Consider the following 72,089-nt stretch of genomic DNA (forward strand, 5'->3'; position numbering starts at 1 on the left):
GGTTTTTATTTCGTTATTTTTTTTTCTACTTATTAAGCGAAAGATATTTTTACAACCTGCTCCAGCGTAGTATAAACGGCCTATGGAATTAACACCTTCAACCTCGAAAATAGAAATCAACAAATTTATGGAACTTTCTTTGAAATTTCGCAACGCAGTTTCTTATTAAATTAAAACTAAATATAACATTTGCTGACTTATTTACCTGTCGAATACACACACACACACATATATATATATATATATATATATATAACTTTCTGTAAAATATTTATTTGAAATGGAAACGGCATTTTGCAGTTGGGACAACAAAACAAAAATGAAGTAACGGTTCGTATTCCTAAAACACTCTTTACCCCTAACAATAACACTAAGTTCGATTGGCAAGCCCCCCCCCAACAAAATACCTCTGTAAGCCACATACAAGCATCTAAAACAAACAAACAAAAAATAGATCCTTCCTTAAAGAAAAATACACATAAAAATAAATTGGTTAACTGTCCTAAAATGCTAGAATGGCCAGGAAATGGTGAATTATTTTACATTAAATTTTTGTGAAACTAACCGCTCCCCCCTCTAATATTGTTTTTGTTAGCTTTGTCTCTGTCAAGTTTTCAGTATGTTCACACATAATTTTCCTTAGCCCTACAATTAATTCAAAGTCCGAATGGCAACCCTCCCCATATTTTCATTGCATAGAAACCCTCTTAAAACTACACATAATCATCTAAAAAAAAAAAAAAAAAGCATGCATATTTTCCCATAGAAAAAAAAAAACAGTTAACTGCCCTAAAATGCTAGAATGACCTATATTAGGAAATTATTTTACATTCAATTCTAAAATAATTTGTTTATCTTTCATTAAAGTTTTTCATGGCATTTTATACATAATTTCCTAAAAAGATAGAATCACATTTTGGAGGAGTGGTCAGAGGAGTTGAGTGGGGTTAAACAGAAGGTGTTAATCTACAATAATACCAAAAGAAATATTGCAATATATTCATTTTTAAATGGTCTTATGTTTAGATTTAAGTTTTTTGTACATAAAGCACATTACAATTCAATTTTGAGTTCTCCAACTTCTTTTCTGTTTATGGATACATGGCATTTTTAAGGAATTGCTGCGTATTTATGCACATTTACTGGAGATTATTTGGAAACCATAAACTTTGAGAGATTTTCAGTTGCATATTCTGATTCCTTGTACAAAAATACACTTATATGGTAAATTTCATTTCTTAGTCTTGTGTTTTAACAAAGATATGACATTTTTACTGAAAAAGTAGTGTAAAAAATGTGACGAAACGCATATGGTCTTAAAGAGAGAAAAATATCCAAACGTGTGAGGCACAAAAATAGCCATAACTTCCTTAATTTTAATCAGATTTTAAAAATTTAAAAAGATTCTTTCTTAGCTCATCAAGCTCTTTCTATGCATACCAATATTGAAATATTTCAAGCTATTTCAATTTTTTCATGTGTATTGCTAGTTCATATAATGTGGAAAATATCATTTATCCAAAGGACAAACAAAATTCATTGCCACTGCTTATTGACCTTTGCAGGCGTGATTACAGCAGATAATATATGAAGAACTTTTTTTGTTTCATATGTAGAATTGGTTGTTCCAAACTAATCCAAATGATTCCAAAAGTTGTATATTCGTTGCTATTCTTATTTCAACTTCCAAGCACAAATATTCTTCAATCTCAATATTTACAATCTACTTCTATCAATTCATGTTTTACATAGTTAATCTTTAAATAAAGTACTCTGATTTTGGAATATCTTGTCCTCAATGCAATAGATAAAGCTAAGCGATTTCGGAGCTGGGGGAGTGTTGATTAATGTATAAGCAGTATATCTTGGATGCACTTAATCTGGTCTATTGTTCTAATGTCATTGGCAAATGTGACAATATTGTAATATGGCATTCTGAATGAGTTAAAAAAGATGAACATGCAGATGTCTTGCACTTGACTATTTAAAGATTAAACTGGTCATCTTGTTGTCAGCAATGTGAATTTGATGAAGGACTGAAAAATTGGAATTTCAGAGAGCTATAACCAAGATTGATGCTGATTTTGAAATCAATGCACTGGAAAAATGAGAAATGTCTCTGAAAAAAAAAACTTAATCTAGCCGCAGGATTGCCTCTCTCTCTATGATGGACCTGTAGATCTTGTCATGTTATTTATCCAAAAGGAAAACCGACACAAAACCTGTAATGCTGACCTCATATGCTGTAACACCAAACCACTATAGGAGGGAGACCACTTTAGTCCTGATTGACAATCTTCCCAGAACTGAGACTCAAACAAATTATCTGGTTTATAAATGTAAAATTGCATAAAATGTAGGCGTTTTACACTCTTTTGTTATCCATTAGAAGCAAAGGTACCATCGCTGGGACTCGCCAAAGACATCCAGTGCTTGGTGTTGTTTTCTAATTGGGACAATGAAGACCATCCTCTCCTATCTCAAAAAAAGCATGCTGGGGACATCATGATGGTACCTGATACTAGTTGGGGGAACTGGGGAAGGGGAGTCAGAGAAAATATCTAGTGTAAAACCATGTTAGTACTATGTAGGGTTAGATGGAGGGGGCGGGGAGTATTACCAAAAGTTGAACTGCAAAAATTCCTATTATTACCCATACATATGTAGCATCTTAGCGATGACTCAAACACTAGGTTAATAACTAAAACTGAATTTGTTAAACAAATCAGTTGAATGCATTTCAAAAAGCAACAATAAAAAAAATCAGTAATATTGCAGTATAGTTAACATCCAGGAAATCTAAAAGAAAACATATATATGTACAACAAATAACTTTTACCAAATTCATTAAAATTTCATTTTCTACTGACTTTTAATGTTTTGAAACTTTTCAGTTTTATTTATTCATTTCAAAATTAGATTTTGTTCTTGCTGGTACATTTTTTGTTCAGCATTTTTGCATATGCAATTTATTTTGAAATAACAAAAAAGACTTTTTAAAATTTCAGAACTTAAGAAGTATACAGGTCGGTAGAAAATTAAATTGGAATGCTTTTGGTAAAAGTTAAAAGTTTTTTGTAATTTTCAATTTATTGACCATTAACAATAAGATCTTGAAGTATAACAAAATATTTATGCAGTCATGTTTGTTTCTCCAGTGTCACACAAGAGAGAAAGAGTTGAACAAATTCTAATTTTTTAATAAAAAATAAAAAACAGTTTTAAAACATCAAAAGTATACAGATTGGTAGAAAATTTAACTTTAATGCGTTTGGTAAAAGTTATCTTTATATTTGATAAGAAAACCAAATCCTCTATTTTCAAAGCCACAACATTCTTTCCAAAGTTAATATTTGAAAAGAAATAAACTCAAAACATGTAATAAATGTAAAAAAAAATTAACAAATATCTTTTTTTAAATATATAAAGCAATTTATATAGTAATAAAGAATTTTTTAAATAATAACTGTTCGTACTTCCACTTTTTTAAATATACACTTTTCTTTCATTGATACCACATTACCCTCTAATTTACATATTTTCTCAAAACTTCTGGCCTTGATGGAGAGAAGACAAAAACTTGCTGCTGTGGTTTCAAATGATCTGAAATAATAGCAAGGGGAGACTTGATTCCAAATATTTCTTATATGTTATATATCCCCTCTGTTGGAAAGAGGATACGATTATGAATATCTCCAATATTAAATAAGCCTTATACACTGTGAAATTTACTTAATGTATGAAAACCAAAGAGAGGAGATATAACATACGAGAAATATTTGGAATCAAGTCTCCCATTACTGTTATTTCAGATCATTTGAAACTATAGCAGCAAGTTTTTTGTCTCCCCTCCATCAACGCCAGAGGTTTTGGGGATATAGCAGATATTTTTTAATTCATATGCAAAACTAGAAAAATAAATGACTATGATTGAAGTATTGGTAAAGGTGCAGTATCCTTCCACCCACGATAAATCCTTTAAAATTATCACTATTAAAGGTTTTTGAGGGTGCTGAAAATAAAAATAACTGTAAAAATCCCAGGAAACAAGTAGTTTCCAAGATATGAAGAAATTATAAAGTGGAGGATCACTTTTCTATATTAATTTAACATGAACTAAGCATCCACTTTGTGGTCATAAAGTGAATGCTCATTTTAAGTTCAATTAATATAGAAAAGTGATCCCCAGTAATGTGTGACCTTAAGGGCAAATGTCACAAAACCCATTACACAATTCAGCTTTTCAATGAACCTTCATTTGTTAAATTCTAATCAGTAGTTACCAAGATTTTGAACTTATAAAATTGTGCAAAAAAGTGGTATATCTATATATGGATATATCTGTATTCGTCGTCAAATTGAATATTGAAATGCTCATATCTTTAGTTCTATAGCCCAAAACTACATGAAAATTTGCAGGCTTTTAGAAGATTATAATACTATTCTATGGTTAAAATTTTAAGAACTTATATTTTCAAACCAATAAAATATGCCTAAATTAGCATACTCCAGCAAGCCAGCTTTAGTTTTGCTACTTTGGGATGAATTTTGCTTTGGATTTTTTTTGCTTGGCTGTCTCCTCTGTGGCCTTGCCAGGCCACTAAAACATATATATATATATATATATATATATATATATATATATATATATATATATATACTCATAGCCAAATTAAATATTGAAATGTTCATATCTTTGGTTCTATGAGAAAACTACATGAAAATTCGAAAGCTTTTTGACAATTATAATACTAATCTATGGTTAAACTTTTATGACAACTTGTAAAAAAGAACCTACATTTTCAAACCAATAAATATGCCCAAATTTGCCTACATTTGTATATATAGTGTCCTGGCAGGTTAGCTTCAGCGCTACTTTGGAATAAATTTTGTTTACGTTTTTTTGTGCTTGGTTGTCTCTCCTGTGGCCTTGTGATGCCACTAAAAAAAATATATATTTATTCCTACATTTATATAAAAAAATACATATTTTTTTTAGGTATATATCTCTTCTAATATAATTCAAAATACTTTAAAATAACATGCCCAATGAAAGAATGTTTTTGTTATGAATTTCAAAACAGATAAAAAGCCGTAAAGAAAATATAGGCATTCATACAAAATAAATAAACAAAAATTACGATTGTGAACAGATTCTTTCCTTTTATCATTGGAATGCAACCAACCCACCAATATATATATGTATATATATATATTTCTCTTTAGATTTTTCAGCTGTTAACTGTGTTACACTGCAAGATTACTGAAAAATCTTTAAATTAACTCAAAAAGAGAAAAAGATTGTGGCAGTTTAATCAAATCAATAACACAACAAAAAAATTGAACCATTTGGATTTTAGAAAGCAAAATAAAAATTTTTTTTTAAAAAAAAGCATCATATGCAAATTTTATTACTGAGATCGAGTGCTGTAGAAAATGGATCTCCAGTACGATAAAAATTTACAACAGATGTGAGATGAATTCTTTTTTTTTTCCATAAAAATGCATCATTCTTTTGTCTTATTTTTTACTTCATATAATTTTCTTTTTCAATTTTGTGTGTGATGGAAAGAGGACTCTTTTGGTTTTTTTTTTTTTTTGTTTTAACATTTATATATAAAAGTGCACAGGTACTTGCATCATTATATAAGTAAATATAAACATAAAATGTTATGCACATGTTATGACACATTTGAAATTTTTCTTCCAAAACATGATGAAAAAAATAGATAAGAAAAATGTCTCCTTAATTTATATATTCTTATGATTTGTGTTTTTTGTCGAGCTTGATATTTTTTCTTTATTTTCTTACTTTTTATTTCTTTTGTATTGTTTCAATGGATGCTAGAAAAGTTGATTTGAAATGACAAAAAAGAAAACGAACACATATTGGTTACCTCCCTTTTACCAAATTGTTTTTGTTTCATCTTCTTAAAACATGGAAACATAAAAAGGAAAAATGATAGTTATTTTCTTTAGTTTGTCTTTTGTTTTTTGCAATTCAAGTGATTTACAAATTTTCACTTTTCAAATTTAAAAAAAAAAAAAAAAAATGTACAATTGTTTTTTGACTGGATCATTTTTCCACAAAATATATTTTCATTCCTGATTTATTTTCAATCACCCCCCCCCTACGGTGTTTTCTTTAAATGATAAGTCCTCATATAAAAATGAATAACCTCCCTTTCTTCAACTATCCCCAGAAATCATTGTTTGTAATTTTCTCCCTCAACTCAATTAAATCTGATTTGACAAGCATTTCCAATAACAAAACAATAAAAACTTCAATCAATCAAACAACAAAATCTGGATCATCATCGCTGTCAAAGTCGTCTTCACTATCACTAAAACGTCGTTTCCGCTTACGAGCTTTCTTTTTAGGTGGTTTTGGCGGGGGAGTCGCTTTCGGGGTGAGACGTACTTTCTTTTTCTTTTCAAACAAGGCAGCATAACTGTGACGACCGCGCACACTATGGTGCGGTGTATGCGGTTGACTACGTGGCTTTATCCCATCGCTCCCATCAGATATCTTTTCCGGAATGTTCACAGAGTCTTGATTCTCAGTAGAATCTTTTCCTTCTGTTTCTCCAGCATGCCCCTCATCAGTCCCTGACCGTTGTTTCTGGCCCTTGGCATTAGGAGATATAACCTTTGCATTATCATCAGACTCATCATCATCATCAGGTGGATCAATACTTAGCATGAGTTGTTTAAAATCAAGATAGTCTTCGATCACTTTTCGCTTGACATTATCATCGATTTCTTCCGGTGCACCTCTCTTTAGGAGTTCAAGACTCGACAAGGGATTGAAATCAATGGCATACTTTCGGCTCATAGGTTTATCGTACATCTTGGCCCCTTCAGCAGGTGAGTATCGATGGATTTTGCTGTCTGTGAAGCCATAGAGCTCTTTGAGGTGTTGCTTTAGGACAAGCAGCAGCACACAACCATGTGAGATGCGGCAAATATCTAGTAGTGGTGTAATATTCGGGGGTAGCCTCTCTAAGAGATTATCAATTTCTTCTTCGTCATCCTCATCGTACACTTCACCCTTTTTCTTCACATCTTTACCTGGCAACAGGTTTTCCTTGAAAGACTGCAGTAAATTAGACCCTGAGACTGAGACGATGATATCGATCTGATGAATTATGAAGAGTGCCTCATCTTGAGATTGATAAGGAAAGAAGGCAAGGTTATCAGCTATATACAAAAGTTCCTTGGGGGACGCACGAGCAGAATCATCAAATGAATTTAACAATGAGGTGATGAAAGCTCTTCGATGAGACCGATTACCCCGGAGCACACTGTAAAGGAATGAATTTAAACTCTGGGTGATCCCGTCCTGGGTTCTAAGGCCACGTACCGGCTCTGAAGCATTTTGAATGATACTCTGTAACTTGTACGACATTTTCATGCCTTGCAAAGCCTTCATCTGTATGAAACCCGGATACTTTTTATCTATATCTTGTAACTGTTGGTCGGATTTTACTCTTATGTTCGGATCAAGCTCAGTTCCGCTCGTTATCAAATACGGAACGCACTGGACAGGGTGTATCAGTCCTTGACGGAGGACAATTTGAATGATTTCAAGAGCAGCTTGTCGCACCTGACTATTTGCACTGATGAAAGATTCCAAAACTTGTTTAAGGTATACCTGAATAATTGTACTGGACATCCCAGACTGAACATCACCCATATCTCTCAGATCTTCAGACTTACACTTTTTACGCCACTCAGCGTCTGCCTTGATCATCTTAATTTCTTCCTCAACAAGATAGCACTGCAGATTTTTTAATGCTTGAATTTTAAGCTTAACTGATGCCCTACAATCAGTCAGCAAATAGTAATAGAGTTCTTTCATGCTTCTGCCAAGCATGTACTCATAGTGCCGCACACACATGAATCCAACCCCTGTCAAGGCCTTAATTCTCACTTCTTCATTTTCGTGTTCAATAAAGTAAGACAAGACGTCAAAGACACGGTCTTTAATGGGTGAAGACGCTTTTGTCTCACCCATTTCTTTAGAGTCAAAATCAAAATGCCGGCACAAAAGTCCGACAGTGAAGAGAGAACGGAGCAGGGTAGGACGTCGTTTCACAAGGGTCGGGTTATTGGGATTCTCTTTGTGGTCTGCCATCAGTTTTGAGATGACACCAAAGAATTTCTGAAAGCAATCTTTAACAAGCCGATAATTATGACTGACCTTGTTGACAACGGCTCCAAGACAACTGACACAACTCTGCAGCACCATCATCCCATGTTTCAAGATCAACTTCATCATATCCTCTTCTAGCTGCATCAAAAATGATTCACTTGGGTGATCCATCAGAGGGACGACCAGTTCCAAGATACGAGCAACGTTATGGAGGACCATCACGTCACTTTGCGAGTTGCACTTGATATCGAGGTACGGTTGAAGCGTCATAGCATGGGGCAGCATGAGATCTGGTTTTATCCGGCTAAACAGGAATAATGTAGTAAGGCAGGCGATCAACCGCTGAGGGCTCGTCATACTGTCCCCATCTACAGATTTCTCCTCCAATGAGAGGACATTCTCAACAAGACAATCTACGACCTGCTTAGTAGCCTGTAACGCAGTTTTGTTGAAGTTCCCTTCTTCGTCCTTCTTCAGCAGATTCTCCAAGAGTTGCTCAAAGAATTCCATTCCGCTATCTTTACAAGCAGATACCACCTCGGTTATGTTAAGAACTTTACGTACAAGCTTCGACAAATCTTTGCCCCGCAGCGGTGAGAACCACATCAACTGAAAAACTTCATTCACCAATTTTTTTATGCCCTCTTCATCATTGACCCTACGAATCATTTTCACGCACATTTCAGGAATTTTAGAAAAGTCTGGCTGCTCCAGACAAATATCCTTGAAAATTTTGATGACCCGTTTTCGTACACTAATACCAGTATCCAGGATCCGATCACATAACATATCATAATATTTTGGAATTAGCTCTGGTCGGATGAGGATAAATTTCCCAACCAGCTCCACAGCTGCTTCTCGGACAGAAGTTGACTGGTCAAGGAAACGTCCATGTACTCCTCGTTGCATATCGTCCCTAGCCAAAATCCCTGGATCCGCCTCCACCACAGCGGATAAACATTTCATTGCTTTTGTTCGTACGGCCACAGCGGTTTCACTGAGCACTCGCAGGATTTGCGTCAAGTAGACATCGAAACTTTGAGCAAAGGGACGTTTTGAACTAAGATAACGAGCCACAAGGCAAGCATCTTCATAATCAAGTGGACTGTGCTTCATTCTCATTGTACCAAGCAGTTTTCCTCGAACCTCTGCCACAGATAGTAGAAACTGTTTTCCATTCTCTGCTCTCTGAAGAGATTTATTTATCAAGGTCATTTTTTCCTCATCATCATCTTTTTCAGCCTTTTCAGCCTTCTTTTGTGCTTTTTCAGCCTCGACTGTGATGTCACGATACCATTGGGCAATATAGAAAAGACGGGCAAACGACAACGCGGGATCACTTTGCGTGTTATCAGCCAAATAGTTCAACATACCCAATTGCAGACATTTTGTTTTCTTGTCGTCTTCGCTCTCCTCTTCTTCACTTTTCTCTTTTTTCTTATTGTCATCCTGGTTGTTGCATGCATCTGCCTTCTCAACTATTTCATCGATCATCTCCTGGTTCATCTGACTAGAGACTGCATCACTACGGAGACGAGCAGCAACGATGCCAAGGTATTCAAGTGACGCCACTCTCAAAGACATCTCAGTTGACTTGTTACTAAACTGTTGTACGAGAATCCTGCCAAGGAGACCCAACAAAAGCTCCGAGGCTGGCCATGCGGGTTTATTTACTGTCGCCAATAAATCTTGCACAAAATTTTCAAACAGCGGACGGTAGTCATCCTCACTTTTAGCTGTACACTTTTTCAGAAACACAGACAAAAAATTGTAACCCGTTCGCATTGCTGTTTCATACGAGGTGACAATTATAACATCCCCATCGTTTGATCTTTTTTCCTTGTCTTTTTTCTTTTTCTCCTTCTCAAGGGCTGCCTTGTCTGAAGTTGGCTTTTCCTCACCTGGTAATTCCAAACTCTCCTGCTTAATAGTGGGCATTTTGACAACACACTGTATCAACTGCAAAGCGAGAGCTGTCACCATCTGAATGGAATCTGTGGCATTCAACCTGTAATTACGGAGGTTTCGTTTCGTCGATGGTAAGCGAGCCAGAGAAGCAAAAATATCTTCCAAAATAAGTTGCCGGTGTTTGTCATACTTGGAGAAAATATTTCCAACAAGTCTCATACAATTTAACTGCATCTCACTGATGTTTTCAACAAAAAATGGTGACACCCCTAATGTGGATACCTGTAAAATAACAGTATCAGGGAGTTCCTGGATATCAAGAAGTTCACCAAGAGCGCCAATAAGCTCACACAGTTTATTATAGAGTGTAATAGTTGATTTATGCTTAACAGTATGGGCTCGTGCGCGCTTGGACTTCAAGTTCCCCTGGTAGCCCCCTTTCGCCTTTGGATCTATTTTGTAGACAGGATCAAATTCAGGAAAAACTGTATTATGGAGCTGCCATTTGCCAAAATGTATAATTCTTTCAATGACATCGTCTAAGTAGACCTGTTTAGGCATGTCAGGAGAAGTCATTATGTAAACTGCAGCCAGAGAAGCATCCATACTTCTCATCACCCTCTCCATAGCCAACTCTCGCCACATTGTTGTTTCTTCGTCATCACCATCATCATCATCATCGTCATCATCATCTGTTTTCATATATGGTGATAGATTTACACCATCACGCACATTCCACTGGAGGATGGTAAGCAGCTTCACTAGTTTGTCAGCCGGAATTTGGTTAGTAACTTTCTGTGCTTTTAACTTTGCAGCTTCACCACAAATCTCAGATAAAACTTGTTTTGAGATCAAGGATTCTGGCGGACATTCAGTTTCCTCATCGTTCGGATCCAACGAGCCAAAGTCGACTTCTTCAGCCGTGTCAAACACTACCTCAATCGCCTGGGCAAACTTCCGAAACGTTGCACTCTCCAACAGATCCTCAGCAGTCATGGATCTTTGGTTCATGCGCTTGTTACGTTTCCTTCGCTTCTTTTTCGACAATGACCCATCATCGTCTTCTTCGTTAGATTCCTCATCACTGGACAATGGTCTCTTCATTGCCCGCTTTATTGGATCGACGACTGCTTTAATTCTCCCACCTGATGCAACAGACTTAAGAGTTCGAGGATCTAGAAGTTCTAATACAACAATTGGTTTGGAATTCTTAACCACTAATAAGTCAAGTTCCTTGCTAAAAGATAATTCATCATCTTCTTCAGGAGTCTGTTGTTGTTGCTGTTGTTGCAATGATGACAGTGAGGAGGATGATGATGATGATGCTGCCTGTGGTTTACTGACCTTTTCTGGTTTCTCAGACGATTGGTTTCTGCTACGACGTGCCCGGGGTTCTGCCTCATATTCCATGGAGGGAAAACCAGCAGTGGTGACTGAAGATGGTTGCCCACCTTCTTTATTGTAATCTCTTCGACCTGAGTGAGAATCTTTCCACTGACTGGACTGTTGGGAATTTCTATCTGATGAACTGTTTCTACGTATAGAAACTTCCTGAGAGCCCTTTCCCCGGTCAGTGGATGAGGATTTAACCTCAGAGGAGGAGACAGCAGCAGGCACATCACCACCACCACCATGATTTGGAGTTTGAGATAAGGGTTTGGCACTACTGGATCGTCTTCTGCTTGGATACATCGCCTCCGGAGGAAATGAAAGGTTCAGATTTAATATGGGCTCAGCAAGAGAGGTTAAGGCTAAGGATGCTGTGTTTGCATGGGTTGGAAAATGTTGTTGGGTTGCTTGATGAACATCTGAATGAGTAGAATACTGATTGTTAGCAGGGTGTTCTAAGGTTTCCTGCAGCTTTTGGACTGTTAAAGGACTCATCTGTTTGGTATAATGTGATGATAAATGAGAGGAATGAAGTTTAGAGATAGGATCTTGTTGAAGTAATTCCTGTGGAGGTTGGGTCTGCAGATTTGTGGGATCAAAATTTGTAGCTTGCTGCTGAGAAAGACTCTGCCGCGTTTGCCGGCTATTAAAGCCCCTGCTACTCGTATTACTACTACTACTATCGCTACTACTACTACTATTAGTGGTACCAGTATTGGTAGTAGTAGTAGTAATAGTTGTATTACCAGTAGCAGTGCTATTGCCTGTCATCTGAGACTGGAAAACCATGGGATCCTGTTGAAGAACTAATTTCAACAGGTCCGGTATATCACCTTCTATCACATTACTTGCCAAGCTATCTTTCAGCTCAATATGATCAGTTGACGTCTGCTTGAGGGCACACGTAAGTTGTTGGGCCAACGATTCATCAGAGCTGCCAAGGATTCTTTGTGCTTCATCTGCAATTTTTGGATTAAACAAAAGGCTTTTATTGTGCACAGGTGGAGAGAGGGGTGTTGGCAGGGGCAACTCGGGCAATAGGTCCGTAAGGCTAGTCACTCCTGCCAGAGTAATGATCGGGACACTTGGAATTTCGCCGTTCATCATGCGATTTAATACATCGCTTCTGCTATATGACACTACATCTTGTACAACCATCTTTCAGAATTCCTGGAAGTCGGGCAATGCCATCAAAATGCTGTACTTTCACGTCTTCATTGAGCAAGATGGTCACTGACCCTGTATCAAACTCAAGACGACAATTAAATATCATTAATTGCATTAAGAATTTAGCAAAATCTTAGTTTTATATTTATATACATGTGTGCATATATATAATTATATATATACATACAAAAAAAATCAATCTTTTTGGTTTAACTTTCGTTTCGATTTAAATTTTCCGTTGTTTGAATTTAAGTTATTTTTGCGGAGGTCTTACTTGTTTTCGTCTGCAGTATCCATGTTTTTAGTTCATGTCGGTTGACACTTTCATTAATATTGCCTTCCATCGAATCAGCATGAGATAATCAATTGGATTTGCAGCTGTTGAAAAATGAAACAAAAAAAACTTTTTTATTACACTTCAGTCAAAAGAAGATAAAAACAATTTGAAGAAAAAAATAAGACAATATCACTTTGTAACGAATACGAGGTATCACAAAGACCTGGAGTGAAAAATTAGAGCAATCGACACTAGCTGATCAAATAATGGCTCCAGTTCGACATGGTCAGAATGTTACTAGCTACACTAAAAGGTATTTGAAAGCCGGAAAGGACAAGAAATGTTGCAAGCATCACAATAAATATGAGGACAACAGTCTAAAACATTTAAGATCTGTGGAGTCATTTAACTGAAAACCAAAGAATTTGTGGACAATTTTAAAGCAAATCCTAAACCGATTTTCATTTTTTTTTTTTTAAGAAAAAAGTGAACAAAAATCTACTTGGAAAATTTTACATTTATGATCGACATTTGTCTACGTGGTAAGTTTCAAATAAAAATCCTTTTCATGACCTTATAGAACAATGGTATTTAACCTTTTTGGAGAACAGGGATTCATAAACGCATTCAATAGTATTTATTGAAGTGTTTATTTTCTTCTAGTATAACTAATAAGCAACCATGAAACAGCCCAGAATTTGAATTGCTTTCTTTCACTTTTTCCTGTCATTTTATATTCTGACGATGATTTTTATCTAATGTACTCAGTTTTTTGATTATTTGATATTAAAAGACTTGTGAGAAGATTTGCTTGTTTTGTTTCATGACATATTAAACTTTTTCACATTTATTAATGCCAAAAAATCCAATAATTTGGCGAAAAGTTTTTATACTTCAAGTTCTTTATATCTTCAAATATTTCTCCATAGTGTTTAATTTGGTTATTTTGTACAGGAAAATTGTTGTTTTTAACTTTGCAGAATATGATTGGATTTTGCAAAGAAAAAAAAACAATTACATCAATGTTTGGTATATTTTAAGTAAGGAAGCCAATATCTTCAGACAGCCTGATTTGGTAGCACCAGGACATGCAAGAAGAACAGACAAATTAAATAAAAGAAATAAAATAAGCAAAAGTTGCTGATTTGAATGAGAAGATGCTGTATATGATGATGGATTTAGCTTATAGCAAAAACCCTAATATTATAGTGGCCATTTTCAGTGCCATAGTGCACTTAAAAAACAAGTAATATCGAAGGCAATGTTTGCTGTTATGGTTACACAGCATAGAGAGAGAAAAAAAAAACTTTTTCATCAAAAAGTTTCTTTAAATTCAAAATTATGAGCCTACACATAACCTCAAAAACCTGTTTGCTCCATATATGCTGTTTTTTTTTTTTTATTATTTATTCTTTCAAAAATCCAAAACTTTAATTTTGTCTGAATCACTACCAACATACACACAATCATGTTGAAATGCAATTGGAACTAATAAAATTATAACATTTGATTTCAAAGTTTTGTTTTCTTTTATAAGCTTTAATGTTAATATTAGTTTGTACAAAAAAAAAAGAAGAAATTATAAATTATATTAAAAAAAATTGTCTTTTGCCAATCTAGTAGGCCAAATCATTACTATATATATATATATATTGTACCCAATATATATATATATATTGGGTATAATATAATTCATTTCCCTTATTTGAGTCGAAATCAAAACGTGTTTTGGTGTTGCAATGAGAATCACCCGAGTCGGATTGAAACAACATCTTCGATGCCCTACATTAAATCTCGAATCATGGCAACTTACGCACAGTGGTCCTGAACACTATCACAAAAGATGACTAGTCCATCGCAAATCCACCATCAAAGACTGACCACATGTGGACTCAAGGATTCAACCAAGTATTTCTTAATGATTGTTTGTTGTCTAAATCCTCAGCTCTTCACTGACATGTATATGTGTTCTCTCTTTTTTTTTTTTTTTTTCAATTTTCTTATCAGGTTTTTTCAAGCTAGGGATGGAGCCAGATGCCAGAAATTCACTCGCTATCTTGTATATTCGAGAGATCTTTTTAAGATTCTAACCATCCCTTTAAGTACAAATCTCTCTTGCACTTGGTTATTACTATATAATCATTATCAATGAAAAATATCAGAGAAAGATATAAGAACTTTGAAGAACGTTGTGTAGATCATGCTGTCTTGAAGTGTGTTTTAAGAAAGCAGGATGAAAGTATAATACCAGAGAATTTATAACAGGATCTGAAGTGCATTGCATGTGATAGTTTTATTCTGTCAAAAGCTAGATTTGTAAATCTTAAATCATGCCAAAGACAGGATCAACAAGTTTATGAAGAAAAGGCACAACTTCTAGTGCTAAGTTTTCATATTTGAGGTCTAATTTGTAAATCTAAAAGTGGCCTGACAAAACATTTGTGGAGCTACCTTGAAAATGCTGCTGTCAAACCTGACATAGTTATATGGAATAAGTTAGAGAGAGTAGCAACCTTGGTTGAAGTGAGTGTCGCTAATGAACGAGGTCTGAACATAGCTGAAAGGAAGAAACAGACCAAATATTAAGGTCTCATATACGATATGAAAAGAAATTGGAACCTTGGAGCTTTCAATCATACCAGTTATTATAGGTACCACAGGGCTTATGAAGAAGAACCTGAAGGTGAACCAAGTGCAAGAAATCCAGACAATTGCATCTAAGGGAACACTGAGGATACCAAAAAGATCTCTCGGCTGGTATCAAAAAAAAGCAGAGGAATGTTCGCAGCTGGTTTATCTTAAAAGGAAGAAAATGAAAACAAAAAAAAATTGCACTTAAAGGGATGATTAGAATCTTAAAAAGATCTCAGTTGTAATATATGAGATAGCAGGTTAGAGTTTGGAATCCACTAGAATTCCCCATCCCCAGCTTGAACAAAATAAGAAAATTGGAAAAAAAAAAAAATGTTAATATGAAAACACCTTTATCAGATAGAAAGATTTTTTGTCAAATATAAAAAACACTAAAGTTGGATTTAACACACACAACAGTTAAATGAAGAGATGGAACACTTCTGTCAAGAAGAAACAATCATCATATACATATATAAATATAAACAAATATATGTAAATAAACAAATTAAGCACTGTTAAACTGTTTATTGAAACAGACATCTGATCATATTGTTTGCGGGCACTGATCCAGAGGGTAGAACTGTTGACTATCAACTAGATGGGTGTAAGTTCGATCACTGCTTCGGTATAGATGCTGGTCTAGCTGCAACAAAGAGCTGTGATACAGTAAAACAGTCTGTGTGTGGATGACTATGTCTATATACCCATAAAGTCGAGTTTATTTTTTTTGTTCTGACATTGATATTAAAAGCCTACTTTTCTATTTAAAAATCATTAAAGCAAACTTCTTATACACTCAGTCTGATTATGGGAGCGACTTCATGAATGTTAATTAAGTTGCATATTCCTTTGAAAAATGAGAGTTCATTAATTAATTATTCATTTTTTATAGTTTCTTATTAGATCAGTTTCATTTAAGTATTACATTTAATTCTTTTTATGCAGGTTTTCTATATTGTGGATAATTGCATAGAATTTAGGATGAAAACATCCTAGCACACGGACATGTTTTTATACATGTGTGTGAATGTATATTGTATATATATATATATGTATATATATATATATTGTACGACATAATCGGTTTGACACACCTGTTCTCATCAGATAACCAAAGTTAAGCAACATAGAGCCTGGCTAGTACTAAATGGGTGACCATTTGGGAATTCTAGGTGCTATATGTGCTTTCTGCTTCTCTCGGCATTGTTTCCAGTTGTCCTGAATCTCCACTTGCACAGTACAACCTGTCGACTCAGGAGAGGTGTGGTTGGAGATTGCGCAACTCTTGCCACAAAAATTTCATGCGCAAGCACCCTTACAGTGGGTATCCATAGTCTGTCAAGACTGAAGGAAGCCATTGTGTGTGTGTGTGTGTGTATATATATAAAAATAAATGACCTTGTCTGTGTTTGCAAAATGTCTTACCAAACTTCTCTCTGAATATTTGGTCTAGACTTGAAACTGGACATATAGGGTATTTTGACATCAGAAACAGTTTTGACTTGATTTTTAAGCCTGTAGAAATAGCTGCTAAGGGGTTATAATTGAAAAAAAAACAGTTAAACATGTCAGAAATTGAAAAGAATAACATATACACATATATATATATTAGGGGTATATTGTTTAATGGACAGGTAATCAGTAATCGGCCTCTTGCCGATTAATCAGTAATCGGCTGATTTGCTGACTAATTGCCTAACTTTTCTCTTTCCTATTAAATTTAAACTATTTCAAGTGACTCATCAGATGGCTTTGATTCTAAGCCACATTCCCTGACACTAGCAACCATATTTGTTTCCGCAAGACTAAAAACTTTGTAGATTTTATTCTTATCCAGAACATTGTGGAATTCTTCACTTATTCTTGCACCTGTGTGTGCACCAGGAAATGGAACAATTTTAAGCATAGCTCTGTACTGTTCAAAGTCATTTGAAAGCCAGTGACCTGTCAAACTCAGAAAGAGAGTATTATCTGTTGTCACTGTCCAAATGTCTGTAATCAAATAAATGCTGTTAATTTCATCAAGATGATTGAATTTTTGTTTTTACTTTTATAAATATATCTGAAATTATTTTTTCAGTGAAGTACTTTTTTGGTGAAATTTGGAAAGTTTTGCAATAAGCCTATTAAATCCAATGTCGGATGTTACAGAATACAGTTGAATATAAGCAGCAATCATTTCTCTTATCAGATACTGTACTGGATCTCTTGTGACATGTGGCATTAAAATCCTAAACGTTTTTGGTTTATATTGATTATATAGTAGTATTTGGTGTTTTGCTGGAGGCTCATAGTTGTTGCCACTTGTTGCTGGAATGTTTGTCCCTGAATATTCCTTGTGCTGCTTTGTCTTATCTGCAACTTTTGCTTCTTTTGGATGAACTTTTCTAAGATGGTTTAACATATTAATCATAAAAGTGTTTGCTGATTTGCCACCGTTTGATGTGATGGTTTGACATAATTTGCAAGCAGCTGTATTCTTATTCTTGGGATTGACATCAAAATACTTTCAGCAGAAACTGGTTGTCATAATAGTTTATAGTTGTTGTCAATATTTAGTTAATCCTTCATGTATTTCAATTACTTGTGTCTCATATCTATTTAGTAATTCATCTCAATAAAATATACATTATCTAAACCAAAAAAATAAAAATATATATTACGTAATGGTAGCACGAGTCTAAAAATGAGGAACAAGAGTATGACTGATGAAGAATACTTTATTTTCCGTTCGCACATCATCGTAATTTACTGTACAATTCCTCAACATGAAAACTGAAAGATTAAGTAATAATTTTCTTTGACAGTGATTTAAAGTATAAAATAATAATTATGTTAATTCAATAGGAAGAGAAAGGAGGGAAATTTTCCATATGCTTACATGTATTTGCCTCAAATTCAGTACAGTTGTAACAGACTATATGCTAACAGCGTTTCATGCATGTTATTTGATAATATGGCGTAGACGATTCATGTCTCTGTTAAATTTTCACTAGCTAGCAAAAAAGGAGTAAACTTGTCTTTGTTTGCAATTAAATTGAATTCATATAAGTATCATTTATGACAAAAAAATTTGAATATCATTTATGACAAAAAATTTGAATTAATATCATTTATGAAAAGAAATTTGAATTAATATCATTTATGACAAAAAATTTTGATGATAAATCAGTATTACAAAACCTGGTAATCAGCCAATTTGTGCTAATTGGTCCATCCCTAATATATATATATATATATATATATATATATATATATATATAACTGAAGTCCTGAATTAATACATGCAGTTCAGACCATCTTCAGCTGTATCTTGTTGAACACTGGAATCTGCACAGAAATCTTTCTGTAAAACTCAGGAACCCTTTATTTAATCCACCGGAGTAGCATCCTGCCATTCCACATGCCATGACTAGGTAGAAGTCCTAAGTAATTTGCAATAACAATTAAATAAAGGTTTCCCAAGTTTGACAAAAAGATTCCCAAATTTGATAGGATACACCTGAAGATGGTCAGAGGTTACACTGAAACGTTGTGCAAATAACACTGATAGCAAGAACAGTAGTCTAAAGAATACAATATGAAATGTTTATTATTTAAAAATTTTGTTAAAGTATTTTAAGTAGATAACTTTGCAAAGCGATACAGTCAGGATATTAAATGGCAGGAAAACATAAAAAACAATTCAAATTCCACACTGTTTCATAGTTGTTTATTTATATAAACACAGAGATTCTCTAGATTTTTTAACCTGTGGACACAAAGTGAACATAGATTACTAGCAAGCCATCCATTGTTCCATGATTATAAAATATGCTTAAATATTATATTTTAATTCACGCAGATTTTGTATTTATTATTATAGTGCAAATTCTCTATTGATGATTATATTGTACCTAATATATAGTAATGATTTCAAAAATTAGCAAAAAAAAAAAAGAACAAGAAAAATGACTGATGGAATTAAAACCAAGAAAATTCAGCGCTCCATCCATAGTTGTTATTTAGTATTTCAGCGTTTGTTCTTACTGTCTGGGCTATCGTCATATGGATAAAAAGGGCTAAAAAATTAAGTGGCTTCAAGCTAAAAATGTATATGTATGCATGCTCAGAAGATAGTCAATTTACTCCTGTCAAAGTCAACTGCGTTTTTTTCTCAATTTTAATCCCTTAGCAGGTATTTTTTTACAGGCTAAAAACCCAACTGAAAGTGATCCCGAGCTCCAAATACCTTATATATCAAGTCTGTAGACCAAATATTCAGAGAGGAGTTTGATAAAGACATTTTGCATACATAGACGAGGTCACTTTTATATATACTATCAGGCCACTCAGCATTACCCAATCATAAAATACATCTAAATATTATATTTTAATTTATGCAAAATTTGTATTTATTATAAAGCCAATTATCTATCGATTATTATATTGCACCTAATATATAGTAATCATTTCAAAAGTAAAAAAGAAAATGACTTGTGTGCAATCAGCTAGAATCAAAACCAAAACATATAGCTCTCCAGCCTTATTAGCATAGAACCTAAATCCATATGCATATAAACACTGCTAAAAGATAATGTTGTTTAATCTATAACTTTTAATTAGTGCATGCACAGAAAGAAAACATGTATCGTCGACTTACACCAGGCAAATATCAATGTTGTTTTTTTTTCAATTTTGACCTCTTAGCAGCTACTTTACTGGCGAAAAACCAAATCTGAAGTGTGCTACAGGTTCAAAAAATTTTAACTCTTTAGACCCAATTTTAAGAGAGGAGTTTGGTAGAGACTTTTTGCACACACCGACATGGTCAAATATATTTCTGTGTGCTAGAATGTTTTCATTGTAAATTCTACATATCTATGCAGAATGTAGAAACTATGTATAAATAGAATCTCGCATAATAGTGAAATGACAGCCATTATCTGATAAGACCCATAAAAATAAATAATTAATGAAAGCTTATTTTTCAAAGGAATATACAGCCGAGTTAACCTTCATGGAGTCGCTTACATATCCATGATTAAGAAGTTTGTTTTAATAATGTTTAAATAGAAAAAGTAAGCTTTTGATATCAATGTCTGAGAGAAAACAAAAAAAAAAACTACATATATATATACATACATACATAAATACATACATACATACATACATACATATTATAAAGTTGACAAGAAGGTTCTTGCGAAATTTTTATTTTGATTTCAAATGATGTATTTTCTAACAAGTTTTTATAAACATTACTTTATATATCATTTTAAAAAACATTTTTCGCTCTATCTAATCGTTTAAGTTAAAATCATTTTAAAACAATTATGTCCTCATTTCAAAACGCTGAATACAAGGTGAAAAAAAAGCAAATTAGCACAATTTTCTTATTTCAATTCAAGCCCCGCTGAAAAGCTGCTGAAACAGCTTGCGATATCAACAAAGCCTTAAACCCAGAAACCACTACTGAATGCACAGCACAATAGTGGTTTAAGAAATTTTGTGACAGCGACAAGAGTCTTGAAAATGATGAGCATAGTGGTTGGCCATCAGATGTTGACAATTAAGTAAAAGCCTTAGTCAAAGCCAATCCACGCACTACTGTTCAAGAACTTCCTTCTGGATAAAACATAACATATACAATGATTTCCAACCACTTGAGAGAGACTGGAAAGAAAAAAAACTTGATAAATAGGTGATCGAGAAATTGATCAACAACCAAAAGAAACGCCATTATGGAGTGTTACCTTCCCTTCTTTTACGCAACAAGAATGACCAGTTTCTCAACTGGGTTGTGATTTGCGGTGAAAAGTGAGTTCTTTTCAACAACTAGCGACGCTCAGCTCAGTTGTTAGACATCAGTGAAGAAGCTCTACGACACTTCCTGAAGCCAGAGTTGCAGTAAACGAAGGTCATGTTGACTGTTTGGTGGTTTGCAATTGCTCTCATCCATTACAGTTCTTGGAATGCAGGCGAAACCATGACAGTGGATAAGTACTATCAACAAATGAATGAAATGCATCAGAAATTTCGACAACATCCAGCATTAGTGAACAGAAAAGGCCCAATTCTCCTCCATGACAATGCTTGACCATAAGTTGCTAAACCGACCCTGCAGAAGTTGAACAAATTGGGCTGCGAAACTCTACCTCATCCGCCATACTTTCCAGACCTCTCACCTACCAATTACGACTTTTTCAAGCATCTTGACAACTTGCTGCAAAATAAATGCGTCACAACTCAAGTGATATCAAAACCGCTTTTGATGACTTCATTGGCACCAGAACACAAGATTTTTATGTTTCTGACATAAATATATGTTTTATGTTGGCAAAAGTGTATTGATTCTGATGGTATTTATTCGATCAATAAATTTTTGTTTGATATGTTCATTTGAATTTAAAAGTTAAAAACCACAAGAACTTTCGTATTAACCTTATATACATATACACACACACACACACAAAAAAAACTTAGACTCATTGAGTTACACATTGAACTTGCGTTAGATTATTTGAAACTGGAAAAATTTTTGAAAAAGTGTACTTGCAAAGCCAGTTCAAATTGAAAATAAAAAGACATGCAAAATTAGTTGCTTACTGCCCACTTATGCAGTTATGGGTTAAATAATATTATTACCCCTGGTGATCTGCCCTTTTCATTATAATAGACTACTCCAATCTTTATTTTTTATTTCCTTTAATACAGAAACAAAGAGAGAAAATCAAGAGTAATAGTGGAGAGGAGTCCAACAAAATACAGTGAGAGAGGATGAAAGAGCTAGATCGTAAGTGATGGGTCATATGAATTACTTGCAATTTCCAGCTAATTAGAGCAATTAAAATGGAAATTTTTTTCAAACATAATTCAATTTAAAAACTGAGAAATATTTTATGAGTTTTACATGATTTAAATATATGGAACAAGCCTTAGAGAAACAAAAGCTGATTAGCTCAGATAATAATAGATTCTATATTTCTTATATATTTAAAATATTTAAAAATGCATCATGGGAATGGATCCACTCTTGTTGTTTTTTAACTGATCTCCATAACATAAAAATCAGTAAAAAACAATCCAGTTTAGTGGTTCCAAAGTTTGTCAAACTTGATCATGCCACATTGACAGTGCTGCCCCTCCGCACACACTTGTATACCAAAATAAACTACAGCATGGGAATATTACAAATAGATACAAAATGCATTTTTTCTCTATTTGACTGCTTCACTCCTGGATCTTTCTAATGACCCACCCCTGTGTAGATCATGGCTTTGGGACTAGAGTTATCTCCCTTGTATAGACTTGGTTCCCTCCCTACCACATGCCAAATTTAGCTGTGAACGCAATATTTTGGTACTCTTTCTGTGGTCATGAATAGAATGAAACTGCGGTCTCTTCTTAAATTTTGACTTTGTATATACACGACGTATCTTTTTTATGTCCAATCTACCAAAAAGGACTAACTCTAGGAAAATATACAGTGTTTACACAATGCAATGCACATGCTTTCTTTAAAAAAAAAGAAAAAAAAAAAGACATGCATCTTGCATTACTAACAATAATACACAATAATGGTGGCTCATGTGCTGAGAATAATTCTATTAGGTTGACGCGAAAGTTATTGTGAAATTTTTAATTTTGATTTCAAATGATGTATTTTGACATAAGTTTTTGTTATTATACCTTTCCTTGATATATTATTTTAAAGCATGTTTTTCGCTCTATCTAATCATTTAAATTACAATTTTTTAATGTAATTATGTGTTCTTTTGAGAACGTTGAATACAAGATGGAAAAAAGGCAAGTTTGCACAATTTTCTTATTTCAATTCAAGCTAAGCTGAAAATCTGCTCAAATAGCTTGCAATATCAAAGAGTTTGGCCCAGGAACTACTACTGAATGCACAACACAATGTTGGTTTAAAGAATTTGTGGCGGCAACAAGATTCTTGAAGATGATGAGCATAGTAGTTAACCATCGGATGTTGACAACGATAAATTAAGAGCCTTAGTCAAAGCCAATCCATACACAATTGTTTCAGAACTTGCTTCTGAATTAGATGTCACGTACATGACGATTTCCAACCACTTGAGAGATTAGAAAGAAAAAACTTGATAAATGGGTGCCTCATGAATTGAACGACAACTAAAAGAAATGCCATTATGAAGTGTCATCTTCCCTTCTTTTACGCAACAAGAACAACTTGTTTCTCAACCAGGTTGTGACTTGCAATGAAAAGTGGGTTCTTTATGACAACCGGCGACACTCTGCTCAGAGGTTAAATGCCAATTAAGTTCCACAACACTTCCCGAAGCCAGAATTACACCAAAAGAACGTCATGTTGATTGTTTGGTAGTCTGTGACCGGTCTCATCTATTACAGTTTTTTAATGCAGGCAAAACTATTACAGCGGTGAAGTACTGTCAAGAAATGAATGAAATGCATCAGAAACTTTAACAACAACATCCAGCATTAATCAACAGAAAAAGCCCAATTCTCCTCCACAACAATGCCTGACTGCATGTTGCTAAACTGACACTGCAGAAGTTGAATGAATTGAGCTACAAAAATTTGCCTCATCCACCATACTCTCCAGACCTCTCATCTACTGATTACCACTTTTTCAAGTATCTCAACAACTTTCTGTGTGAGCAATTCAAAAAACCTAAACGATATTAAAAATGCCTTCAGTGACTTCATCACCACCAGAACGCAAGATTTTTCTGTTACTGGCATAAATACACGTTGGGAAAAGTGTATTGATTCTGATGATGCTTATTTCGGTCAAAAAATTTTTGTTTCAGCCAAGATATTTTCATCTGAATTTAAAGGTTAAAAATTGCAAAAACGTTCTTGTCAACCTGATATATTCTTCACAAGTGTGTAGCTAAATTTGATAAAATAGAATCAAATAGTTTAATTTTTTAGTGGTATTTCAAGAAAGTTTAAGAATAGTAAAGTCTCTGTTTTGACAACTTGTATTGATTTTCTGCTATCTGAAGAGACAATGGATACTTTCTGAAAGGATGCCTGGACATGCACAATGAAGATTAATAATAAAACTAAGACTGTACAATAAGGTAGTAACAAACTGAGCACGACTATAAGTAACATTGGGAATAGCAGGGAAAGTCTTGTGTTATTTTGATGGTTGCCTACCAAGATATTTGAAAATGTTTTCTGTAATTATTTTTTTGTTTGTTAGAAACATACAATTTCAGATAATAAACAAAAACATTTTCTTGGTTTTGCAAGGATGATGTTGGCTCAAATTCTAAATGAAAATCATTCTGCTCATAGCCCAAATTGTAAAATAAAAAAAAACAAGTTTCTTAAATTGAAGCGTTTTAAAGTCAACGGGAAGGGGGGGGGAGGGGTACTATTGCTTAGAAGTGTTTATATACCCCCTAGATAATAATATCTACGATTTGGGAACACGCGTCGCATCTAGATTTATTTACATCGACTATTATGAGATTCGCGCTATTTCACCGTGTTGCCTGTTTGTCCTGCTTTTTAGTATAAATAAAGTGAGAGTAAATTCGAACGTTGCGCGTTCTCGGCATCACGCCGGGATCAAAGTAATTTTATTAAGATTGTTATCTTTTTTGTATTTTTTGATATAAATAAAAAATGTTTTAAAATTGGGCTTAAGTAGGCACCCCCCCACTCTCCCACCACACACACATAAATACAAATTTAAAGGGGTAACCATGATAAAAGATGCTGGCCGAGAGAAAAATAATTTAAAATTTACAACAGAGACGAGATAGATCAACCAACTTCACCATCTTTTTGAGTTGGCCTTGTGCCTAAGTTTTTTGTTCATTTTCCCAATTGTATTTTTTTTTCCTGTGAATAAAAAATTTAATATCTCAAAGTATAGTATCTATTCCGGCAGATACTGCAAGCAAAGACCATATGTGGGGGCAACCCCACATAAAAGACCTTGGTCAATATAAGGGACACCCTTCATACCAATTGTCACTATCCTACTCCCCGGGGAATTGGTCCTCATTTCCCCCTTCACACCTCACATTAAAAATCGGCCTTGTGCTTAATTTCCTCGGTGAGGAGGCAAATAAATACTTCTCGGCATCGTGCCGGAACGTCCAGAAAGCAATCAGCTTTTGATCAATGCGGTGGAAACCTTATATCAGACAATTGCTTTCATATTTTTTTATGGGGAACTGGTTTTCGACTCAACATCTTGGGGAAACTAATCCAAAACAAAGTTCACTGCAGGATTGATGTTTGACCTAATTCATTTTTAACTTAATTCATCACCTTTTTTTTTTTTTTTTTTCGCTTTCGCCTCAAGGATTCGAGTTCGAACGCCCCCCCCCCCTCAAACTTTTTTGGGTTTTTCAAACACCCGGGCACCGCCAGACAGGTTTTTTTTTTTTTTAGAACTTTTAACATTGTTTGTTTTTATAATATTTAAACAGGGTTATTTTACTCCACACACACACCTCTAAAAACCTGGGCAACGCCGGGTACCCCCGCTAGTAAAAGTAAATAAAGCATTACTTACTTTTAAGATTGTTTATTACGTTTTCTCCACTAGCTGTAGATTACACACTAACATGGCCGAGATTGTGTTCATGTTTATTCATATTTTCCTTCGTCTACTTTTAAGACTTCCTTGTATTATGTGTCTTCACACATATTTTGGAGAGCCTACACTGAAACACTTCACGTGGCCAAATAATCTGAAGACTTTACATTTGATGACAGAGGATATTAATGGAATGCCAGTGAGTTTTTGCAACTATGCGATACTGATGTGATCAGATATTTTATGATCCATAATGAAGTGTATGAGGCTTTGGAAAGTTTCTATGTATTGTATTTATATAAGACTAGCGAGGGGTACCCGGCATTACCCGGGTGTTTGTAGGTGTGTGTGAAAAAAAAACAGGTGCCCGTGAAAAAAAAAAGCCTTGACGACGCGCAGTTGGAAAATAGTAAAGTGTGAAAAAAAAACAGGTGCGCGTTTTTGATTGACGTGACGGCGAAGCTATTCAGCAGTTAGCATTTTGTGCGGGACAGTTTTTAATGTGGTCAATAAATCGGTTTGTTCGTTTTTAAAAACCCGCTCCCTCGTCTCGAAATGAAAGCTACCGTCTGATATGACGAAGTCGACATTGACCAAACGTTACTTAGCTCTCTAGAGACCACTGGCTCTGGGCCTGTGATTAGAGTCGAGTTTCGCTTTTTGTTTATACCGAAAACCGAATGTAACGCGTGCCGAAGTGGGAAATGTGGAATAATTAACGTTTGAAAGTCAATAAAATTAAATAGACAGGCGAGCTCCGTGGTTAACTGTGAGATATTACAATTTATAGATGATATAAAAAGTTTTAAGAAGTTGTGAAGCGAGCGAGCACTTCTCTGAAAGAAGCCTTTTGTGGACATTGAGGAAAAGCGTACATACATACATACAGACATACATTTTCGCTTTTATATTTATAGACTACAGGAAGGACATATGCATTAAAGATTTTCACTTTGATTTTTTCTGGCATATGTTTAGAAGTTAGAATGATTTTGTTTCTTGTAAAGGCCGCCCAACCTGTGCCAATTTTGTGACTTATAAATGTTTGCCTAAGGTAAACAAACTCTGTAACTTGTTCAATTTGTTAGCTGTTAATGCAGTTAAGGGTAGTTTCAAATCAGAGCTGGAGTTACTGGTTGCAGCTTTATCATCCACATAGCATCTTTATCATCCACGGCATAATCACATTGATACACCAGTTCCCGCTGGATCACTGAAGTGAAGCAACATTGAACCTGGTCAGTATTAAATGGGTGACCATTTAATACTTCTAGGTGCTGTATGTGCTCTTTGCAAATCTCAGCATTGTTTCCAGTCGTCCTGGACTTCTCCTTGCTATTGGAAGATTGCACAACCCTTACCTCACAATTACACGTTCAGCTGCTCCTACAGGGAGTAGCCTTTGTCTTTCGAGACTAAACAGAGGCATCGAGCTTAGATTGGACAAAAGATGGCCACTAATTAACAATCAGAGCAATAGTGTTGTTCTATTTTCCAAATAAATGATGCTATAACACAGAATAGAGATGCTGGAAGCAAATCACCTTTCTCCTTGGAAATTCAGATTGCGCGCAATGTGCCTATATTAGTTTTAATTGCAGCTGTTGAAATTGTATAGATGATTTTTAGGAGGTATATATACTGTTAATTCAGATTTCTTTCTTCTAAAAGTTTCCAAAGAGATGGAAGTTTGATTGTACTAAATCAAATGATTTAGTACAATCTACAATGACCATGAACACAGGATTATAGACTTTTCTATTATATGATAATAGATAACTGAGATTGTACATTTTAGAAACAGAAAATTAAATAATCCAAACATGGTTGAAAACATTCTCAAAAATGATCATAATAATTTTTGGAAGTTTGGCATGAATTAGACTTAGCTGTAAAAATCTCTTATAGTTTTGAAAATTCGAAGGACAGGATCAGAAAAGAAATGGATTCAATTCCACCAGAGATGGTATGGAGGAAACTTCAGGAAATGATCCTGATGTGTCACCAATTCCTCAAATTTGAAAATGTATAAAATATTGTTTCGTTCAATTTTTTAGATTACATATTTTTACTATGTACCATTTTCTTTTTTGAGGTTGTAACCAGACAATTTTCACAGATTTTGACTGCTGAAATACTGAATTTGCTCCAACTCTACGACCTTTAAGTTTTTAGCTATGCAAAATTCTGAAACGCATAGCAGTACACAATTTTTTACACTTCTGCAACTCTTGATAAAATAAAAGGAGGTAAGCGGAGGAGGAAGAGGAGAATACAACAGCAACATATACTTAACAGCTAATGGCAGGCACTTTACGTCCCTTATACATAACTCTGGTACAATGCATTCAGCCAAGCAACAAATCCTTATCAATAAAAAGATATTGTACACCTGAAGTATGTTCAACCAGGATGGTGACAGGATTCTCCATGCTTACCTACAAAGAGCAGTTCTAAAGATTAAATCTGTTCTCACTTGAGCATTGGAGGATGCAAGGAGACTTGATTCTGCCATACAACATTAACTGAAAATTAAATCTACCTTTCCACGAGTTTTTCACTCCAGCAACAAATTAGTCACTGCGGCCACCCACAAAAGATGTACCACTGTCAATAAAAAAAAAGCATCATTCTCCATGTTTCTGCTCCATGGAATAACTTGCCATACCCTGTGACTTGGGACAAACATTCAAACTGTGCGTGGATGTAAATATCTCCAACCTGTCCCTTTTTATGGCCTATTGTACTTTGCTTTTTTTTTTGCTAAATAAATTTGAATTGATTTACTTTCAACAATTTCACCAAACGTCTGAATGATTAGATCCTTTGGTCCTCAATTGAGTTTCATGATGCATTGGGTCTTGAGCAATTGTGGCTGATAGAGCTCATGTCTATCTAGGTAAGCTTTTCAGCACCTGACATTAACTGATTACCCATCTGAATATTGGTCAAGATTGACATTTCTTAATTAAAGCAATCAAACAGAAACCAATATTTGCTGTTTTAGGTTGGCAGTATTTTGCGTGAACAGTCAACAGAGATGGCGGAAATTTTTTGTTTCTATGTCTATCTTTGTAGCCATGTCACTAGTAAGGGTGCTGGAGGTAAACGTTTTATCTGGGCTGACGTTATCCGCCTGATAATCAGGGACCCGAACCTTCTATTAATCACTAAGGAGGCTGTCCCATCAGCAAGTGCAAAGTACTGGGGCTGCTGTATTGCCATTTGGTGAATGGATTCTGGACCATGCAATAGCTCCTGGTGGGGCCTCTCGATGCCATATTAGTGGGTAATTGTTACGGCTTTACCTTATGTTCTACAAAAAAAAAAAAAAAAAAATTTCTTTGTTACTTTTCTCTCTTAGTTTCCCCTCTCTGTCCTGCTCTAAGCAAGTCTGACGACCTAGTCTACAAATTCCAAAATTCCATCATGACAAGTTTCAAGAAAAAATACACGATTAAACCCGGATCTGAAACTTCAAGTTGACCCCCACTACCATGTCTCCTTCTCTAACATCAGGGGTCTACGTTCTAACCTTCCAGAGGTTGAAACCCAATTACAGGAGACTAAACCAGACCTTCTATTTTCAAGCGAAACCCGAATTGGACAGACTATTTCCCTAAATGAGTTCGTAATTAAAGGATACTCTAACTTAACTTCTAAATCTGACCCCCAAGATCGCCATGGGCATGGAATATGTGCCTATATTAAACATGGCTTTCCATGTGGTAGGGACATCTCCAGAGAAGATCCTAACTTACCCTATATGTGCTTCCGGGTTGCACTAGCTCACACTACCACATTTATATTTACTCTCTATCGCCCCCATAACAGCGAAGTTACTATCTTTAAAAGCATATCTGAGAAAATTGACTAAGTTCTATCAGCATATCCTTTAGCTAACATTCACGTATGTGGAGACTTCAATGTTCATAATGTGGAATGGTTGACCCACTCAAACAAGACCGATGATGAGGGGAGGTTCTGTCATGATTTCTCCATTGGTTATGACCTCAATCAGATTGTTCACGAACCCACTCGTGTGCCCGACAATGACGGCCAGTATGCGAGTCTCCTAGACCTTTTTCTCACAACTTGCCCTGAACTATGTTCAGTTTCCATTCTGTCTCCTCTTGGATCTTCCGACCACTCAGTTGTATCAATTAAGATAAAAATAAAATGTATACCGACGTACCTCTCCATCGTACAGTATATCGATACACTATGGCTGACTGGGATAGTTTCCGTACATTTATATCGGATCTTCCTCTGCATTCCATGTTTAAAAAGGATGTGTCGTCTATAGTATTAGACCTAATGGAATGCTTAATTGTAGGTATAGACCATTTCATAGACTTAAAAAAGTTCCAGCAAAAACCAAACAGCCAGCCATGGTTTTCTCCAGAATGTGCTGCTGCTATTGCGCATAGAAATCACTTTTTCCACTGCTTCCAACGTAATAGATGTATGGAAACTAAAGCCGCTTTCAGGACTGCCAGCAAACATTGTAAGAAAGTAATAAAGAATGCAAGAGAGTTATATACCCAGTCCATCAAGTCCAAAGTAGCTGAGCAGCGGCTTGGTTCCCACCAGTTTTGGCAAATAGCAAACAGAATCCTGAACAGAAGCGTGCTCTATCCCAACTATCATCAATGGACCTGAGGTAATCTCATCAGCATCAGACAAAGCCAAACTCCTTGCCAAGAACTTTGTAGCTAATTCTACCCTTTGTGACCAAGGCCGCCAACCCCAATATTTCCTACTGTATCAGAAAACATGCTATGTGATATAAAAATATCTGTACGTGATGTTGCCAAGCTAATCAAAAACCTTGATTCCAGTAAAGCAACCGGCCCTGATGGTATTCCAATTATAGTACTCAAAAATATTCAACCAGAACTAGCACCCATACTTACAAAACTGTTTAAACGTTGTCTTAAGGAAAATTGCTTCCCATCACCCTAGAAAATTTCATCAGTATGCCCTGTATTTAAGAATTCAGGTGATCGCTCATCTCCCTCTCAGTATAGGCCAGTAAGTCTCCTGTGCATCATGAGTAAGTTGCTGGAATCTGTGTTAAATAGAGAAGTAATCAACCATCTCAGCAAAAATAACCTTCTTAGTGACACACAATATGGTTTTCGTTCTGCTAGATCTACAGCAGATGTGCTTAGAGTTATATCCCATAGGATTAGCGAATCTCTCGACAGAGGCAACCTTTCTAGGACAATTGCTCTTGACATATCAAAGGCCTTTGATAGGGTATGGTATAAAGGTTTACTTCACAAGATGTCCAGCTATGGTATAGCTGGAAATGTCTTCTCAATTATTAAATCATTTCTCTCTGATAGGTTCATAAGAGTAGTTGATGGGCAAAAATCAGAAGCTCACAGTATTAATGCTGGAGTCCCTCAGGGGTCCATCCTGGGCCCAACTCTTTTGCTGATCTACATTAATGATCTTCCAAATCATATCCTTACATCATTCGTAGACATTTTTGTTGACGACACTAACATCTATGGTAGCACATCTAAGATAATAAACGACCAAGTTCTCTCCGATTCTCTCTCCTCTGATCTTGATCACGTTGTACAATGAGGAAGAAGTGGCTGGTTACTTTTAATGCATCTAAAACCAAGCTTCTATCTTTACATCATCAACGTTCTGATCCCCATCTGGCATCAATTAAAATTAATGGCTCTCGTCTTGGGGAGGCCTCAAGTTTTGACAGGCTTCTGGGCTTGACCTTTACTCCTGATCTTAAATGGAACACGTACATCAAATCTGTTGCCAAGGCCACTGGAAAAATGGTCAGATCCTTCTCTCGATCCAGTAGATATCTCACTGCTGATGCAATTCTCTATCTCTATAAGAGCCAGATACGTCCAAGGATGGAATACTGTTACCACATATGGGCAGGAGCTGCTAGAAAAGATTTGTCCTGCCTTGATAGGGTTCAAAATAGACTTTGTGGCCTGGTGGGAGATGTCCTTTTCTCTTCGCTGCAACCTCTATCTCACAGAAGAGATGCTGCGAGTTTGTCTCTGCTTTATCGTTATTTTCATGGAAAGTGTTCGACTGAGCTTCAATCTATGGTCCCCCCTCGCCAAACTTTCACAAGAAACACTCGTCTAGCTGAAAACACTATCAATAATTCTCCCCACTCTTTATCTGTGCCTAAACCTAAACATAGATTCCATGATCAAAGCTTCTTTCTTAGAACTGCACGCCTGTGGAATTGTCTTCCGTTTTCCTGCTTTCCAGCCGTCTATAATATGGTTGTCTTCAAGTCCAACATGAACAAGTTTCTGATGAGCCGTTCCACTTAAGTTAACAAATTTACCGAACTTCCATTAATATCGATTACTATATTGTCCTTTTGACTACTGTACACTCTTTAACCCTTATCCTTGAATGGCCTATCGGCCTTGATAAGTGGTGACGCCTATGTAAAAAAAAAAAAAGCTACTTTAGTCTCTATTAATAAGAAAAGGAGTTTGCCTTGAAGGACCATTGTCGCTTTTTATCCGATCTAAAACAAAATATATAAAAGATTCAGATACATTTGGAATGATGCAAAAAAAAAAAAAAAAAGTCTATCCTCCCCACTCAACTGCAAAGTGTGGGAGGGGGTTTTATAACTTATAAAAAAGTCAAAATTGCAAATCCCAGCCTACAAGATCATCAACCCTTCATTCAATAGTCAAATTGTTTTTCAGAATAATTAATGAACAAAGAAATAACAGCTGAAATATGTTGGATAGTAAAGTGAGTTCAGTTGGATTAGCGAAGTTAGAGAGAGGGTTATTTTGAAATAGTTTGCGAGATGCTAGCAATAGTGAGGACCTTCTCCATGATCACTTAATAAAAGAAACACACAATACAAGGTCTAAGAAACTTCTGATTGAGCTTAGTTTGAAAAATACCTAGTGATTATCGAGTTAGACTATCAATCTTAGAGATGAGGCATTAAAAAATGAAAAGTGAAAGAGAAATCTTTCTAGGCTGAGGAAATTTTTTCTTTATTTTTGTCCCAATTCAGAGTGCACTTTTTGGTGGAAGATTAAAAACTGACCTTAAAAACTGTCTAAATCTACCCTTGAGGGTAAATTAGTAAACAGATCCTCGCCTTCGATTCAAAACCAAAGTTAGAAGTTTCATGATTTTTTTTTTTAAGTTGCTTTTAAATTTCTACATAATTAAATCTCCTTTGAAGTTTGTCAACTTTTTCTGAATCAGTATCAATATGACTCGATTGTTTCAATCTGTTGTTTTAATTAGTTTCCCCAATTCATTCTAGAATCAGATACTCACAGAAAGGATCATGTAACGTTCATAGCATCCATAAGTGAAAGCATTGCTATGGATTAGAATTTTGCATACCAGGTCATCAGTTTGTGTTATCCAATTCACCATTGTCACGGCACAAAACTTTTGTATTTAAAAGGGAGCTTTGTTGACATATATGTTACCATAATCATGTGATAGAGACTAGCTAGAGTTACAATAGCAGCTCATCCGGTGAAATTATATATACATACTCTCACCAAAACGAAGACGCAACATTTATATGCTACTAATTTTAATTTAACAAATTTAACGCTCAGTCAATACAGGATGAAACATATGTAAAGAAGTGTTTAATCCGCATCCTCTCATACACATTTACTGAACTGTTTTGTTAAAAGGTCAGACGGGCACCTGGCTTTCAAATAAAACAATAGAAAAAAAACTTGTGATTGTAAAGTTAATACGAGAAGCAGATGGTTTTAGTTAATACGTGAGAGAGAGAGAGAGAGAGAGAGAGAGAGAGAGAGAGAGAGAGATTCAAAGATAATGCATTTGTTAATCCAGAATCCGGCTGAAATCAATCTCTTTAAAAAATGAGTCACATTGAAATAAATATATATAAAAGAGAAGTTCGTTAAGTTTTTCCCTTTGTGATTACGTAAGTATAAAAGTAAATCAAGAGAGATTAATACAACTTATATGGGAGGGAGGGAGGGAGAGAGAGAGAGAGAGAGATCATAAAGAAAAATAACAATGTTGCATGTGGAGCAACAAAAACGATAACATGTGACTAAAAAAGAAATCTTTGTTTGAAACCGGAAGACAAAACGTAACAGTTGTACACATTAAAGATCATGAACAAAAAACACAGTTATTTTTGTGTTGTTTGTTGTTGTTATTCTATAACAACAATTATAAACAAATAATGGCTTGTTCAACTGGTATGACGGTGGATGGTTCACAACAGCAACAAATTATAAAATAAAACATTGCATTTTATCAAGTTTCCATTTTGTTGGCTAGGTGGGGTAATTAATTACTTATATTCGAGAAAAAAAATCTTTTAATTAATTTAATAACAGACTACCGGAACTATCCTCCTTAATTACATTCAAAAGCAATAATTTTTAAGTTTTTCTTTCTAAAATACGTCAATTTTCGTTCTAATTTTGTTCAATATTTTTTTTAACAATATAATAGAAATCGTTGGATATATCAACCAATATTTAGTATGGTTTCGTTTAAAAATATATTTTAATAACAAAACCGGATATTAAAGTGTTTTCATAAACATTTGCAGACTAAAATAGTAACAAAAGGATATTTTTATAGAAGCACTCCCGTCAACAAACCGGTTTTGTCAAAAGTTATGGTTAAGATTTTTTTTTAAATAACAATCACTCGATTAAGGACGGGGATTATTGTATATAAAATTATCACAAAAAGAGCAACTTATTTTAATAATTCTTTTTTAATCGAAATCTATCAATTTTTTTCTTGTTTTTCTTTTATCAATTGTATTATTCGAAGTACTCATTATTTGTTTATAGTCACAACGTTTCGACTGATGTAAACTCCGACTTTCTTCAGGCGCATCAATCTTCCCAAACTTGGGGAACCTTCTAGTTGAACAAGAAGGTCGGAGATTACATCGACTGAAATGTCGCGAATATAACTAGGAAAGAAATACAACTAATCTGAATTATAAATCCTCATCAAAAAAAATCCTATTTCTTGTCCGTTAATTAATCAATAGTGGTAGTAGGATGAGTTATAGTTAAAAAGAGAAACCGGGTTCCTCTCCGCCGAACGTACAAAACTTTTTTTTTTTTTTTTTTGACGATGGGAGGGGGGGTTATTGTGTGTGGGTGTGTGTGTGCGAGAAAATTCGTTTAAAAAAAAAAAAAAAAAAACGTGCTGGTGCAGTCTGGTGCTGTGTCTGTGACCCGAGCATTGTTGTTATTATTTAATAAAAGGTTTAAAATTATGTAAATCGAGAATTTTTAGTCATAAGCAAGAATAAGGCGAAATAAAGATTGTAATATAGAAAATATTCCGGTTTGTTTATTTGGAATATATATATATATATATCCTAGTTTATAATGCAGAGTGATCCGATCCGCGCTATTTTTTAAATCGTATTTCCACGTTTAATTAAACTTTTATGTTTTTTTATTCAATTGTAAGAATAGGTACAAAACACCCTCCCCTCCCAATGTTAAGAATGGCTTTTTAAATAATAACGTTATTATTTCAGCACGGATCACTCTCTGCATGAGTACCTAAAATAAATATAAAGAAATAAATGATCGAGATAAAGATTCGAAAAGATTACACACACATCGAGCTAAAACGATCGAGTAGTAGTAATAGCAATGTACTGTAGTACTTTTTAGTAGTAAATAAAGTCGAAAATCAAGTCCAATATAACAAATTTAAAATATAAAGAATAAAAACAAGTTATATCCTGAACCTAGTAATAAAATTGTTTTTCTTTTATCCGATAAAAATTTAATAAATTCTAAATAAGGTTTATTGTCTCTTACAACAACATACAGATTATTTGTAATGACTTATTTCACGCACCGACTGACTCACTCTATTCTCAATATGGCGGCGGCGTGGTAGAAATATAAGTAATAGTAAAAAATAAATAAAGATTTTTTTCATAATAAGACGAAGAGTCGCATGGGATGTCCTTTGAAAGGCTTTTATTTTATTAGTTTTATTATAAATGGGCTTTAACCTTGTCTCTGTTTAAAATCTTAATACTTTTAACATTTTTTTTTTAGAGAGAAATGTGTTTTATTAAGGTCAGGTCGATTTCTAAATAAACCAAATTGATTAAGTGAATTCTGTTATTTTATGATTTTTTTTTTGTTTGTTTTGTTTATAAACTATTGTTTCCACTTTCACACATTAAAATGATTATAAATAGATTTTATTTTGTGATATATTTGGTATTTCTTTTTACATTACATCCACCTCTACAATTTTCTTTAAAATGACTTTTTTTAGATTTTCGACTACGCTGAATAAGAAAATCTTGTTTAAATTTTGCAGAGACAAGTAGTTTTCGAGATATAAAGACCTGTATTATGTACTGTAATTCACTGGCGGCCATGTTTGTACGCGCGTGCAATAAACAAATCTGCGACCGACTGCCACCTAGCGGAAACAAATCTACTTTTTTTTTCACAACCGAGAAATTAGTAATGTGCATGGGGCATGGCTTGTAAAATAAAACAATTACGACTTTTCTTTCACTTCCTTGAGTAATTTTATGTTAAGAACGGCTTTCGGAATAACGCCCCCCCATCCCCCCCCCATGTTAAGAACGGCTTTCGGGACAGGTACTCTCCTCCCCATGTTAAGAACGGCTTTTGGAATAAAACCCCATTTGAGGGGAGGGGGCGTGAAAAAAATATTTACTCAAAATTTAACTATGATATTCATTGTCAACATGCCCATCCACAAATACTATGAAAAAAATTGGGGGAGGGCAGTGTTAGTCACAGAAAAGTGGATTTGTTTCCGCTAGGTAGCAGCGTCAGTCGCAGAGAAGTAGATGTTTATCGCACGCGCATACAAACATGGCCGCCAGTGAATTACAGTACATAATACAGGTTTTATATCTCGAAAAATACTTGTCTCTGCAAAATTTACGTAAGATTTTCCCATTCAGCATAGTCAAAAACTTCTACAAGTCGTCATTTTAAAGAAAATTGTGGAGGTGGAACTAATGTAAAAATTAAACCTGTTTTGATAAACTGATCTCATTTTAAGAGAAAATGTTTTCAAAAATATTGTAAATATTTACATTTCAATATATCAAGGATCGATCTCATGTTTTAGTTTACATCGATTTCTTTTCTACACGCAACTTATGTTTGTTTAATAGTAACTCGATTTACTCAACGTTGCCAGCAAGTTTAGAGCTTTATAAATCGCAAGCTTCTACAGAATGTGAACCAAACGAAACCAAATTTGTAGAATTTAATTTTAAATTTTGATTAGGGTAAGTTTAGAGTTAGATCAAGTTCCTGTCGATCTGTTGCCTTAAATAATCAAATTAAACACAAAAATTTAGCACTAGCGATCACGACGCTCTGCTCTGCTGTCCCGATAACAACAAACAGTTAACTTATTAACTTGAGTGGCCGTCGGGCCTTGATTAGTGGTGACTCTCTTAAAAAAAGAAAAAGAAAAGACCAGGGTTACAGTAAAAAAGAGAATCAAATAATGCAGAAGTGCGATAAATTGTTGCATATTATGAGGGCAGTTTATTTATTTTTGTAACTTGGCAATTAACATTTTTTTTTTTTTTTTGCCTTTTTAAAGAACACTATGAAAAAATAATTAGACAAAACAGTCAACAATTTACAAAAATAAAACAATGTAAATATATCAGGGGAAAAATGCAAAAAAAAAAAATGGTATATGTTTTTTCGCTTTCCGTTTGATGAAGACTTAGTTTAATTTTGTGTGATCGATTTTCAATTTAGTTTTAGACGAATTTTAGCAAGTCAATTGGACAACTATGGGGGCTGATATGGTTCCCTAATGAGTTCATCAAGGAGAGTAATAAGACGCCTTGAAATGGATCAAATTAAAATGACAGCTATAAAACGACTACGTAAAAAAATATATTCTTATTAAACAGAATTAGTTAATAACAATCTAGTTTTAATTTATTTTTACAATTATGGGATATTTTGTTATTTATAATTGCAAAATAGAATTTTGATTCGTAATGTTGGTAGTGGATGCTTTATAGGACGAAAAAGAGATATAAATACAGTTTAAATTAAAACACTAGTTACAGAATTTTTAATCTGAATTAATAAAATAAAAACATTTAATAAAATAATAAAGATTTATACGTACACAAAATCAGAAAGGTGAATGTTTTATATTAAAAAAAATGTTTAAGTCGTCAATAATGCCGGTTTTCAGGGTTTAGGATCTCCTGTGTTCAACGATATTTTTTCTTCCTGTTCAAAAACAAAATATCTGATTTTATCTTCTTTTTCTTTTAGATAGGTTGAAAACCATTCCAATCGATTAGAATTTTATTAATCAAAGCATAAAATTCCGATTTTCCATTTTTTTTTTTTATATATATATAAGTAATAAAAAGAAAAAAAGTTGACTCAAGTTTTCGTTATTTTTTTTCTCGGTTGTTAGAAAAACAATTTTTGTGTGTGGTTATTTGCTCTTCTTTTGTGACGCGCTTTCTCTCCTTGTGGCAAAAATCGTTAATATACCCTTAAATTCCTGTTTTCATGATTCCGAAGGTAAAAGAAATGTTAATTAAATAATTTTAGCGAGTAGGCAAACAAGTGATTTTTGTACAGGTGATAGGGGACAGAAGAGAGAAGAGGTTAGGGCTCAGAGGCCATTGTTGATGGCAACTAGAGAGTTTAGGATGAAGGGAACTAACTTCGCCGACTTCCGGTTTGACAAAACTAAAAAGAACAATTTACAATTTAGATTAACTTGATTTCTTTCTTTTACACCAACGCTTTTAGTTTTATATTCGTGAATCCAACTAAAAGCAGGGAATCTTCAATATACTATCTACGAAAATTATCGCTTCTGTTTTTTTTTTTTTGAGAGTCATAACGCTTAGGGAGAGAAATTGGTTCTACGCAAAGCATTTCTTAAAAAACTTCATGCACATATTTTGTTTGAAAACTCAAATCTTAATCTATCTCCTTGGTGGTAAATATTGTCAAGCAGTAGCAATGCTCGAATAGACGTTTGCAGTTGCACCCCGTCATATATATATATATATATATATATATATATATATATATATATATATATATATATATATATATAATAAATAGAAATGTTCATTAAAATCAAATGTGTGTATCATCACTGTATATATGTATATGTATATATATATATATATATATATATATATGATGATTGCAACGTCTTGTCAGACGAGTGCCACTCCCTCAGACACTGAAAGTTCATGAGCCCGAAAATGACATATAGTCCTGCTCAAGCAGACATGACACTAAAGACGGTCATTGGTATACATACATATATATACACGCACGCACACATACATATATACGCATATCACACACATATATACATGCATACATACACAATAAATACACATTACGCACACATACATATACATATACATACACACACATGCAAACATACACAAGACGGTCATTGGTATACATACATATAAATATATACATACATACATACATGTCTATAAGCATATACGTACACAATGCATAATACACAAACATACATATACATGCCCACATGCATGCATACACATATACATACATATACACACACATATACAAATACATACATACATATACTTACACATACATATACGTACACATATGAACATATATATACATACACTTACCTACATATACATACACATACATATATATGCATTCATACACATATACATGCACATATACACATACATATACATACACACATGCATACATACACATATATGCATATACACACATACATGCATACAAACATATATAAATGTATATACATACACACATAAACATATATACACACAGACACATATACTACATATACACATAGATATAAATACATATAAACACACATGTACATATATAAATATACACACACACATACATATGTAAGTATACATACACATATAAATATACATACACATATACATACATAGATACATATAATGATGACAGATCAATTGTTACATGCATCCAGCATTTCAGACGTACACACATCACAGCTTTTTTATCGCCACAGGACTTCTTTTTTTTTTAATAGACAAATGCCTGAGGGAGTATCTATACAAAGATGATGTTACAGAGTTTTAGCTTTGTATGACAGCTAAATCTCTCTCTCGGTTCAAAATGTTGACATCCAGCAACAAGCAAGAGCAAGATAGCCAGCAACAAGTCAAACTGCAGACCAGCTTAATTCGGGTACTGGTCTCCCGCTTTGTTGTTTTTTTTTTTAAATCAGGGATCCACTTCTCCCAGAGGGGCTGCCCTCACCACGCCCCATGGGAGCCCTCTCCATCCCACACACACATGGAAATGAACACATGCATACATACAGATGTATGCCAACATACATATGCATGTGCACACACACATGCAAACATACACACATAGTAGCACACAAATACGCATATGCATACATATGCATATACATACGTACACATAATACAATTGTATGTTGAGCAAAGGTGTATGTTGAGCAAAAAAATATATATATACATATATATACATATATATATATGTATATATATGTATATATATATATATATATATATATATGCATACATATATGCATATATATATATATCTATGTATATATATATATATATGCATATATATATGCATATATTTATGCATACATATATATATGCATATATATATATATAGATATATATGCATATATATATATAATATATATATATATATATATATATATATATATATATATATATATATATATACATACACACATGTGATTTTAATGAACATTTCTATTTATTAAAATTAAATTGATTCTTTTTTCAAATTTCAAATAGTAAAATATTCTTCAGGAAATACAGAAAGTTTTTTCTTTTTCTTTCATGCTATGCTATGGTGGAGGAGGTAACACCTGGCACGTCCTCAAAGGTTGGAAAATTGAAGCTGAATGAGATTTAAATGTCCGATAAGTGTGAACGTTGGTTGGACGCATGGGTCAATAATAATAGAAAATCCACTGTTTGAGTGTTTGAAAAACACTCAATATAAAACAGTTTAAATGTAATGGTTGAAAAGACAAGACAAGTCCAAAATTGATTTTAATAAACATACTAGCAATTCAGCCTGGCTGTACTCGGGCTCTATGTACTGTTCATAACTTGCCCTATGTGTGAATACACTTTATGTTTCAACTATTTAGACCCAAAATTGTCTGAGTAATTTTGTAGAGACCGCAGAGGTAAATTTTTTATAAATTAGACGCCAATTAATTATTTTGGTCTCAAATCAAAATATAAAGTTTTATCCATGTCCAAGTTACCTATATCTAAAATTTCAAGTCTTTAGACCCAAAATTGGCGGAGAAATTTCGTAGAATTGGCAAAGGTCAACTCTTTCAACTTTGACATTTTGGCAGCCAAATTTTCGCCCCAAACTGATTAACAGGCTTGCCGCCTGTCTGAATACCCATTATGTGTAAATTTTAAATGATTAGATCCAAAATTTGGTGAGTAGTTTGCCAGACACCGCAAAGGTCAAATCTTTTGAACTTTGACCTCTCAGAAGCTTAAATTTTCGACTCAAACCGATTAAAAAGTTTGCCCTATCTCTGAATACCCTTTATGTAAAATTTCAAATGTTTAGACCAGAAATTGTCTGAGTAATTTGATAGAGACCGAAGAGGTAAAAATTTTTTTAACTTTGACCCCTATTACGACGCCTTAAAATTTATTGTTTTGAGCTCACATAAAGTTATTAAGTTAGATTCATGTCCAAGGAACCTATATCTAAAATTTCAAGTGTTTAGACCCAAAATTGTCAGAGGAGTTTGATAGAGTTCTCAAAGGTCAAATCGTTGAACTTTGATCCCTTAACAATTGAATTTCTGGCCGAAAACGGATTACAAAGATTTTCCCAAATCTCAGTACCCTATATATCAAATTTCGAGTCTGTAGACTTAAAATTGACAGAGTTATTGCATAGGGAAACGTACACACACAGACACGTTCACTTTTATAGATATACTAGCATGGGTGCCCAGCGTTGCCCGGTATTTGGAGGTGTATGTTGAGCAAAAAAAAAAAAAAAGCGGTCAATTTTTTTTACTTTGACCCCTATTATGACCCCCTTAACATTTATTGTTTTGGGCTAACATCAAGTTATTAAGTTAGATCCATGTCCAAGGAACCTATATCTAAAATTTCAAGTGTTTAGACCCAAAATTCTCGGAGGAGTTTGGTAGAGTTCTCAAAGGTCAAATCGTTGAACTTTGACCCCTTAATCGCCAAATTTCTGGCCGAAAACCAATCACACCGATTTTCCCAAATCTCAGTACCCTAAATATCAAATTTCGAGTCTGTAGACTTAAAATTGACAGAGTTATTGCGTAGGGAAATGTACACGCACAGACACATAGATGTACAGACAGACAGATACACAGACACATTCACTTTTATAGATATATAGACTAGCATTTCAACCTGGCATTGCCCGGATGTTTGGACGTGTATGTTGACCAAAAAAAAAAAAAAACAAATGTGGTAGTAGATAGGCAGGCTCGAACCCGTACCATGAAGGAGGAAAAGAATGGAAAAACCTGACATCTTTGCTGTTACGACCACCACCAAACCGGAAGTGACTCATGTTTAAATTAAGGCTAGACAATCGAAAGGAGAGGATGACTTTCAAAAATATTGGCCAAAAAAGTGACCCTCCTGTAGAAAAGTGCCCAGTTGAAGGTGAAGATATTAATGTTTTTAGCCAATTTTTCGATATTTGTCGTCTGAAAGGCCAAACTTCAAAACAGTACTGATATTGGTAAAATCCATTGCCTCTGTCGAAAGTTTTAGGCAGACATACAAACATACATACATATATTTATATATTAGTAACTAAAAAATTTCGACCAAACCGATTAAAAAGCTTGCCCTATCTCTGAATACACTTTATGTCAAATTTCAAATGTTTAGATCAGAAATTGTTTGAGTAATTTAATAGAGACCGCAAAGGTCAATTTTTTTTTTAATTTAACCCATATTATGATCACTTAACATTTATTGTTTTGGGCTCAAATCAAGTTATTAAATTAGATCCATGTCTAAGGAAACTATATCTAAAATTTCAATTGCGTAGACCCAAATTTGGCGGAGGAGTTTGGTAGAGTTTTCAAAGGTCAAATCGTTGAACTTTGACTCCTTAATAGCCAAATTTCTGGTCGAAAACCGATCACAAAGATTTTCCCAAATCTCAGTAACCTGTATATCAAATTTCGAGTCTGTAGACTTAAAATTGACAGAGTTATTGTGTAGAGAAATGTACACAGACACACAGACAGACACGTTCACTTTTATAGATGTACTAGCATCAGCTTGGCGTTGCCAAGGTGTTTGGGTGTGTATGTTGAGCAAAAAAAAAAAAACAAATGTGGTATTAGGAAGGCAGGCTCAAACCCGTACCGTGAAGGAGGAAAAGAATAGGAAAAACCTGACATCTTTGCTGTTACGACCACCACCAAACTGCAAGTGATTTATGTTTAAATTAAGGCTAGACAATCGAAAGGAGAAGATGACGTTCACTTTTATAAATATATAGATAGATTTATATCTTAAAATTAAATTGAGATTTTTTTTTTTTTTTTCCAAATTGTAAAATATTCTTTTTCAGGAAATACAGAAAGGTTTTTTTTTTCTTCTTTTCTTTCCTGTTATAATGAAGGAGGTAACACCTGGTACATCGTCAGGGGTTGGAAAGTGAGGCTGAATGAGGTATAATTGTCTGATATAAGTGTAGAACGTTGGGCATATACATGGGTCAATAATAATAATAGGAAATCCACTGAGAATCAGTCAAGCCACAATTTTCAACCTCTGGGGACGTGCCAGGTGTTATGTCCACCATGACATGAAGGGAGAAAGAAAAAACTGTATTATGCGGAAAATTTGCCGCTATATCCAACGACGGTTATCCTATGGGTCATAGTTACCAAAGTACTAAAAAAAATGTAACAATAAAAACAAGAAGCAAGAAACGACCGTCTAGAAAATAAAATAATTTATTGAGAAAAAAAAAAGGTAAGAAAAAAATGATTCAAATAATAAGAAAATGTAAAATGTTCACTGCATCTGCAACTGCTAAATTTGTCCTTAAGTAACTATATAAAAAAAAACAATGGAGAGAATGAGGCATAGAAGAAGGAAAGAAAGGGAGATTGATAGAAAGAAGTCACTTACTGAAGCGTTTTTTACAATGGACGCCCATATTATCTTTTTTACATGTGGACGAAAATAAGTCAACATAAGTTCCTTCCCCTTAATTGTTGCAATATCTCTTTTCAACTTTGGGTAAATAAATCCATGTTAGTTTAATCAAAGTTCATTTGGTAATTCCCGTAATTTTGTCTCTTCAGTACTTGAGTTTCCACCACCTCACGCAGTAGAATTTGCTTTCTTGTCATGCCCATCAGCATCGACTTTCCATTTGTAATCTGGCTAAACTTAGCCTTGCAGCATTTCGCCATCGTGTATGCCATTCCTAGAAGAAATATTCTGTCTAATGCACGAATGTTACAGATTTTTATGTTTTTAATGACGTGTCATCTTCTTCAACTTTTTCTAGTCTAGTTACAACATCTGGATAAACATAACCTCTACTTGCTTAGCTTATTTCCAAAGTTTCTTAATTTCCAACTGTTTTAAAGTCCAGTTAAGACTATTTCTTACTTTTACGTTTTTTTTTTTTTTTTAATGGAGACAAAGTTCATACATCCCTCACCTGTGGATGCTGAAACCTCAATTAGTAAAATAATGCAAATCTTAAAACAAAAAATGTGAGAACGTCACAAACCAATCAGCGAGTACAAATCAGTCACATGATACAACAATCATCATCATCGCATCAGAAATAGATAAAAGAGTACGGAGAAGAAGAGGAAAAAGAGAGGAAGAAAGATTAAGCAGGAATAAAATTCCAACACTTTCTTAATTAAAAAGAAAAAAAAGAGATGAAAAGAATTTTCATAGCAACCAAAATCTTACAAATTTTTACAGCTTTACAACCAAATAAATTCAAGATTTCTTTCCTTAACAGACTTCTGTGATCTCACAGGTCTAGACAGAGATTCATAGATAATCTCATTATCATTTTCATAATGAAAATCACCACTTTCATCTGACAAAGGCACTTGAAACGAATGCGTAATTGTAAGCAAAAATAACTGCTTCAAAGAGTGTTCTTGCAAAACATCACCTTTCTTTATCAAGTCCGAGCGAACTAATCCATCAGTTCCATGGGTAAGTTTCATTACTCTTACTAAATTCCAATAAAGTCTCAACCTTGTGAAAGTTTTGATCAAAACTACATTTCCTACTTTGATCTTATTATCAAAATCAGGTTGATATAGATCTCGAGATAATTCTCTCAAGCCCAACAAATAATGTTCATACCACAACAGTTTAAACTTGTGCAAAAGGGCATCTCTGCACTTCCAACTTTCAACGAGATCCAATCTATTAGAGGGACTATCTGAAAAGGAATCTTCATCTAGATTAAAAAAATATCACGTTTCCATGAAAAGGGTAAATAAAAGTACTAGGGCAATCACTTCCAAACTGGAATCATCAGAACAACAATAAGTTAATGGTCTATCGTTGATTGACCTGCTAATATGACAAAACAGTCAATAATTGAAAATAATCCAATCTATTACGACCTATGACCTTAAACAAACACTTCTTAATCAATCTTTCCCACACCGCTCCAAACGATGCTGAGTACATAGGTATAGTATGGTGTTTGATATTAAGTGTCAAGATTTCCTTGGAACTCATCAGATAAACATACCTTCTTTACCAAGTCACAACCTGTGAAAAAAGACAAGGCATCATCAGAGTAAATGTGTGCAGTTAAACAAGTTAAAGAATCTTAGGAAAGCCAAAACTACAGAATGAGTAGACATATCGAGCAAGAGTTTTAGATGAATAACTGATGTTGAAACACATAAAGATCAAAATATACATTTTCTCACTACGATCACTAACCCACAGATGACCTGTGAAATCAATGCTTGTATGTAAAAAGGGTCTGACAAGGTTTACTCTATGCCTAGGTAAGTTACTTACCTTGGGATACTTGAAGGACAAGGAATTATTTCTTTTACAAATAGTACAACTAGAGATCACAGTTTTTACAGCTTGTTTGACTTTGGGTAACCAAAATCCAGCAGTGTGTAATCTACTAAGTATAGCAGCAATCCCTAAATGTTTGCATTTAGCATGACAATCATAATAAACAAACTCGTAGTATGACACGATTTAGGTAACAAAATAGGATGGAGAACACCACTAGGAAAATAATCAGAATTGTCTATTTGTCCATGACTGCGAATTAGCTTTTCACTATCCAAGCACAAATTGTACCTAGATACCAACGGAGGTACCTCACCTAGATCAGGGTGTTCCAAAAAATTCTTCTCCCTGGCAAAGAATTAACTTTGAGCTAATTTAATTAATTATAACTTAACTTTAATACTAACATCATCGTTCATACCTTTCAATTTGATAATGAATTTAAACACAACAGTTAATATTCTTATCAATTTAGTTAAAGAAGAAAACCTGTTCAACTTAATTACAAAAACAGCATTTAATTCTTCACCACAACTGCATTAGTAAACCTTTTGCATTTCACACTCTAAGTCGTAAGCAGGCCAGATTAAGTTGTCTCCCCCAACCATAACTTCAACCAAAAATTCTTCTTTTTAGCAAATTTATTCAGTGAAATTCCCCTTGTTACAAAATGAGCAGGATTTTTGACTGTAGACACATGCTTGAACTTTAGAATAAAACCTTTATCATGTAAGTTACTAACCATCGCCTTTATATCCTTCAGACCATTCCTGGTGAATTGACATTTCATGTTAACCGTTTTTGATAGTATGACAACACTACCTGGGCGTCAATTGCTACTATAATTTCCTTCAACATTATTGACAGAAGGAACAACCTTAGCCTTAGCAAACAACCAGTAAGCTTGACCATGTTGATACAAATATTCAACAATGCCATAGATTTGATTAGAAGTATCACAAAACATAACTAAAATAGCCGCAGAGTCGGTATCAACAGAATGTCTGTTGAAACCAATATCTCCAACATTGACAAGATTTTCATAAAACGATATATTGTGCGGAACCTGCTGATCCCAGGAAACACCTAGTTTCCATAACTTACTGTTATTTTACTCTTAATGGTAATAGGCAATACTAAGCCTAGAGGATCGAACATTGAATAACTCACCAACAGCAGGTCTCTCTTACTAGAGACAATTCTCTTAGTAACACTACTAATAATCTTTAACTCGTTCAATATAATATTATACAAATGACCTAAAATTTTTTCATGAGTAGTTCTATTATTACACAACGTTATGCAATGCGATATCAATTTACTATTACTACAACAAGTCTTAGGTTCAAATCCACCTTCCTACATGATAGTTACAACCTTAACATACAACTGTAATAGGTCTGAAAGTGACTGGTGTTTCTTCACCAAATTATCTACATAGAAGTTATTCAACAACATATCCCTACAAGGCCCAAAAGAATACTTTTCTATTTGGAATGTATGATGTAACTCAATATGAAGGGACTAGACACAGATCCGAAAATAAGTGTCTTATACCTGAAGCATACTAACTCATTCCCAAATTTCAAAAAGAAACAAAACTAATTCTTATTGGACTCATCTTTCAACTTAATGATTAAAAAGGCTTTTCTTATGTCTGCTAGAAGGACATAACAGTTTGTTCTAAACTTAAGTATAAGTTCCAGCATGTCCATATTCAAATTCACACTGGAATAAGCACAATCATTTAGAGAGGGTTTACCACTAGTTCTCAATGAACAGTTAAACACTTCATAGTACTTTGTAATTCCTGCTTAAACACTGGACAATGAGGTATTCAAGTGTATTTTTCAAAGTCAAAAGGTTCGACATAGATTCTTTGTATGATTCCTTCCTTCTCTTGATCTAGAAATACCTGGCAGTAATCTAAGTACAAGCCTTTGTCAGACAGCTTACACATAACTTTATCGAAAACGGATAATGACACCCAATAATTCGGAGGCACCAAATCAAGCTTATCCAAATTCCATGACAAGCTCACATGATAACTATTTTCTACATATTCGATAGATGAATGAAATGATTCAATTTTCATTTTATCGTAATCGCCATACTCTTCATTGATAATGCCTAAAGTTTCCAATCTTATTGACATTTCTGTTGTTGCCTCATCAAAACAATTCCATGGATCAAAATATTCAGATTCCACGTCCATAACAAAATAAACCCATGTAATATCACACAAAGAAAATTCCTTAACTATATGACTCTAATTTAAACCTGCTTGTACAGACTGGCAAGGCTTAAAATTATCAAAGTCACCAAATAAAATAATGTTTTGGGATAACTCTAAAACGAGTCCATCTCTAAACTTATTCAATTGCATAGATCCTAGGTATTTAATAATATTTATTCCCAAAAGAAAAAAAAAAGAAAAATACAGGAAGAGTGTCATATCTCATTCCAGAGAAGTCTGTGGTCAACTTGACCTTATACTTTTCCAAAGCTTTGACTATTGAACTCAATCCTTCAATGTGGAAGAACAAGTTTAATTTTTCATCAATCAAGAAAGGCACTGATTTTGATCCATCAGAAAAATTCACAAAGAGATCAATCTCCTTCAAATCTTTAATTTTATTCCCCCAAAAGGTCTTGATAAGAAACTTACGATCTCTTGAGGGTAATGACAAACAAGCGAACTTGTTCAATAATTCTTCCCATAAATATGATCTCTCACTGCCTGTACCTGGCAGATAATTAAATGAGATATCCTTGCTGCCACTTAAACTGACTGAAATATTAATTAATGGCAACAAAGACGTACTGTTAGTCAACCAACATGCATTCGTTGCTATCATAGGGTTAACTGCAACCGGACACAAAACACAGAGGTATCCCTGTTTGCTGCAAAACCAACCTGGAATCTTTCTTATTGAGAAACAATCCTTATCTTCATGGAGTGCACTAGCACACTTAACACAAAGTTTTAACTTTCAACATCTCTTTATCTTAGCAGAAGCTTTAGTGTACAAATTCTCCAAAGTAAAGGGCTTCTTAGTTATCTAATAAATATCTAAACTTAGGAGTCAACTTTTTTTTCAGCAAATTCCACTGCCTTACGATGTTGAGCATCGTGCTTACAGAAGTTAACAGTATGAGCATAAAATCCACACAATTTTTTGGAATTTATTCAAGTGAGGGAAAATTACTACCAATCTTGTGCACCAGATCAGATTTAAATAAAGCTGGCAGCTTACTAAAAACTAAGTAAACGATTTCCTGGGGATTCACATTCCAGAAAATTCATTCCAAAAGAATTCCTTCACTCGTAAACCTGCGTTTTAACTGTATTTAGAAATTTTCTGACAGCTACATTACTAGTTAGTCTGTCTACACTCAATATGATGGAAACTATAGTCTACTATGCTATTCTCATCCAAAAATTCCTTGGAGAGGAGTTCCAATGCCACCCCATAATTTCTTCAGACATGGACAAATGCCTAATCAACTGAAAGGCGTACACTGTAGGATGATTTTTTAATACTACTAATCTTAATGCATCATTATCAAAATTAGCAACGCAATTCAGAAATTTTTTATGGAAATTCAAATATGCCAATTTATATGACTCTGATTTCTATCATTAAACTTAGGGCATTCTATCCAGAGAGGTAAATCAACTTCTTTAATCTCCTTTGATGACCTTAAACAAGGGTCATTATCTGCAACCTTGACAGGCTATAATCGAAATAATTTTTCCAGTACCTGTATCTTAAATAAGGCATTATCTTTGTTGAAAGATTCAATGACACTTTCATCAGCATCTTCAGCTAAATAAATATTCATGATCTACTCCTCCAATACGCCTACAGACACTAAATAATTATCCACTTGACTTTTATACAAAGAATATTCAAATTCTTGGACCACAACTGAAAATTCTAGAGACTCGAATATGAAAAAAATTTATCTCTAGTCAACTTTAAAGTTTATCAACAAGGAATTTACTGAAATAGTAGCCATTTTACTTACTAGTCTCCGTGTACGAGCCTTTTTCAAGTCTCACAAAAACACACATTCATATTTCAAGCTGTCATATACATACGCGCACACAAACATACGCGCCCACGTCCACACATGTACACTTATTCACGTTCGCGTACATACACTCACATTCACGTATATATACACACACACTTACGTATACACATGTACTCACACATGGACGACGTCACTTCCGCTTTCTAAGGAAATACACATGCGCAAAATACACTCTGGAAACGAGTATAAAAACAAGGCGATAAGCTGTTTCTAACTCTCTTCAGGACCAACTCTCAACGAGAGAGGTTGGGCTAACAAGCCGTGCGCCGTTTCGGCGCGCGCGCACCTCACGCCCACTTCCTACTATGTATGGGGCACGAGCTAATGACTGTAGGTATACATTCTCACTCTTTCTCTCTGCATCTACTACTGGCCACTAAGAACACCTTCACGTCGCTGACTACTAACTGATGACAACTCTAATATCCTCTTCCTTGCCTACACACTGGATTCTCATTTCCACTACAACACTCACTTCAATCCCCACGCGCGAACAAACAATAGTGAACCGAACTTGAGATGAAAACATATTTCCTATTCTTGCTACAACACCAGTCCTGTAACGAACATGGGTTACATACGCGCGGACATGTTATAACTAAAATGTTCATTTCTTTCAACAGCAAATAAACGACGTTTATCTTATCCATTACCTGAGTCTTTGTTTCCTTCAATTCCCATTCGTTTCATTATTCTTTTGTACGGGATTGGGGTATTTATATATCCTAGTCCCCTACATCCGCCCACCCTAAAACTACAACCAATCAGAGCTAAGAAGAAATGTAAGGAAAGGTAAACCAATATAGGGAGGGATATATCCGACAATGATGTAATTCAATTTTGGCACCCAAAAGATCCGTCAAACACAGCTTCTAACAAAAAGGACAAGATGGCAATGCTAAAGTCCACGTCTCAAACACTATTTTCCAAACACCGCTTCTCCATCCACGTGTGTTCTTTTTTTCTCTGTTGTAACATCACTTCGCACAGCCAGCCTGGTTATTTTCATATCTTATACTGCTGCTGCTTCCAGCTCTGTTATATTAACAGTCATCTTTGTAAATATATATATATATATATATATATATATATATATATATATATATATATATATATATATATATATATAAACACACTCGGGTTTTTTTATTCAAAAGTAATGGACTAATGAACTCAACGAGGTTGTTAGATAGTGCTCAATAAAAAGAGCTGATAATACTTGTTTATTGTTATATAAACATGCTCACATCCCACTGCTACAAACAGCCAGTTGTTTCAATCAAACAACAGATATCATCAGGCAGCGACTTGACTATTCAAATGTTGAATGAATAACCTGATTATTCATTGAACATTTGAATAGTCAAGTCACTGCCTGATGATATCTGTTGTTTGATTGAAACAAGTGGCTGTTTGTAGCAGCGGGATGTGAGCATGTTTATATAACAATAAACAAGTATATATATATATATATATATATATATATATATATATATATATATATACCGTACTTTGGGGTAATTGCGCCAAGTCCCGAGTAATTGCACCAATTAGCCAAAAGTGCTCTTTTGGCAACCATGCATATAAAGAACACTTTTTTTATTTGGCGCAATTGCCCCAAAGTATATATATATATATATATATATATATATATATATATATATATATATATATATATATGGATTCCATAAACAAAACTTCTTTCTTAGAACTGCACGCATGTGGAACTCTGTTCCGTCTACCTGCTTCCCACCTGACTACAACTTGGATGTCTTCCTCCACAGTAACGTAATGTACTTGCAATAACTCTTATCCCTGAGTGGCTTCCGGGCCTTGATAAGTAGTGACCACTGTGTAAAAAAAATAAATAAATAAATAAAAAATAAAAAATAAAAATATATATATATATATATATATATATATATATATATATATATATATATATATATATATATATATATATATATATAAATACCCACATGGGGAGACAAATAAATAGAAACATTAAAAAAATCCCCTATTTTAAATACACCCCTCTTTCTAAACAAACATAATATAAGACTAAAACGAAAAATCACAATATTAAAATCCAAGAATCCAAAAAATAAATATCAAAATAGAATGAAAGCACCCCTACCCTTACTTCAGAAGAGCCAGTCCCCCTCCCCACACATACACATTAGTAACGACCTCGACCTCGGACCACAGCCGCCTTCCTAAGGAAGCAAATAACCCCAAAATACTATAAAACAATATACACATTCCCAAACCAATAAAAGCAAACACACACACGCACACACATGCGCACACACACACACACAAAACACACACGCACACACACACACACACACACACACACACACACACACACACACACACACACACACACACACACACACACACATAAACACATACACACACCCTACCCCACCCTAAAGGAAAAAAAACACATTAGCAGAAAGAGATAGCGACTGACTACAGCGAGGTCAAAATCTCCCTGGACAAACCAAATAAAAAAGCAATAAAAATTCAGCATATCAATGTATAATAAACACTTACAAGCCTCCACACCTTGGATAAACTTCAAACTAATTACGAAAATCGCCATTTCTACACATTTAAAAATAATTTCTGACGAGGACGCATCAGACCGTCTGAAACGTGCGTAAACGATTTCAATGACTTAAAAACATTATTACAATGATCCAAACATAATTCTCAATGAAAAACCAAGACACGGAATAATAAAATAATGTTAAAAAATATACATTGTTAGTGACTACTCCCTTATTTAAATATATATATATATATATATATATATATATATATATATATATATATATATATATATATAGTAATACCTTGAGGTACAAATTTAATTAATTCCATGACAGCCAACGTATCTCGAAATATTTGTATCTCAGAATAATTATTCTCGTTTAAATTAAAAGAAACAGAATTAATCCCTTCTAAAGGTAAGAAATTTACCCATAACAAGTCCAAATTACATTAAACAATCACTAAAGAAGGATAAATAAAACAGTAATGACACGGAAATTGATATATAATAATAACTGTTAATAAAAAAATAAAAAATAGACTTGTACTCACGGAAATGGTGAGTGCTAGCATACAGGATGCAAGCAAAAGTGAGAAATTGAAGCGCCCCCCACCCACCTCACAAAGACACACATGATACGGTATCTGAAACAGAGAAAGATTATACACAATTAAGAATGTGTCAATATAATTACCACATTAAATTAATATGAAAACGTTGAAACAATATGACCACATTATATTAATATAAACCATTGAAACAATGTGACCACATTATATTAATATGAACAGGTTGAAACAATACGACAATATTATTTTATTATGAAAACCTTTAAACAATATGACCACATTATATTAATATGAAAATGTTGACACAATATGACCACATAATATTAATATGAAACGTTGAAAAAATATGACCACATTATATTAATATGAAAACGTTGAAACAATATGACCACATTATATTAATATGAAAACGTTGAAACAATATGACCACATTATATTAATATGAAAACTTTTAAACAATATGACCACATTATATTTTTTTTTTATTTTTTTTTTTTTATTACATTTTCACCCCAAACAAGGCAAATTGCCACTTTGGTGTAGGGGGCTACTATCAGGGGAAACAACTACTGGGGTACTATGTAGGGATTTGGGCAGCAAGGTGTCGGTTCACGTTACACTTGAACGTCTGCACGTCAGTACTGTTGGGGAAGCAGGGACCTGGAATGGAATTCCAGAGTCTTGCGGTTCTGGGGAAGAAACTATTGGAGTAAAAAGATTTTTTACATCTAGGGATCTCTACAGTGTGGGGGTGGGATCTAGTAGCCTGTCGGGTTTGTCGAGGGTGCTCGCGTCGTGGGGGCACAAGTGATTGCAGTTCGTCAGAGCATTCACCACTAAAATACTTGTAGAAAAGGCAGAGGGATGCAACATTTCGTCGATGGGACAGAGGCTGAAGCTTAGATGCCAGTTCAGGGCCTATCAGGTTTGCGACTCTCTTTTGAACCTTGTCAAGGAGCGAGAGACTAGTAGCAGATGCACCAGCCCAGATGTGGCAGCAATACTCCATACATAGGCGAATGGTGGCCTTATAGAGGTACAGGATACTTTCGGGTGTTAGTAGTTTTCTAGCACGGTAGAGAGAGCCTACCTTTCTTGCAGCGGCCCTGGCAATGCCTTCAATGTAATTGTTCCAACTCATGTTTCCTGTGAACGTTAGGCCAAGGAGTTTGAAAGATGGACTCTCAGATAAAGAGTCGTTGGCCATTGCTATGGGTGGTAGAGAGGGTTTCTTGTAATTATTGAATGAAACTAGTTTAGTCTTGGCAGCATTGAACGCGACCAACCACTTTTGTCCCCATTCCACTACAGATTGGAGGTCTTCCTCTAGTGTTTCTGCCATTTCTTTAGAAATGTGTTCATTCGTCTTCCTGTCGTGTCTGCCATAGAGTGTAGTGTCATCAGCATATATACCCATCTCAGAGGCAATGTTGTCGGGGAGGTCATTTATGAATATCAGGAACAATAGAGGTCCAAGGATAGAACCCTGGGGCACTCCCGCATTTATATCATATTGTTTAGATGTGCGACCGTCGAGGACTACCTGGATTTTTCTCTTATCTAAGAAGGATTTAATTATGTTAAGTATTCTACCAGTGATACCGTATGATCTGATTTTACTGAGGAGACCCTCATGCCATACCCTGTCAAAAGCCTTAGATATATCTAGAGCTACCGCTCTGCCTTCCCCCGCTTTGTCCAGTGAATGGTATATACGTTCAGAGATCACAGTGAAGATGTCTGCTGTGGAACGGGCTTGTCTAAATCCATATTGTTTGTCAGTCAGTAGTTTAGCATCTGTAAGATGATGGACTAGAGCATGGTTAATTATGGTCTCAAATATTTTGGCAAAAAGTGGGAGGAGGCTAATGGGGCGATAATTTGATGGGTCTGTCCTTTCGCCAGAATTCTTGAATACTGGTACAACAGAAGCAGTTTTCCAACAGCCCGGAAAGCAAGCTTCATTAAGACATTTGTTGTAGAGTTTGGAGAGAACTGGAGCTACTTCGGCTGAGCACTTTTTTAATAGCACAGCTGGGATAAGATCGGGTCCACATGCTTTTGAGGTGTCAAGGTTTTTTATGATAGCATGCACCTGAGCAGGGGTGGTTTTCAGATCGTCTAGTGTGGCGTCTGTCCGCATAGGAAAGTCAGGTAGGGGGTGGTTGGAAGGGTTCAGTGTTGAGTTTGAGGCAAACCGACTGGCAAGCATGTTAGCCTTGTCGGTTGCTGAGGAGACAACCTCGTGATTGTTGGTTAGTGGGGGAATTGTTGATTGCCCATTATTTACTACACTGTTGTAGATTTTCCAGAAGTCTCGAGTTACTAGTTTTTGTGCTTCGATGCGCTTTTTAGTGGTTTCCGTAAATTCTCTCTTAGCTGTTGCTATTTCTTTCTTAACGTTATTTCTAGCTTCTATATACTTCAGTCTGTTTGAACTGGACTTATGTCGGTTAAACCTACGGTAAGCATGCTGCTTTTGAGTAATGGCAGTTGCACAAGTCGACGTAAACCATTGGGGAGAGTGGGGCTTACTATAAAATTTCCGCATGGGAACATGCACTTCGATTGCAGTTTTGAACCAGTCAGTGGTCTCGTTTGCACATTGTTCAGCAGGGAGAGAGAAAATATTTTTCCATAATATGAAAACGTTGAAACAATATGACCACATTATATTAATATGAAAACCTTGAAACAATATGAAAACATTATATTAATATGAAAACTTTGAAACAATATGACCACATTATATTAATATGAAAACCTTGAAAAAATATGACAACATTATATTAATATGAAAACGTTGAAACCATATGACCACATTATATTAATATGAAAACTTAAAAACCATATGACCATATTATATTAATATGAAAACATTTAAACAATATGACCACATTATATTAATATGAAAACGTTGAAACAATATGACCACATTATATAAATATGAAAACATTAAAACAATATGACCAGATTATATTAATATGAAAACCTTGAAACAATATGACAACATTATATTAATATAAAAATTTTGAAACAATAGGATCACATTATATTAATATGAAAACGTTGAAACAATATGACCACATTATATTAATATGAAAATTTTTAAACAATATGACTACATAATATTAATATGAAAACAATGAAACAATATGACAACATAATATTAATATGAAAACGTTGAAACAATATGACCACATTATATTAATATGAAACGGTGCAACAATATGACCACATTATATCAATATGCAAACTTTGAAACAATATGACCACATTATATTAATATGAAAATATTTAAACAATATGAACACATTATATTAATATGAAAACGTTGAAACAATATGACCACATTATATTAATATGAAAACATTGAACCAATATGACTACATTATATTAATATGAAAACGTTGAAACAATATGACCACATTATATTAATATGAAAACATTGAACCAATATGACCACATTATATTAATATGAAAACAATTAAACAATATGACCACATTATATTAATATGAAAACGTTGAAACAATATGACCACATTATATTAATATGAAAACGTTGAAACAAAATGACCACATTATATTAATATGAAAACGTTGACACAATATGAACACATTATATTAATATGTAAACAATGAAACAATATGACCACATTATATAAATATGAAAACATTGAAACAATATGACCACATTATATTAATATGAAAACTTTGAAACAATATGACCACATTATATTAATATGAAAACGTTGAAACAATATGACCACATTATATTAATATGAAAACGTTGAAACAATATGGCCACATTATATTAATATGAAAACAATGAAACAATATGACCACATTATATTAATATGAAAACAGTGAAACAATATGACTACATTATATTAATATGAAAACGTTGCAACAATATGACCACATTATATTAACATGAAAACTTTAAAACAATATGACCACATTATATTAATATGAAAACGTTGAAACAATATGACCACATTATATTAATATGAAAACAATTAAACAATATGACCACATTATATTAACATGAAAACTTAAAAACAATATGACAACATTATATTAATATGAAAACGTTGAAACAATATGACCACATTATATTAACATGAAAACTTTTAAACAATATGACCACATTATATTAATATAAAAACGTTGAAACAATGTGACAACATTATATTAATATGAAAACGTTAAAACAATATGACCACATTATATTAATATGAAAACGTTGAAACAATATGACGAGATTATATTAATATGAAAACATTGAAACAATATGACCACATTATATTAATATGAAAACGTTGAAACAATATGACCACATTATATAAATATGACAACATTGAAACAATATGACCACATTATATTAATATGAAAACGTTGAAACAATATGACATCATTATATTAATATTAAAACGTTGGAACAATATGACATCATTATATTAATATGAAAACGTTGGAACAATATGACATCATTATATTAACATGAAAACTTTTAAACAATATGACAACATTATATTAATATGAAAACGTTGAAACAATATGACCACATTATATTAACATGAAAACTTTTAAACAATATGACCACATTATATTAATATGAAAACCTTGAAACAATATGACCACATTATATTAATATTAAAACTTTGAAACAATATGACCACATTATATTAACATGAAAACATTTAAACAATATGACAACATTATATTAATATGAAAACGTTGAAACAATATGACCACATTATATTAATATGAAAACTTTTAAACAATATGACCACATTATATTAATATGAAAACGTTGAAACAATATGACAACATTATATTAATATGAAAACGTTGAAACAATATGACATCATTATATTAATATGAAAACGTTGGAACAATATGACATCATTATATTAATATGAAAACGTTGGAACAATATGACATCATTATATTAACATGAAAACTTTTAAACAATATGACATCATTATATTAATATGAAAACGTTGAAACAATATGACATCATTATATTAATATTAAAACGTTGGAACAATATGACATCATTATATTAATATGAAAACGTTGGAACAATATGACATCATTATATTAACATGAAAACTTTTAAACAATATGACCACATTATATTAATATGAAAACCTTGAAACAATATGACCACATTATATTAATATGAAAACTTTTAAACAATATGACCACATCATATTAATATGAAAACGTTGAAACAATATGACCACATTATATTAATATGAAACAATTAAACAATACGACCACATTGTTTTTATATGAAATTTTTGAAACAATATGACAACATTATATTAATATGAAAACGTTGAAAAAATATGACCACATTATATTAATATGAAAACTGTTCAACGATATAACTACATTATATTAATATGGAAACGTTGAAACAATATGAACATATTATATTAAACAATATGACCACACTATATTAATATGAAAACGGTGCAACAATATGACTACATTATATTAATATGAAAACCCTGTAAACAATATGACTACATTATATTAATATGGAAACAATGAAACAATATGACTACATTATATTAACATGAAAACAATCAAACAATATGACTACATTATATTAATATGAAAACAATGAAACAATATTACTACATTATATTAATATTAAAACGTTGGAACAATATGACATCATTATATTAATATGAAAACGTTGGAACAATATGACATCATTATATTAACATGAAAACTTTTAAACAATATGACCACATTATATTAATATGAAAACCTTGAAACAATATGACCACATTATATTAATATGAAAACTTTTAAACAATATGACCACATCATATTAATATGAAAACGTTGAAACAATATGACCACATAATATTAATATGAAAACGTTGAAACAATATGACTACATTATATTAATATGAAAACAATGAAACAATATGACTACATTATATTAATATGAAAACCTTGAAACAATATTACTACATTATATTAATATGAAAACAATGAAACAATATGACTACATTATATGAATATGAAAACAATGAAACAATATGACTACATTTTATTAATAATAAAACAATGAAACAATATGACTACAATTTATTAATATTAAAACAATGAAACAATATTACTACATTATATTCATATGAAAACAATGAAACAATATTACTACATTATATTAATATGAAAACAATGAAATAATATGACCACATTATTTTAATATTAAAACAATGAAACAATATGACTACATTATATTAATATTAAAACAATGAAACAATATAACTACATTATATTAATATGAAAACAATGAAACAATATGACCACATTATATTAATATGAAAACAATGAAACAATATGACCACATAACTTTAATATGAAAACAATGAAACAATATTACTACATTTTTTTAATATGAAAACAATGAAACAATATTACTCCATTATATTAATATGAAAACGTTGAAACAATATGACTACATTATATTAATATGAAAACAATGAAACAATATTACTACATTATATTAATATGAAAACCTTGAAACAATATTACTACATTATTTTAATATGAAAACAATGAAACAATATGGCCACATTATTTTAATATAAAACAATGAAACAATATAACTACATTATATTAATATGAAAACAATGAAACAATATGACTACATTATATTAATATGAAAACAATCAAACAATATTACTACATTATATTAATATGAAAACCTTGAAACAATATTACTACATTATATTAATATGAAAACGTTGAAACAATATGACTACATTATATTAATATGAAAACAATGAAACAATATGACTACATTATATTAATATGAAAACGTTGAAACAATATGGCTACATTATATTAATATGAAAACAATAAAGCAATATGACTACATTATATTAATATGAAAACGTTGAAACAATATGACAACATTATATTAATATGAAAACCTTGAAACAATATGACCACATTATATTAATATGAAAACGTTGAAACAATATGACCACATTATATTAATATGAAAACCTTGAAACAATATGCCGACATTGTATTAATATGAAAACCTTGAAACAATATGACCACATTATATTAATATGAAAACGTTGAAACAATATGACCACATTATATTAATATGAAAACAATGAAACAATATGACTACATTATATTAATATGAAAACCTTGAAACAATATGGCCACATTATATTAATATGAAAAGAATGAAACAATATGACCACATTATTTTAATATGAAAACAATGAAACAATATGACTACATTATATTAATATGAAAACGTTGAAACAATATGTCTACATTATATTAATATGAAAACCTTGAAACAATATGGCCACATTTTATTAATATGAAAAGAATGAAACAATATGACTACTTATTTTAATATGAAAACAATGAAACAATATGACTACATTATATTAATATGAAAACGTTGAAACAATATGACTACATTATATTAATATGAAAACCTTGAAACAATATGGCCACATTATATTAATATGAAAACAATGAAACAATATGACCACATTATTTTAATATGAAAACAATGAAACAATATGACTACATTATATTAATATGAAAACGTTGAAACAATATGACTACATTATATTAATATGAAAACCTTGAAACAATATGGCCACATTATATTAATATGAAAACAATGAAACAATATGACCACATTATTTTAATATGAAAACAATGAAACAATATGACTACATTATATTAATATGAAAACGTTGAAACAATATGACTACATTATATTAATATGAAAACAATGAAACAATATGACCACATTATATTTATATGAAAAGAATGAAACAATATGACCACATTATTTTAATATGAAAACAATGAAACAATATTGTAGAGTAGACCTTTTGAAACCTGTTCAGCTTCTTTGAATAAAAACTGACTCGATACAGCTAGTCATTCTCTCTTATTTGTAATAGCACTGTTCCAATCCTGTTATTGCTGACATCTACTGCTAAACTGAAGGGTCAATCAAATGATGGGACTTTTAATACTGGTTCACGACTCGGCATTTACTGGATTTCTCAAATGATTTCTGGCATTTGGGTGCCCATTGAAATTTTTTATGGTTTTTCAACAGTTCAATTCGAGGTGCAGTGAGGTTTACAAAATTCCTGCAGAATCTTCTGTAATATCCTGCCATGCCTAGGAATCGCCTCAGATTCCTCACATTTCTTGGTACCAGATAATTAATTCTATGTTTTGTATATTTTAGCATTTATTTGAGTGATTCTCGCATTACCCACTACATACCCTAAGATTTCACCTTGGCTTGGTAGAATTTAGTTTTAAGTTTATAGTTAACTTCACAAGTCTTAATCTTTGAAATACTTTCTGGATCATTTCAACATGTTCTGCCCATGTGTCATTATACATTACATCATGTCATCGACATATGTATCTACATTTGCCATTCTGACAAGACATGCATCCATTAATCTCATAAATATCGCTTGAGAATTTTTCATCCCAAATGGCATTACATGATATTGGTATGCTCCCCCAGGGGTTACAAACATTAATATTAGCTTGTCCCTTTCTGTTACGAGTACTGCCCAATATCTCTTAAGGGGGTCACATTTCATGATATATTTCACTCGATCTATTCTATCTATACAATAATCCATCCTAAGAATAGAATATGCATTGGCCTTAGTAATTGTATTTACTCTCCAATAATCGGTATAGAATCTCACTGTTCTGTCAGTAACCAGCTTGCAAGGGAAACCCCATTCACTTTGATTAAGCTCTATTATCTTATGTTTTAACATGTATTCTATTTCTGTCTTCATTTGCTTTAATTTTTTTTCAGCTTAAGCAGTATAGATGTTGTCTGATTGGTTTTGTGTCTTTAATCTCAATGTCATGGACCACTTGTGTTCTTTAGTATGTCTGTGACTAGGTCTCTATATTCCATTAATAATGCCTTTAGTCTCCGCTCTTCTTCTGGAGATAAATGTGCAAATTTGGACTCTCTCTGAATTATTTAACTTAATAGGCAAGTCCTTCTCTATGTGAGACTCTTTTTTTTTGGAGAATCTTCATTCACAGCCTTGCTTTTCCTTCCACTCTACTGAAATATTTATTCATAATATTAAAATGACATGTTTGTGTCTTATTTCTATGCTTAGGGCTATTCACTATATAGTTAAGAGGATGTTCTGAAATTGTGTATGGCCCGTGATAATTTGCCTTGAATGGCTGACCATTCAAAGTTAAGAATATTAATACTTCCTCTCCCTCTCTGAATTCTCTATCTACTGCTTTTCTATCATATATAGCCTTCATATTCTCTAAGTGAGTCTTGTCTAACCTCTGTCTCAGCATAGATACATCATACTTTAGTGACATACTCTGACATATTATTTGGTATATGCTCATTACTGATCCATTTTTCTTTTATCACTTTTAATGATCCTCATACTGTATAACGAAAAACTGATTTGAAAGGATTGAATCCTAACGATTTCTGAACTGCTTCTTGAGCTGTGAAGAGCACGAATAAAATCCTTTGATTGCCCTCCACATAATATGCTCTTAGCATGGTTTTCAAAGTCACGTGAAATTGTTCAAGTGCTCCCTGTGACAGAGAGTGATAAGCGCTGGATTTTATATGGATTATTCTTAATTGTTTCATTACTTACTTAAATATCTTTGGCATAAAGTTAGACCTCTGCCCAGTCTGTGATTCATGGTAAGTCAATTTTGGTAAAAAATTTACCATGGCATCTACCACCTTTTTCATCAAGATGTTATATAAGGGGATCACGTCAAGGAATCTCATCGTCGTGCACATTATAGTTAATATAAATTTGTGACTTATCTTAGTTCTGGGTAATGGTCCAACACAATCTATGATTACTTGACTAACTGGTTCTCCCACTGCCGGTATAGTTGTAGTTATGTCGAGGGAATGTTTTGATTGGGATTTCTCATCTTCTGATATATCCCATAGGTTCTACAGAATTTCTTTATGTCACCCATAATTCCTGGCCAGTAAAAGTATCTAGTCAGCTTCTCTAAAGTCTTATTAACTCCTAGGTAATCTTATATGTGACCTTCACAATGTCTTCTCGATATATATAAGGCATGCTTCCTCATATTTCTTCTATTGTCTCGGGAGCATCCTATTTTCTCATCAATACTCCCATATTAAGGAAGTACTGGCTTTTTGAGCTCTGAGAATCTTTTTCTTCAATTTGATGGAACAGGGGGTTCAGGTTGTCATTATTATGCTGCTCTTTGATTAATACTCATTGCAGTACAGATAAACCAGGCTGAGATATTACTTTTTTCTCACTTCTAGTACTTTTCATCCAGTGACCTGTCATCTACCTTTTCCACCTTCTTTTTTTTACTTCTTTTCACTATCCATGTGGATGCTTCATCCCCTACATCTCTTTTTCTGCCTTACATTTTGTCCCTTTTTGGTTTGGCTTTCAGCATCTATTCAGCCTTCAGTGATATCATTTCCGAATATCATGACCATGCCAGTCATCAGAATGCCATCAACCACACCTACCATGACCTCTCCTGAGCACTCCGATTTGAGATGAACTTTGAACAATGGGAATTATGGGTTTGCTTCTTATTCCCTTAATTGTAATCGATCCACCTGCAGCTATTATTGCTTCCTAAAGCATTTGTTCTCTTCTCACTAGGGACTGGAATGTGCCCATATCTCTGAGAATAATGGGTTTCCCTTGACTTTCCTTGTCTCAGGTGATATATTGCCACAAAGGGTTCTCATATTTTTTTTTTATTTCTTGGCATGCAACTCCTTATTGTTTGTCTGGGGTAACCTGATTGGACTTAGTTATTTGCCTTGCCTGGCATTTCACAGGTACAAGACCCAGCTTCCCGCAGTTGAAGCAAACTATGCATCTCATTTCTTGTCCATGTAATGATCGGCTAGATGGGTACACATAGATTGTCATTCTTCATTTTTACCATACAATGTTCCCTAGCCTGTAAATACATGTGTCCTTGGGGTTTTATTCTACTTCGTTTATGTGTTATCATATATGCGTCCACCAATGTGGCTCCATCGAGCAGTTTTATCATTTTCGTCTGTCAGGAGTATCCTCATATCATCAAGAACACAGTTTTGGAACTCCTTAATTAACATGAGTTGTTTCAACCTGTCAAAGCTTCCTTCCACGTTTTTGGAATTGCACCTCCGCTCAAAGTGCCCTTCTTTTAATTTGGTGAACTCTACATATCTTTATGGAGTATGATGCCACACAGTCGGGAGATTCTATTTATAAACGATGCTGACGAATCAAATTAATTGATTTTCTGCTACCAACGAATCAGAAACCAGAATTGCTCCATAAATCTTTCTGTAGAAATTTTGCATATGTTTTCTTTGTGTCAACACGGGAAGAATTTTTTGCTCTGTGGATTCCAACTCGAGAACCGTCTACTGCAAACCAGTCAACTCCCAGGACTTGTGTAGAACAACAAACCAGCGGAAATTGTTCTGAAACTAAACATGGCTTACACTTCTAGAGGTTATGGATCCAACATGCATCTTTATTTCGATGGATCCAAATCAAAATTCGAATTGTGTCAAGTGAAATTTCTAGGATATCTACGAATCCAAAAGCTGCACAAAGTACTTCAAACACAACCTGAAAACAGAAACGACCCCAACTTCATTGAAAAAAATACAACTGTCTTTGCAGAATTAATACAATGCTTAGATGACCGAAGTCTATCACTGGTAATGAGAGAAGCCCTGGACGATAGCTGCAAAGCATTGAACATATTGAGAGAGCATTATTTATTGAAAGGAAACCACAAAATTATTTCTTTATATACTGATCTGACCTCTCTAAAACGAATGGAAGCCGAAACCATTACAGATTATATTATAAGAGCCGAAACTACTGCAAATTCTTAAAAAATGTCTGGTGTAGTTATTAGCAACAGTCTGTTAATTTCCATGGTTCTTAAGGGATTACCGAGTGATTTCGAACCATTTACCACCGTTATAACCCAGAAAGAAAAACCCATGACTTTTAATCAGTTCAAGGTAGCACTCAGAAGTTTCGAGGAAACTGAAAAAATGATCACAGAAAAAAAACGAATCTACAAATATGAAATTTAAAAATGCACACATAAAAACACCAAAATTAAATTATACCCATGCCGGGAATAAAAATCACAAATTTGCCAAAAACAATTTTTCTCCTAAAAAAAGTACAAAAATTATAGCAAATAGCTATAATTGTGGACGACCTAATCACAAGAGTTTCCAATGTAGATACAGGACTTTAAAGGGCGACTCCATTAAAAATGTGGAGAGCTCCGTTAGCGAACATACATTCTTATTTTCATATACATTTAACGCTTCAACAAACAATAATTTTCTTGTCGATTGTGGTGCAAGGGCACATGTGACTACAAAGGAATCTGATTTTATCAATTTTGATCCCAACTTTAAGCCACAAAATCATTTTGTAGAACTTGCTGACGGCAATCGAGTAAATAATATTATTTGGAAAAGAGGTGATGCTAAGATCTCGCTAAGGAACAATAAAGGTGAACTATGTTTCTGTATTCTAGAAAATGGCAAGATGTCTACTCATTGAATAAAAAATCCTCAAAAGCCTCTGGACGTATGCACTTATAGCGGCTGCCTATATACAAAACAGGTGCTTTAACAAAACACTATCTAAAACCACATCTGAAGTTTTCTGCAGTAGAAAACCAGATTTAAGCCGAATGCATGTATTTGGTTCAATTTATTTTGCATATATAGATAAAAGAAGTAAATTAACTATTAAAACCGATGCAGGTATATTTGTTGGATATAATAAAAACAGTCCAGCCCATTTAGTATTTTTTTCCAGAGAAAAATAAAATTTTAAAAATCTGATGTGTCAAATTCACAGACGAAAATACGCCAAAAAGCTTTAACGAAGCAATTAATTCAGAATATTGTGATGAATGGAAAATAGCCATGAAAAAAAAATAGATGCTTTGACCGAAAATAATACCTATACGGTAGTACCTCTCCTAAAAGATAAACATGTTATTTCTACAAGATGGGTCTTTACAAAAAAGACTACAGCACCAGGCATTGAACACTACAATGCTAGGTTTGTTGCTAAAGGATACTCTCAGATTTACAGTATAGAATATTTTTCTATGTTTTCAACGACCACAAACCTAACGACAATCAGAATTTTATTGCAAATCGCATCACAATATGACCTAAACATCCATCAAATGGATGTAAAAATGCTTATTTGAATGCCCCAATAGACTGTGAAATTTATATTACCCTTCCAGAGGGATTTATAACGAAAAATAAAAATAGTGTGTGGCGACTTAACAAGTCATTATATGCTCTAAAGCAGAGTGCTCAGTGTTAGAATACAGTATTTCATGATTATATTATTAAACAACAATTTAAACAATGCCCAGTAGACCCCTGTTTATATACCCAACACAAAGACAATAAACTACTGATTTTGGTTTTATGGGTCGATGATATTTTAATTGCATCAAATTGTGACATAATGTTGACAGATGTTAAGAAAAAATTAAGATTCAAAATGATTGATCTTGGCAAAATATTCTGATTTTGGGGGATAGAATTTACTCAAAGCAAAGGACTTATTACAATGAATCAATCGAGATACATCGACAAAATGCTATTAAAATTTGGAATGGGAGAGTACAAGAAACGCTCTACACCGGTCGAAAATGATATTAATAAAATATAAATTATATCGAGAAATCAGATTATATTTAATGACTGCAATGAAACCTGATATATGCTATACAGTAACAAAACTGCCACAAAAATTATCAAGACCGAAAATGAAGGATTTAAACAGAGCTAAACAAGTTCTTCGTTATTTAAAAGAACTAAAGAACAGAAGTTAGTATTTAGAAAATCAAAAATCCCCTAAAATTAGAAGGATTTTCAGATTCAGATTGGAGAAACGATGAAGATCGAAAAAGTATATCTGGATATTGTTTCAGACTATCAGAAAATGGGCCTATTATTTCATGGAAATCTAAAAAGCAACAGATTGTATCTCTCTCTACATGTGAAGCAGAATTTATCACGATCACACACACGACCTAGGAAGCATTCTACCTTTAAAATATTCTAAAGACTATGTTAGAACCAGAATAAACTAAAAGCCCCATAGTAATTAATTGTGATAATCAAGCCAGTATAGTATTAGCACAGAACACAATAATCAACCAAAGATCCAAGCATATAGATATAAAATACCATTTCATAAAAAACGAGGTGAAAAAGGAATCCATTATTTTGAATTACATATCATCAGAACAAAATATCGCTGATGTATTCACAAAATCCGCAACAAGAATAAAGTTAAAGCGTTTTGCTTCAAAACTTGTTGGAGGATTCGACTTTGAATAATTTTTCACCGGCCTGTATGTATATAAATTTCTAGAAAAAAAAGTCCTGGGCAAGACGTTAAATTGCATCCATTTTGTTTGTATTAAGACTTTAACCTACTAATGTGTAACTAATACTTTTACTGAAATAAAAATTAAAAAAAGCGTACAAAAAAAAGTCACTTTTTTGCAAACATTTTCTTTGCAAATTTTCTTTTTGACAAATACTTTTTGCATGCTTATTTTAAGGTGATGGAGGAGGTGAAGTAATGTCCGTTTAATTGTCGTATGTATACCCTCCCAGGCATTGTCACTTCCTTTTTTGGTAGTTGTGATTATGTAATATTTATTATGTCAACATGATCCTTTACTTCCATACATTACTAAAGTATGCTTTTGGGGGGATTTGGAGAAAAGGTAATGATCACCTCCTTTTTTCAATGGTTGTGTTTATATTACATATAATATGTAATATTTGCTATGTGTTAATGATACTTTACTCCCATGTATTACCAAAGTGTGCTTTTTGGAATGTTGGGGGAGTGGTTGGTGTTGTGTTTTTTTTTGTTTGTTTTCTTTGTTATATGCTTTCTAAAATTTATTTATTTACAAAAATTATACAAAAGTCATAAATTAATTAGACACATGGCCATTCAAAAGTTTGAAGGGGTAGACTTATAGTTATCCATGTCACTCTTCCTTTTTAATGGTCCAAACTAGAGTCTTCAATCATTATAATATTACATTAACTTCAGTGGTAGTCGTACCTAAGATTCCAAAATCGATTTTTTATACTAAATTTTAATCTTAGCCAAAAGGCTTAGGAATCCTAAAATTATTAGGTGATTGGAATGCTGGGAACTACATTTGAAAGTTTTATTTGTACAAAATAAAAAAAAAGTTACAAATTGGACAAATTAGGCACAAGGCCAATCAAAAGTGTGTGCATAATGGGTGTCGTTGGTCATCCATGATCACAAATACTTAAAATTGCCTATCCTACTTTTAACTAGAACTATTTTAGTCGACACAATACCACATTCACTAAAGGGGCTGTCCAACTTAAGTTAATCCCAAATTTGAAAACGTTATATTGAATCATAAATATATATATAGAAATTTATATAAAGAAATAGTTATGGAGAAAGACAATAAAAGGAGGAGAGGGAAAGAGGGAAAGATACAGAGATGTTTAGAGAGAGAGGGGGGAGATATAAATTTAAAATTAAGATGTTACAAACATTATTTAATTTCTATTTAGTTTTATATGGTCCCGACGTTTACAGGGACATAACTCTGTATACTTAAAAATTACCTCCCCTACTAAGATACATTTTGAAGCATTATTGATTTACCAGGATTATTTGCCTCCGACATAAACTAGATGACATAACAAAGAGAGGTTCAAAATGTAGGATGCAACCGAAATCGATTTAGCGATAGACAATTAAATACTTCTCAGTCATAGTAATTCTCCCAGTTGTAAATTGTTAATAAATTATTTTATATTGTTGATCTCAAGGGAATCGTTTTCGGCATTTTATTTATTCATATTTCTGTCTTACCATTCATTGCACACCACTTCACAACACACACACACACACACACACACACACACACACACACACACACACACACACACACACACACACACACACACACACACATACACACACACACAAGAGGTTGAAGTTGTTTGCTTGGAGCATTGCTTAATGTGTATATAAAATAAATTTAGGTTTATAGAAGGCAGAATAATGCAGAGATGTGGCAGATAGACACACACTGAAGTAACTTAAGACATAATGGTGGAACCGGTCATGCAGTTTCACTTTATTGAAGCAATACATGTATGTGTGTATGTACAATCACACACACACACACACACACACACACACACACACACACACACACACACACACACACATATATATATATATATATATATATATATATATATATATATATATATATATATATATAATATGTTCTTATGTCCTTACTTGTGTCAGGTGGTCAGGTGGCATATCTGTGATGCTATATATTTCGGGAAGTCCTCCACGCTTCTGGCATGTGTTTGACTTTAGAACGTGTGTGATAGATCTTACTGTAAATCAAGCTATTCCACAGAATATGGAATTGAGTTTATTTGTTCCAAATTATATATATATATATATATATATATATATATATATATATACATATATATATATATATATATATATATATATATATATATATATATATATATATATATATATAGAGAGAGAGAGAGAGAGAGAGAGAGACAGACAGACAGACAGACAGACAGACACACACACACACAGACTGGAAGTAATGGTGTAGATGCTTATTTAGAAATGCATGTAGTTATGTGTCTAATTCTGTCCTTAGTGCATAACCATTTTTTTTCTTTTCAGTTGAAACCATGATGCAGTCAACGATAGAACATCATGTGCACTCGTCTTTTGTAAAGATGGGTATCAGAGCGTTGATGGTGTAAAGATAGGAGCTTGGTTTTAGATGCATTAAAAGTGACCAGCCACCTCTTCCCCCATTGTACCACACGCTCAAAATCAGAGGAGAGAGAATCAGAAGTCATTTACGGCCTTTGATGTGTTGCCATAGATGGTCATGTCATCAGCATAGATGTCAACGAATGATTTAAGTATGTGTTTAGGGAGATCATTGATGTAGATCAGGAAGAGAGTTGGCCCAGGATGGACCCCTGGGGGACTCCAGCATTAATACTGTGGGCCTCTGATTTCTGTCCATCAACCACTACTCTTATGAACCTATCAAAGAGAAATGATTTAATGATTGAGAAAACATTTCCAGTAATACCGTAGCTGGAAATCTTGTGAAGTAGGCCCTTACGCCATACCTTATCGAAGACCTTTGATATGTCAAGAGCAATTGCCCTGGAAAGGAAACCTTTGTCAAGAGATTCACTAATCCTATGTGATATAACCGTTAGCACATCTGCTGTAGATCTTGCAGAGCGGAAGCCATATTGCATGTCACTAAGAAGGGTGTTTTTGTTGAAGTGGTTGACTACTTCTTTATTTAATATGGATTCTAACAACTTACTCATGACACACAGGAGACTTATTGGACTGTACTGAGAGGGAGATGACTTTTCACCTGAATTCTTAAATACAGGGCATACTGATGAGGTTTTCCAGGGTGTTGGAAAGCACTTCTCCTTAAGGCAATCCTTAAACAGTTTTGTAAGTATAGGGGCAAGTTCTGGTTAAATACAGGGCACTATAACTGGAATGCTGTCAGGGCCAGTTGCTTTACTGGAATCAAGGTTCTTGATTAGCTTGGCGACCTCACGCACAGATATTTGTATGTTGCATAGCGTGTTATCTGTTATAGGAGTAAATACAAGGAGTTGATGGCCATTATCGCATAGGGTAGAATTAGCTGCAAAGTTCTTTGCAAATAGTCTGGCCTTGTCTGATGCTGACGAGATGACCTCAGGTCCATTGATGATAGTTGGCATAGAACGCATGCTTCTGTTCAAGATCCTGTTTACTATTGCTAGAACTGGTGGGAACCAAGCCACTGCTCACCTACTTTGGATTTAACAGACTGAGCATATAGCTCTCTTGCACTTTTTATTACTCTTTTAATTTTCATAAGAAGACTGTCATACCAGATTTTGCCAAATGTTTTGGACATTTCAAGGGCTAGCACTTCCACCACCTTGTCAAGTGCATTTAGAGATGATCATTTAGAGATGATCATTTAGAGATGATCATTTAGAGATGATCATTTAGAGATGATGTACAGTAGAATCGACTTATGACGTTTCTGAATTTTTGAGATGAGGATTGGTTATTCGTATTATTTGGATTTATTGGACTATTAGGAGGTTCAGCATGCCATCCACTGGGCCGATTTTTGGTAGATGTAATAACCTCAATCATTGGCAAATCTCCATCATACGTCAAGAATTCAGCTCACTTCGTGGAAATAATAAACAATGCTTTCATTCATTCCAACCAGATGGTGAGTCTAGATGTAGTGAGTCTGTTCATGAAAGTACCCACTGACATGATAAGCTGACATCGGATGCCTCACTGAAAGAATGCACTTGTATCCCAATTGACAATATAATGGAGATGGTGATTTTCTGTGTAGAAACTACATACTTCATGATGGAATCTGA

General features: G+C 33.6%; 1 pseudogene across 1 annotated transcript; it reads right to left on the reverse strand.

Annotated features, from left to right (window-relative positions):
• Window positions 1–5,297: 5,297 nt before the first annotated feature.
• On the reverse strand, window positions 5,298–38,515 carry LOC145242573 (nipped-B-like protein A pseudogene; annotated as a pseudogene). The gene is made up of 2 exons (XR_013862772.1): window positions 38,254–38,515; window positions 5,298–12,997 (listed from the first exon to the last, which is right to left on the reverse strand). The product of XR_013862772.1 is annotated as a nipped-B-like protein A pseudogene (transcript).
• Window positions 38,516–72,089: the final 33,574 nt, after the last annotated feature.

This window comes from Euprymna scolopes, chromosome 1 (genome assembly GCF_053919585.1).
Source record: "Euprymna scolopes isolate OS-2025 chromosome 1, ASM5391958v1, whole genome shotgun sequence".
Classification (NCBI taxonomy): Eukaryota; Metazoa; Mollusca; class Cephalopoda; order Sepiida; family Sepiolidae; genus Euprymna; species Euprymna scolopes.